Source organism: Ursus americanus, chromosome 11 (assembly GCF_024610735.1).
Source record: "Ursus americanus isolate L20-20 chromosome 11, mUrsAme1.1.p, whole genome shotgun sequence".
Classification (NCBI taxonomy): domain Eukaryota; kingdom Metazoa; phylum Chordata; class Mammalia; order Carnivora; family Ursidae; genus Ursus; species Ursus americanus.
Genome location: NC_142137.1, coordinates 60,262,193 through 60,317,784, shown reverse-complemented (window position 1 = coordinate 60,317,784; position 55,592 = coordinate 60,262,193). Strand labels below are relative to the sequence as shown.

The 55,592-nt window shown below is 44.7% G+C and overlaps 1 protein-coding gene across 3 annotated transcripts; it reads left to right on the top strand.

Annotated features, from left to right (window-relative positions):
* Positions 1-8,669: 8,669 nt before the first annotated feature.
* Positions 8,670-55,179, top strand: LRP11 (LDL receptor related protein 11). Of its 3 annotated transcripts, XM_045805337.2 has the most exons (7): positions 8,670-9,592; positions 15,993-16,150; positions 31,004-31,145; positions 35,198-35,323; positions 36,242-36,442; positions 47,349-47,444; positions 51,717-55,179. In XM_045805337.2, the coding sequence occupies exons 1-7, from the start codon at positions 8,980-8,982 to the stop codon at positions 51,869-51,871; spliced, it is 1,491 nt and encodes a 496-aa protein (XP_045661293.2). In that variant the 5' UTR covers positions 8,670-8,979; the 3' UTR covers positions 51,872-55,179. The 3 variants fall into 3 exon arrangements, with proteins under 3 accessions (XP_045661293.2, XP_045661294.2, XP_045661295.2); XM_045805338.2 differs by lacking the exon at positions 35,198-35,323; XM_045805339.2 differs by lacking the exons at positions 47,349-47,444; positions 51,717-55,179 and adding an exon at positions 37,092-37,210.
* The last annotated feature ends 413 nt before the right edge of the window (positions 55,180-55,592 follow it).

Genomic DNA, 55,592 nt, shown 5'->3' with positions numbered 1-55,592 from the left:
ATAATTACTTGAATTTAAATTTAAAAATGTTTTTTAAAAAGGCAGGGGGTCACCTGGGTGGCTCAGTCAGTTAAGGGTCTGCCTTTGGCTCAGGTCATGATCCCAGGATCCTGGGATCCAGCATCCAGTCAGGGTTCTTGCTCAGCGGGGAGCCTGCTTCTCCTTCTCCCTCTTCCTGCCACTCCCCCTACTTGTTCTCTCTCTCACTCTCTCTCTGTATCAGATAAATAAATAAAATCTTAAAAAAAAGAAAAAAAGAATGGGGGTTGGGCAGCAAAGGAACCATCCATGTAATTGGAGGGTTGGAACTTTCAGTCCCATGTCCTGTCAGTCCAGACATCCAGGAAAGAAACACCAGTTGGAGGTTGAATCAATCACTGATGGCCAATGATGTAAATAATCATAGGTATGTAATGAAGCCTCCATAGAAACCCAAGAGGATGGGGTACAGAGAACTTCTGGGTTGTTGGACTTGTTGGGAGACTGGTGTTCTGGAAGAGGGTATAGAAGCTCAGTGCCCTTCCCCATATATTGCCCTGTGCATCTCTTCTCTCTGGCTGTTCCTAAATTTTATCCACTTACAATAAACTGGTGGTGTAATGGGTAACATGTTTTCCTGAGTTCTGTGAGCTGCTCTTGCAAATTACTGAAAGCCAAGGAAAGGATTACTGGTCGATCAGAAGCACCGGTGACAATCCTAATTTGTAGCTGGCATCTCAAGGGTGGTGAGTCAGGGAGCCTTGTAGGACTGACCTCTCGACCTGTGGGATCTATTGTTATCTCCACACAGACAGTGTCGGAATTGAATTAAATTGGAGGCTCCCCGGCTGGTGTCTGAAGAATTGCTTGTTGGTGTGGGGGCTCCCTTTCCTCCTCCATCACTGGGATTGAGTGCAGAACCCTTTAAGTGGAACTTTGTTACAGCAAGCCTCTCAAATGAACGCTCATGACATAAACAACTAAAGGCACAGGTATCACTAAGGTCTCAAAAGGTGATTTCAAATAACAGCCTGGGAATTCCTGGTCAACGGGAGAAAATGGTGGAGCTGACAGACCAATGAACATGTGCAAAAGGGAGGGTGAGGGAGTGAGCAATAGAGGGGCTTTGCTGGTGGTTTCTCTCTGGCAGCCAGGCAATTCCCACCCACTGTCCCTGTCCCTTCCCCATCACAGCCCCCAGACCCTCCCTCCCCCTACCATTCCGCGCCACCAACCCCGTACTTACCCACCTCCCTGCAAGTGTGGGAAGTAAGGTAAGGCAATTGTTTCTGTATTACAGATGAGCAATCTGGGGTTTAAAGAGAGTAAGTGGCTTGCCCCAGGGCTGCACGACCAGTGAGTGTTGGCACAGGTCCTGCTGTCCATGACTTAAGACCGCACTGTATTTAGCAGGCTGAGTTGCATGAGAGAGATTTAAAGGCCTGTCACTTGGGAGAAGGTACAGATCGCTCTGAGAGAGCAAATGAAAATGAACTAGGACAAATACTTGGAAGCTACAAACCGATTATAACTGAATATAAGGAAAAGCGTTCTAATGGATATAGTAGAGTTGCCCCAAGATGGAATAGCTTTGCTATGTGAAGTCGGATTTTCCCACCCACTATACCATGGGGATAGTCGCGGTATATGCTGCGTACGGTTGTTTTAAGTCAAGAAGTCAGTGTTTGTGCAGAACTCAGAACAGTTGCTGGCAGTCCTAACACACTTCTTATCATTGTTTCTTAAATTTAAAGTAAAAATCAAAAGAAGTGTCCAAGCAAATGCTAGGCATTGCCTTAGTCAGTGAGAAGATGACTTTTCAGGATTTTCTCCAGCTCCCTACTGCGGCCTTTCTCTCACTCCATCCTCAGTGGGGGAAGGAAGGCAGGGCCCGAAGCCATGTTCTTACTTCTTGATCTCTGCACCTCCGTAACAGCACCTGGGGGCAACACAGGACCAAACTGGACTCACGGAATCTCCCTCCTGGGACTGACAGTCGCCGGTCTCAGTTTCCATGCATTGCTGGAACTGAGATGAGGTAAACTCAGGCTTTGCACAAGGAGGGCAGAAAATGCCAGACTGAGAGAAGCAGGAATCGTGGGCACAGAGAGAGGTGGACAGCCAAGACTGCTTGGTCCTAGAAGGGAGAAGTAACCCTGGAAACCAGCTGCCTGATGGCTCAGAGCTCTCCACCTTTGGGCCCTGGCCCTCCTCCAGGCCCACGTGCCCTTCCAGCCCTGCCTGCGAGTCATCTCACATGCTTAGGCACAGTGGCCCTTTTTCCTCAAGGCAGTTTGAATTGGGTTCCTGTTGCTTGCCACCCACAGAAATTTAATCAGGCCAAACCTGGATCACTTGGCTGCAAGGAATAAAAATAGTCCATGCAAAGAACCCCAAGTACAAGGCCAAGGAGGTGCTCAGGGAAGCCATCTTTCTTTCTTTCTTTTCTTTCTTTCTTTCTTTCTTTCTTTCTTTCTTTCTTTCTTTCTCTCTTTTTTTCTTTCTTTTTCTTTTTTTTCTTTCTTTCTTTCTTTCTTTCTTTCTTTCTTTCTTTCTTTCTTTCTTTCTTTTTCTTTCTTTCTTTTAAGATTTTATTAATTTATTTGACAGAGAGAGACACAGCCAGCGAGAGAGGGAACACAAGCAGGGGGAGCGGGAGAGGAAGAAGCAGGCTCCCAGCGGAAGAGCCTGATGCAGGGTTTGACCCCAGAACTCCGGGACCATGCCCTGAGCCGAAGGCAGCCGCCCAAGGACTGAGCCCCCATCTGGCACTTTAAAGTTGTCAGGCAGCTCCTGTCTTTGCTCTGTTCCTCTCTCAGGGCTGTGGTCACTGTCTCTGCTTGCCCTTCCTCACTGCTCCGTGTGTGCCCCTCTGCTGAGCAGGTCCTCTGCTCCATCCTCCCCTTCCATGGAGTCGGGGAGCCGACCTGGCTTTCCAGCTATGCGGTTCTCACTGTTTCCATCTGTTTCTCAATTCTATATTGTAGATTCCTGGGAGAGAGTATCTGATGGGCTCAGCTTGTGCCGGGTGCTCATTATTGGTTCCCAGGGGTGGGGCACCTGGGCGCTGGGGCTGCCCCTCCCAGGGATGTGGGCAAAGTAGACTCCGAAAGTGGTGTGGACAAGGCGGAATCATAGTATATTGACCCCCTGGCTGGCTGGCAGGTTGTAGGAGATTCAGGCTTCTGGGCATTGCACACCTTCTCATCCTGGGGGATCTCCTTCATTTCTGTGAGCCCTAGTTTTTGTACCTGTAAAATTAAGAAATGGACCTAGAAATAATAATAATACACAAAGATAAACTCTAAATGGATGCAAGACCTCGATGTGAGACAGGAATCCATCAAAATCCTAGAGGAGAGCATAGGCAGCAACCTCTACGACATCGGCCACAGCAACATTTTCATGACACATCTCCAAAGGCAAGAGAAACAAAAGATAAAATGAACTTGTGGGACTTCATCAAGATAAAAAGCTTCTGCACAGCCAAGGAAACAGTTAAAAAAACTAAGAGGCAGCCCATGGAATGGGAGAATATATTTGCAAATGATACTACAGATAAAAGACTGGTATCCAAGATCTACAAAGAACTTCTCAAACTCAATACATGAGAAACAAATAAACAAATCATAAAATGGGCAGAAGATATGAACAATTTTCCAATGAAGACATACAAATGGCTAACAGACACATGAAAAAATGTTCAAAATCATTAGCCATCAGGGAAATTCAAATCAAAACCACACTAAGATACCACCTTACGCCAGTTAGAATGGCAAAAATTGACAAGGCAAGAAACAACAATTGTTGGAGAGGATGTGGAGAAAGGGGATCCCTCTTACATTGTTGGTGGGAATGCAAATTGGTACAGCCACTCTGGAAAACAGTGTGGAGGTCCCTTAAAAGGTTAAAAATTGAGCTACGCTATGATCCAGCCATTGCACTACTGGGTATTTAGCCCAAAGATACAGACGTAGTGAAGAGAAGGGCCATATGCACCCCAATGTTCATAGCAGCATTGTCCACAATAGCTAAATTGTGGAAGGAGCCGAGATGCCCTTCAACAGATGACTGGATTAAGAAGTTGTGGTCCAATAATGCTAAGTGAAATAAGTCAAGCAGAGAAAGACAACTATCATATGATTTCTCTCATCTATGGAACATAAGAACTAGGATGATCGGTAGGGGAAGAAAGGGATAAAGAAAGGGGGGGTAATCAGAAGGGGGAATGAAGCATGAGAGACTATGGACTATGAGAAACAGACTGAGGACTTCAGAGGGGAGGGGGGTGGGGGAATGGGATAGACTGGTGATGGGTAGTAAGGAGGGCACGTATTGCATGGTGCACTGGGTGTTATACACAAGTAATGAATCATCGAGCCTTACATCGGAAACCGGGGATGTACTGTATGGTGACTAACATAATATAATAAAAAATCATTAAAAAAAAAAAAGGGGGGGGCGCCTGGGTGGCATAGCGGTTAAGCGTCTGCCTTCAGCTCAGGGCGTGATTCCAGCGTTATGGGATCGAGCCCCACATCAGGCTCCTCCGAAATCAGCCTGCTTCTTCCTCTCCCACTCCCCCTGCCTGTGTTCCCTCTCTCGCTGGCTGTCTCTTTCAAATAAATAAACAAAATCTTAAAAAAAAAAAAAGAAGTTGTGGTCCATATATACAATGGAATATTATTCAGCTATCAAAAAGAATGATTTCTCAACATTTGCTGCAACATGGATGGCACTGGAGGAGATAATGCTAAGTGAAATAAGTCAAGCAGAGAAAGACAATTATCATATGATTTCTCTCATCTATGGAACATAAGAACTAGGAAGATCGGTAGGGGAAGAAAGGGATAAAGAAAGGGAGGGTACTCAGAAGGGGGAATGAAGCATGAGAGACTATGGACTCTGGGAAACAAACTGAGGGCTTCAGAGGGGAGGGGGGTGGGGGAATGGGATAGGCTGGTGGTGGGTAGTAAGGAGGGCACATATTGCATGGTGCACTGGGTGTTATACGCAACTAATGAATCATTGAACTTTACATCAAAAAAATAAATAAAAAAAATTTAAAAGTAAAAAATAAAAAAGCAAATTTCATGCCACAAAAATAAAAAAAAAAAGTACTTCACTATTAAAAAAAAAATCTGAAATGGCCAGGGAAATATAAACATAAAAATAACCTGCTGTGATTTAAAAATTATAGTTGAGTTTGTTGTATCTGGGAACCCTAATAAACCTAAAATGCAAATCTCAAAAAAAAAGAAATAATAATAATAATAACTAGCATTTATCGAGCATCTACCACGTGTCAGATTCTATTCTAAGTTCTTTGCATGCACTAGTCGAACTTGTTGAATGCCTGTCAAGCATTTATGGTGGTCACTAGGGTGACAATCTTGTTCCAACATTCAATGAATGGACTTACAATGTGCAAATCCCAATTTGCGGGACTTTACCCTTAGTGATCTTATAAAACAGTAATGCATCTCCATCTTTTCAACCCACAGTCCTGACATACGTATCCTCACATACAAATTCTTCGTCGTCCATTGATAAGGCTTTGATGTTTAGGTTTTCAAAACAAAGGTATTTTATTTCTGATAAAAATGAAAGGAGAGAAACTAGAACTTGGAGATAAATGATTTGTTTCCTCTATCACAAATCATAATCAGCCCAAATCTCCCTCTTAATACACTATGCAATGAGACCTGTTTTTTTCAGTTTTATTAAAGTGTAATTGAAGACAATAAACTCTATCTGCTTAAAGTATACTATCTGATGAGCCTTCACATAGGCACGCACCAGTGAAACATCACCACAGTCAAAGCATGAACGTCTATCTATCACCTGCCAGCTAAAGTATCCTTGCACTTCCTTGTAATCCTTCCCTCCCACTGCACCCTGGAATTACAGGTTTCTCCACTCAGGCTGCCCAGAACATCAACTATTTCCAGGCCTGTGCAGCTGGGAAATTGTTCTGCCCGCTCTTTTCCCAGTGGTTCTTTCTCTGGCCTTGGATAGTTTCCTCACATGCCTGCACTTGCCCAGTACTCAGGTGAAGGCTTGGGTTGGGGGAGGGGGGCCTCTGCAAGCCTCCAGAATCTCTGCACAGCTCTCTCCCTTCTGGTACTCTGCTCTGTGGATTCTAGCCACCTGGCCCCCCTGATTCTCAATTCCATTTTCTCTGCTCAGAGAGACTGCCAGGCTCCCTTTGGGTTGCCCTCCCCGCCCTGCAGTTTGGAATCCCTCTCGGGACAGGAAGCCAGGGCAATCAGAAGGATCACTTCCTTAGTATCCCTTCTCCTGGGTCTTGTGCTGCCTGTTATCTGATGTCTGAAGCACATTGTTTCTTTTTCTTTCTTTTTTTTTTTTTCCTGAAATTTTCATCTAACTTTGTAGGATAAATCCAACCCCTTTATTATGGCTACAGCAGAAGAAAGAGCGTGCTCTTTTTTTTTTTAAATGAAAAATACTTTATGAGAAGCTCATTATAAAAATTTCAACTGATATGAAGTCTTATGAAGTAAAAAAGTGCATATCCCCCTCCACTATTCCCATCTCACACCCCAGAAATAACCAACCATTAACTACTGTTAATGGTAAACACATTCAGTCATTTCCACTTCTCTCAAAAGGACCCTGTGGTGAAGTTAGAGAGGGGGAATCTTTAGCAGTGCTGGCAGGATTGGAAATGAATGCTCCCGAGAAACGCTGTCCCTCCCAATCTCGCTCATTATCTTCCCCATGGAACATGTGAGCTGGATCTCACTCTGTACTGACTTCTCTTCCACTCTCCCAAAGGCAGGAGTGATGGTCCTGTGCCCATCTGAAAATCTCTATGAAGGCCATATGAAATCATGTGCCTGAAAGTGCTTGCCAAACTTTGAAATCATTACAATTATTAATGCTATCTCCTATTATCATACATGTTTATTTTTCATATTAATAATTATTTTTATTGTAGCTAGTATTTAGAAGATTTGAACGCTACCTTCAGGATCCATGTTTATCACTAGCGACACTTTCTCCTTATCATAAGCCTACTGGAGCTCTCTGAGGTCTAAGGTGACATCTTTATGCTGTCGAGGACATCGTTAACTAGGTTCCGTTGTGTGGGGTGAATATCTCAGAGGTGGAAGAACCTGTAACCCGAAGTGGGCCACTCCCTGTAGGGCGAAGAGGCCAGTATTTCCACTTCAGAGTCATGCCTATACACAACCTCATGAATTCTATGAACTGTCCTTTCCATGAAATAGCAAGAAATACTGGACTTTTTTTCTTGTTTCTTCTTTTGTATTTTTACCCTCTAGTTCTATGTCCTCCTCTGTTCTAGAACTGAAAGCAATGGGTTCCTAAATATAAGCTCTAATATTTAAAATATATATATATACATACATATCAGAAAATGCTATTTTCCTCTCCAATTATTTTCTCTTTCCCTCCTAAAAATGACATTGAACCACGTACAAATTACAATGTTCATGCATCCAATCAAAAAAACTTCTGGACATGCCAAAAAGCAAGAAAATGTGATCCATAATCAGGACAAAAACGATCAGTGGAGACTGAACTAATAAAGATGTAGAAGCCACTGGCAGGCATTTACAACTCTCAGCTGTGGTTTCCACTGGACTGGATTTTCATAACTTATTAGGCCGTTTAAAACACTACTGCTTTGGGGCCCCTGGGTGGCGCAGTCGGCTAAGCCACCCACTCCTGGTTTCCCCTGAGGACAAGATCTCAGGTCATGTGATCCACCCACAAAGGGTGGGAGATCTAGCCCACGCTGGGCTCAGTGCAAAGTCAGCGTGACATTCTCTCTAGTATCCCTCTGCCCCTCCCGCTCGTGCTCTCTCTCAAATAAATAAATAAAATCTTTAAAAAAAACAAAACAAAACTGCTGCTCAGTTTTAGAACTGTGTATGGTGACAGATGTTGTCGTGATCCTTCAACAATGTATACAAATGTTGAATCATTACACTTAAAACTAACATGTTATGTCAAGGGAATCTCAATAAAGGAAAAGGTTATCTGCTAAGTTTAATTAAATAAAATATATCTTCACTATCTTCACATCTTACATGATCCAAGCTGAAGGCCTCTTTACATGCTATATATGAGAGAGCTCATCGGGTCCTCATAATTGGCTGTGTTCAGATTTCTGGTATGTCTGTAGAAATATGACTGAATGTGACTACTTGATTTTTATATTTTTCAACAGCATCGACCGCCTTGTGCTATTCAAGTACATCTGGGGAACCCAATGTGTCAACAATCGGGGACGATGGAGGAGGCCTGAAGACTGTGTCTGGTGGTTCCCCAGTTCAAGTCTCTTTTCTAAAGCAGACCCTAAAGTCACAAAGATTTGAGCTTCCCCTTTGTGCTGACACCCGAGCAGGTCTCGCGTGTTAATAAAGCCGAGCGGGTTTAGGCACAAACACCGCCCAGACTCGGAGGGCCGCGGTCGCAGATGCACTCTAAGTACAGACCACTAGACACCTACACTCCAGGTCTCCCTCCCGCGCTCTCCCAGCTTGGGAGGAGCCTGCGAAAGAAGGCAGTGGGTGGCAAGGGTCGACGGGAGCAAGGGGCGGGACCGCACGCAGGAGGGAGGGAGCTGGTGGGAGGTGGGGCGGGGCCGCACGCGGGGCGGGAGGGCGCTGGGCGGGGCTTGGCGCGCCTCCGCTCCAGCAGAGGCAGCTGTTCACAGGCCGGGTGCTGATCCACGCCGAGGCCGTCTTGCTTCCTCAGAGTGAGTCCGGGTCTCGGCAGAGAGGCGCCGGCTTTCCCGGAAACCTCCAGAAAGCACGAGCGGCGGTGCCAGGCCCGGCCGGCTATGCCTCCGGTTCCTGCGGTTCCCGCCGGCGACCGCGCGCCCGCGGCCTCTGGGGCTCAGCCGGGCCCCGGGGAGGCCGTGCTGTGAGGTGCCAGGGCCTAGGGCCCGCCTGCCTTCCTCCCGCTCTGCTGCCCCGCCTAGGCTCGCTGCCTCAGCTACCGGCCGACATGGCCTTCGCCGCCCGGGAGAGCGCGGGCTCGGGGCGCGGGCGGCCGCCGCGGCACCGGGCGCTGCGCGGGCTGCTGCTGCTCTGCCTGTGGCTGCCGAGCGGCCGCGCGGCCGGCCAGCCCTCCGAGCCGTTGTCCGAGCTGCACGCGCAGCTCTCGGGAGTGGAGCAGCTGCTGGAGGAGTTCCGCCGGCAGCTGCAGCAGGAGCGGCCGCAGGAGGAGCTGGAGCTGGAGCTGCGCGCGGGCGGTGGCCCCCCCCAGGAGGGCTGCCCGGGCCCGGGCGGCGGCGGCTACAGCGCCATGCCGGACGCCATCATCCGCACCAAGGACTCCCTCGCGGCGGGCGCCAGCTTCCTGACCGCGCCGGCGGCGGTGCGAGACTGGCGGCAGTGCGTGGCGGCCTGCTGCTCCGAGCCGCGCTGCTCGGTGGCCGTGGTGGAGCTGCCCCGGCGGCCCGCGTCCTCCGCCGCCGCGCTCGGCTGCTACCTCTTCAACTGCACCGCCCGCGGCCGCAGCGTCTGCAAGTTCGCGCTGCACCGCGGCTACAGCAGCTACAGCCTCAGCCGCGCCCTGGAGGGAGGGCAGGAAGACCTGGAAGCCTCGGCTCGAAAGGGTGAGCACTGCGCGGGAGGAGGCTGGGCCAGACCTCTGGGTCCTGCTGCCCAGGCACCTGTTGGGTGGCTGCATCCGGGAGACCGCTTAGGCAGTACAGCCAAGTGGGAAATGGAACAGCTCGTTCCAAGTTGTTTTAGTTCGCGAGCATCCAGAGGAGTGGCTTTGATTGCTGTTTTATAGGTGGTTTCTGAGAAACCCTGGAAGACTGGGCAGAAGAGGGCACCATGGTCTGCTTCTGGAATTTTTCTAGCCTTGGGGAGGGAGGCTGATCTGAGAGGATTCACAGAAATTCGATTTAAAGGAGGAGGAAAGCTCGAAGCAAAAAAAAGAAAAAAAAGTTTATTTTAGGCTCAGATTTTTGTAAGTCATAGTTTGTGGCAAGTAATCGCAGGAGCAAAATCTAATTAGATGCCAGACTGTTCATAGCACACCCGTTTCTTAGCTTGGCCCTCACGACTCGTGATTCCATGTGCAGTGGCTTTCATCAGACGAGATGAGAAGGGAAACTTGGTGTTGGGAATTTTGAAGTGGGTCCGGCTGATTGTAAAGAGGGAAAGGAAGGGATTTGATTTTAGTTGAAAATAAAAAAGTTGAAGGCACGTCTCTTTTTAAAAGAGTTAACAATGAAGTTTTTCATTCTATGGTTGTACTTGCTGCAGATGCCCTGAATGACAGTCAAGGCACATACAGGAGGCACAAAAAAAATTGTGGCAGTTGGAGATTAAAGCCGTTGAGGGAATAAAACCTTGATTGGGCCCATGTGTGGTTGGCTGTGTGTTTGATTGCATTCTGTTGCTCTTTGATTTATGATAACATAATGATATAGCGAGATTGGGGGCGGGGGGTAGCTTCAGCCACTTTGGAAATCTGGAGTCTCCAAAACCCACAGGTCCAAAGAGAAGGGTCTGGGAAACCAGGTCCACAAGGGCCCACCTCCACCTGAGAGAAAGCTCAGGACCCTTGTCAGGAGAGCTGACATCAAAGGTCACCCTGTGACTGCTCAGCCCTGAGGCAGACATTTGGAAGAACCCCAGTGTTTTCTCCCTGAAGCAAAAGCAAGAGACGCTTTCACTTGGACCTCTGCCAGCTTCTCTGAGCCTGCCCCGTGGCTATTACACACACATCCTTCCTCTTTGCTCAAACATGGACTAAAAAATACCAGCAGCGAAGAAACAAATTCCCTTTCTCTTGTTCTCACTGCACATCTGGAAGAAACCAACATCACCAAAGGAAGCTTTCTTATAAGCTAGGGGAAATTAAAGGAAAATAAACATGGAAATTAGAAGAAAAAAAAGGTTTACTAATAGGAGTTTCTGAGTCACTTTTCTCCTGCTTCCTTCTTTGCCCTTCTCTTCCCTAGGGAATTTGTCTGGGAATTCAATTATGTAGATGTTAGGGATCAAATGGGTGACCTCAGGGTCACAGGGCTTGGTCTTCATTCTGGAAAACACTGTTGTATACACACTTCAGATACCCAGCAACATGGAAACTAGAAGGGTGTAGCTCAGATCCTGAGGTGCCCTCATTTGCAGCTAAGGCAAAGGTTACCTACCCACATGCCCTGTGTTTGCCTTGCCTAGGTGCTTAACCTCTTGCAGCTCTTTATGCTTCTGAAACTTCTACCTTTTCCCTTCTCGAATTGCCTTTTTCTAGCTTTTGAGAGTATACAGAGGCTAACTGAACGTAAATATCGTTTAGGAAAGCTGTTGCTGAGAATTTGTCAGGGGGCCATTTGAGGTGAATAAAAATGTCATGAAATGACGGGGCAGGTGGAATGGGGTGGCACAAATTTATAGCAGAACCCATCAGCCGTGTTTGTTGTGGCCACTGATTGAGTTTGGTGCTAGGCGTTATTATAAGGTCCTTAGACACATGAGCTCACTCTCCTCACGACAGCTAAAGATCTAGGTTCTGTTATAATCCCCGGTGTACCAGAAGGCTCTGTGAGAGAAAGTAAACTGCCCAAAGCCTTGCCACACGTGAGTTGTGGAGCTGTGTCCAAGTGTCTCGCAGGAAATATGTAGCAGAGACCATTAAAATGGTCATTTGTTCTTCTGGGATATTTTTATAGGAAAGTGATCCATGCTAAAGAAAAAGTAGGAGCAAGAAAATTTATTGTGGCATTATTTATAATGGTGAAAAAAAATGATAAAGTAAAAGTCCAATACCAGAGGTTAAAAATTAAAATGGCAGCTGTGAAGTTTATGTAGTAACATGGGCAATGCTAGAATATATGAATAAATATCAATAAATACAACATATTAATAAGTTAGTAGGCTAATTCAGGATGTAGATTTATATTTCCTGTAATTGGAATACACTTTGTGGACCCCCAAAGTATATTTAGAAAGATCTGGGCTGACCTCTGAACTGACAAATTTATCAATTCTATCATCTTAGGCAACTAAGCCCCTGACTCTCATTTCCTCCTGAGTCTGATGCAGATGATAATACCTACCTCGGAGATTTGTGAAAGTTGAGTGACATTATAAGGCTCATGAGCACTTAGCCTGGTGCCCAGTACAAAGGAATCACCCAGTAAATGCCACCTCTTTCTTACTATCATCAGCTCATATAGAGAAAGACTATAACGGTATACACCAAAAATGATGATAATCAGTTTGGGGTTGTGAATAATCTTTTCCTGAAGTGTTACAATTAGGAAGAACGCACAAAAAAAGTGAAAACCACAAAAACAAACCAGCCACATGGATTTCGACACACAGTATTTAAGCCTCTTCCCTTAGTCTGGCCTCACTTCTGTGTCCTGACTTCAGGAGTCTCTGCTAATTTCTCAACCTCCATTATGTCCTTTGTGCCCACACAGTACAGAGCCAGATTCCAGAATCTCCTTGTTATTAAGGCTGCGTTCATAGCAGTGGGTTATAAATCAGATTACTTAACAATATTCTTATCTGTATAAAATATCTTAACTTGATTTGCTTCATCAAAATTGGTATGAATCTTATTTTGCCTCTGTAGATCTGACCAAGTATGTTTAGTTTTCAAAAGAAATCAGTGTTTCTAAGGTACCTCACATTGATTTATTACATTTTTATGATGATAATTTAAATTTACCTTTATCTTGTTCTTTATCAGCAAGTCGAATTTTTTTAAAGAATTTTTTTTTTTGAGACCGAGTTGGGGGGGGAAGGGGCAGAGGGAGAGAATCTCAAGCAGCCTCCACACCCTGTGCTGAGCCCCATGCCAGTCTCCATCTCATGACCTGAGATCACGACCTGAGCCGAAATCAAGAGTCAGACACTTAACCGATTGAGACACACAGGCTCCCCTTAAAGATTTTAAGTAATCTCCACACCCAACATGGGGCTTAAACTCACAACCCCGAGATCAAGAGTCCCATGCAACCGCCTGAGCCAGCCAGGTGCCCCAGCAAGTCAAATATTTTTGAATGATAGCACGCTCCTTTCCTCTTCTTGTTTGTTTTTAAGACCCGTTCCTAGGTAGATAAGCTCTGGCTTATTTCAGAATACGTTACACAGCATAATTTGCCTGATTGAACCAAGGAGGAGCTATATCTCTCTTATTTCAGTTACAACAGTGATCAATGTGGAAGATACGAGGATTTCGCTGTGTTCATAAATCATATCTCAAAGCTTACCTAAAGAAAAGTAAACAACTAAAACAATGATTTTTTTTTCTTCTCCCAGGAGAGGCAGGATTAATTAGTTTTGTAATTATGTGGGATATTTCAGAACTTATCTGGTTTTTCCATCTTAAAGTCTTTGGGGTTACGTCTTTGAGAGCTTAAAAATATAGCATTCATTGTTGTTTATATCATATAGGTATATTTTAGTTTGTTTACTTACAAAAAGTATTTGAAAATAAATTTTCATGCAAGTAGTTGCAAACTGTAATGTATTACTGCGAATTATAAGATGCTTTCCTTATAAAGTGCTATAAACCATTATGTGGAAAGCAATGAAAACTTCCGGAGCCAAAAGAAAGCTCTCTGTAACCCTCTGTAAAATGGCGTATTAGTAATGAAATTGTCACCTCTCCTTACCTGGGAGAGGCAGAATAAAGACCTCAGACACTAGCACTTGGCTCAGAGATGGAAAAGGCAGAACAAATTTCTTCTTTGGCAGAAGTTGCTAGTGTGGCTTATTTAAATCTGAGTTATTAGTCCTCATTGTTTTAAATGACTATAAAAATGGGGCTCGTCTTGAGGCACCCGAGTGGTGCAGTCAGGCATCCAACTCTTGATTTTGGCTCAGGTCATGATCTCAGGGTCACGGGATTGAGTCCCACGTCCAGCTCCATCCAGCTCCACTCTCTGCGTGGAGTCTGCGTAAAGACTCTCTTTCCTCTCCCTCTGCTCCTCCCCCAACCTCTCCCTCTCTCAACTAAGTAAATCTTTTAAACAAAGCAATAACAACAACAACAAAAAAGGCGGGGGGACTCATCTTCTCAATAGACAAATGTAACCATTGGCAATAACAAGTGTGCTTATGCCCTGTAAACAGGCTCATCAAAAAGGCGTCTCTTTTCGAGGCTACCAGCAGTATTCTCATTCAGAAAAGCCACGGCTCTAAGAGCTGCCAGCCCCTTATAGAAATTCTCTGTTTCCGGGTATTGCAAGGATCAGTAGATGAGAAGATAGGGCTGGACAAGCAGGTCTCTGAACATTTAAATGGTCGTGGTAATTTGTTGAAGGGTTTTTCTTAAGCAGGGAAATGACCCAATCAAATTAGAATTTCAGAGAAGTTGTTTCAGCTGTAGTGTATCAAGAGTGCTGACCCTTGTTGCCTAGTGTGAAGGGAATAGGGATGGCTGCTAGCCTCAGGTCCTGGGATATCAGGGTTGGCCCTTAGATGTTTGCTTGGGAAGCAAATGGGGTTCTGGAGGAAGAGAGCAGTGTCTTAGCAATGTCATTCAGAGAAAATTAAGGAAGAACAAATCCAGGCCAGAATTTAGACAGAGCTTTGGCACTGGAGGAGGGAGGAAATAGTGATGCCAAAAAGGATAAATTATAAGAACCTATAGATGTTTTCCCCCAGTTATATTACTGTTTCTTTAAGATATAAGTGCATTTGGGTAAGTTTACTAATAAGCTTAAATCAGTAAAATATTCACAACTCAGCCCTTAGAAATGTTTTCCGTATGCAGCTTCTCGTATCCATCAGCACTAAAGCAGCGACCAGTTAAAGATTAGTAGTTAGCGAACACTACTTCAAGTTAGCCTTGAATTATTTAGTACCATTCCAGATCAAAGGTAAATACATACTTGTTTTGCTATCATACAGAAACTCTGTGCCAGCTTCTGTTATCAAAATTAGTTGTTAGGGGTGCCTGGGTGGCTCAGTTGGTTAAGCGTCTGCCTCTGGCTCAGGTTATGATCCCAGAGTCCTGGGATCGAGCCCCAGCAGATCGGGTTCCCTGCTCCGCGGGGAGCCTGCTTCTCCCTCTCCCTCTGCCGGCCGCTCCCCCTGCATGTGCTCTCTCTCTCTGTCAAATAAATAAATAAGATCTTCAAAAAAAAAAAAAAGAATTAAAACTAAATAAATAAAAATTAGTTGTTAGAACCTGTGAATGTTTTCTATTTTCCTAGATGAAAAATTATATTCCAGAAAATTTCTAAGTGAGCTGTATTTTGTGTGAATCCAAGAACTTGCCTTAACTTGCCAAACTTAATTTCTTTTCTTTTCTTTTTTTTTTTTTTTAAAGATTTTATTTATTTATTCGACAGAGATAGAGACAGCCAGCGAGAGAGGGAACACAAGTAGGGGGAGTGGGAGAGGAAGAAGCAGGCTCACAGCAGAGGAGCCTGATGTGGGGCTCGATCCCACAACGCTGGGATCACACCCTGAGCCGAAGGCAAACACCTAACCGCTGTGCCACCCAGGCGCCCCTCAAACTTAATTTCTTTTCTATGCATTGAATACTTTATATCACTTCTACTTTAAAAACTTGAGGATAAGAAAAAAAATCTATATCAGAGGTAGATTTTTTTTTTTTAAATGTGTTTCATAAGTCTTTATTTTTTGGTAAATTCATTTCATAGCAGCTTGAACTTAAATTGTTTATGAATTAAATGAAAACTGACTGTAGAGAATAAAAGTACTACTCCAGATTGGATAGCCTAGTGCTCTGTCTTGTACCCACAACCTTTTCTAGCTACTGCTGCCAGCTGATACTCCACACCTCCTCTTCTTCACATGTTACAGTTAAATTCCGTATTCCTAATATGTTGCTGTTTTATTGTTTATTATGTAAAGAGATACAATGAAAATCAATAAGAAAAGTACTTTTAGTTGCTATACATTGTAGTTGTTCACTGGACTACATCTATTCTAGCAAACAAGATAGTTCTTTAAATAAATTATTTAAAAAATAGGGGATCATCTCTCTTGTGAATTATTGATTTTCTTTCACAGAAAAGGATGAGCCCCCACTTAGCAAGGCCGGGCAGGACGTGGTGTTGCATCTACCCACAGATGGAGTGGTTTTGGACGGCCGCGAGAGCACAGATGACCATGCCATCATCCAGTATGAGTGGACACTGCTGCAGGGTGACCCATCGGTGGACATGAAGGTAATTCATGACGTCACTGTAATGACCGCAAATATTTCCATAAGGTGATCTCTCATAATGTTCTTCTACTCCTGTTCCCAAAGTATCTGTAAGCCAGCAGAGGAGCCATAAAATGGAGAACGCGTAAAAGTGATAGTTGAAAAAGTGGTTTGTTACATGAATTTACTTTTCTACTGAGTAAACCGTGATTCTGATCCTTTGTTTTGAAGCTTACTGTTCTTACTGCTTTTTTGGCGAAACCCTTCAAGGGAAAAGACTCAGGCTTTGTTTTAATGACTCAGATTACTTTTTAAATTTTGTATTTCTTTTTTTCTTAGTGCAAGGTCCAGGTAGAAAATTTGAAAAAATACAAAGGAATATAAAGAGGAAAATAACAGTAGAACAAACAAATTCTTCATACAATCCAGAAAGCAACCACCTCACGTAGCAATGAGGCGCGCTTGAGATAACAGAGTTAGTCAGTGAGGCGCAGTGTTCCTGTTCATACGCTCCCCGCTGATGTTCATCAGGCTTATGTGGGCTGATCTGGAATGAGTCACTCTCCCATTGGCTGCCTACACCCAGGGAGTCTCTGGTTTGTTTTTTGGTTTTTTAATTGAGCTATTAAAAAACATTATATTAGTTTCAGAAGAACAACATAATGCCTTGAGATCTGTATATATTGTGCAGCGATCACCACAATAAGCCTAGTTAACATCTGTTACCTCACATAGTAACACATTTCTTGTGATGAGAACTTTATTTTTTTGAGGAAGCCTTGAAAACTTTTTTTAAAGATTTACTCTCAGGGACTTTCAAATATACAGTACAGTGTTTTTGACTCTAGCCACCATGCTTTATATTACAGCTCATAACTTATTTATTTTATAACTGCAAGTTTGTACCTTTTGACCCCACTTTACCAATTTCACCCTCCGCTCACATCCTGCCTTTTGCAACTACCCATCTATTCTCTGTACATATGAGCTCAAGTTTTTTGTTTAGATTCCACATATAAGTGAGATCATACGACATTTGTCTTTCTCTGAGTTATTTCACTCAGCATAACACCCTCAGGATCCATCCATGTTGTCACAAATGGCAAAATTCCTTTTTATGTACACGCCCCATTTTTCTTTATCCATTCATCCGTCAATGGACATTTAGGTTGTTTCTTTATCTTGGCTATTGTAAATAATACTACAGTGAACATGGGGGAGTGCACCTATCTTTTCAAGTTAGTGTTTTGTTTCCTTTAAATAAATACCCAGAAATGGAATTGAGGGACCAACACAGGGTATCTTGAGTTGTGAGGCAAGTGGCTTTTTATTAACTCTGTCAGGACCCTTCCTAGATAGGAGTATTTCCTGGCTTACCCACTTTAGCTGGAGGAGGTGGAAAAAGTCTGTATTGGTCTGCCAGGGCCGCCCTAACAAACTAGCACAGATGGATGGCTTCGCCAACAGGAAGTCCTCACCGTCCTGGAGGCTGGACGTCCACGGTCAAAGTGTCAGCAGGGCCCGTTTCTTCTAAGGCCTCGCAGTTGGTGTCGACTACTTCTTTGTGTCCACAGGGTCTTCCCTCTGTGGGGAATACTGATTGATATTCTTTTGGAACAAAAACAGTAAGCAGCTAGTCCTTCACGACTGATTTATGCCCATTATTTACTCAGTGATTATATAGTCTTCCACTTGCCTGGACCCTTGCTCAGCATGTTCCCCAGCCCCCACCCATCGAGGAGCCCCTCGCAGTGGTTGTCCACTCTCTGCCTGGTTTTTCCAGATATGAAAACTCACTGCCTCACATCTTGTCCTGTAACAGCTTTCATCAGCTCGAATTACTAGGCCAACAGGATGTGCCTCCTATTACCTCTTTTTGGAAAAAAAAAAAATGAGGGGCACCTGGGTGGGTCTGTCGGTGAAGCATCTGCCTTTGGCTCAGGTCATGATCCTGGGGTCCTGGGATCAAGCCCCACGTTGGGCTTCCTGCTCAGCGGGGAGCCTGCTTCTCCCTCTCCTCCCCGCTCGTGCTCTCTCTCTTTGTCTCTCTCTCTCTCAAATAAATAAATAAAATCTTTAAAAAAAATGAATGTCAGCCACTTGTAATGCTCTTCTCAGAACTCAACACATCCAATCTTTCAGATGTTCCTCATAAATTGACTTTCAGAGTGTCCCATTGACCATCCTGCCTCCTCTGGATTTTCTCAGATTCTTCTAGGCCCTACTTAAAAATCTGACACCTGGGCACCTGGGTGGCTTGGTCAGTTAAGAGTCTGCCTTTGGCTCACATCATGATCCTGGCATCCTGGGATCAAGTTTCCCATTGGGCTCCCTGCTCAGCGAGGAGTCTGCTTCTCCCTCTCCCTCTTCCTCTGCCCTTCCCCCTGCTTGTGCTCTGTTTCTCTCCCTCTCTCAAATAAATACATAAAATCTTTAAAAAGAAAATCTGACACCCTTATGAACCCCATATGTAAACTGTGGTTCTTCCTGACAGACTATCACCTCCTGGGATCCAGACATTGTCTGTACTTCTACTAATGAAGCTTAATTTACATAAACTATTTTAGTGGCTGCTTCACACAATAGATTCATGTTGAATTTTCCATTAGCAGGATTACCTAAAACCTGCTTCATCTTTCTGCATGGACTGCTGCTCTGATCGCCTCTTCCTCCTGCGTTTGTATCATTGATTTATCGAACCTGAGTGCAGGACCTTGTGTTTATCCTTTCTACATCTCAGGCTTTTGGTTTTCATCTACAACAGAAATAAGTTTGAACTTTGAGAGGCATCCAGCGTATTTATTATCCTTCGGTGCATTGTGTCAGCTGTGAAATTAATATATCTTTATTTAGTCTTTGAGAACTAAGGTTGATCAGGAAAGGTACACAGACAAACCATTGATCGTACCACTAGAGAGCTCCCTTGAGTGGACACTGACTGGTAATTGGCACTTCTGGGCCAGATTTGTTCAAGCAGCTATAAATCTGCCTCCATTATCATCTAGCTTTGTGTATTTGCCACTAAAAGCTTTATTCTGTAAGCAATGAATTGCATATATGAGTACTGAATAAAAATAATGCTGGTGATTCAGTATTTAATTTATTGAAGATATTTATAAAGGACTAACAAAATTAGGCATTTCTCATGGGCTTTTAGGTCTGACTGCTCTGGCATCAAGAGGGAACCAATCCCTCAGCCAGTGTATAATGTGCTGGCAGATAGATCTAAAGTTATACAACTAAAATAATCTAAGTGACAAAGTCTGCAAAAGAGAGCCATTTGCTACCAAGCTGTGACTCTTATAATGGTGTACATTCAGGAATGCCCCCAAAAGTTAACTCTCATCCTGCCACGACTTCATCGTAATGAGTCTGCCATTGATTGAACCACCCATGCAATGCCAGGCGGTTTAGACCTATCTGTCATCTCCTCGGAACAACCTCACAAGCAGGCACATCCCCTTCTTGTAGGTTAAAATTATGATAGAACATCGTCCAAGACTTGGAAGTGGCAAGAGATTACTGAGTACCTTTCCATGAAATGCTGGGGGTTGTGGAGCAGGTCCTTCAAGATTAGTGTTTATAGACTGTAAGAAACAGATTGTAATGCAAATGATTCTTGTCCATAGAAATGCAAATAAATTGTTCACATAGAGCTGCAATTGATTTCCGCCCTACGGAAAAGTGGATTTCCAACGTGACATTTTGACACCTAGCTGTTAATCTATTAATAGGTATTAGTCTATTAATCTATGCGTGTTGGTGCCTAATAGGTATTAAGAGGAAACTTGTTTCAGCTTTGCATCTCCTAGCAACTGCATTTAAGCGTTCCCGGCTGCTTATATCTGTCTGTTCTTCAGATTCGCCTTTGTTTTTTGTTTGTTTGTTTAAAGATTTTATTTTTATGAGAGAGAGAGAGCAAGCAGGGGGAGGAACAGAGGGAGTGAGACAAGCGGATTCTGCCCTGAGTGCACAGCCCAACGCAGGGCTCCATCTCAGGACCCTGAGAGTATGACCTGAGCTGAAATCAAGAGTCCCATGCTTAACCCGCTGAGCCACCCCGGCGCCCCTCAGATTCTCCTTTGAATCTATGGAATGTCTTGGTTTTCTCTTTAATTAATGAATTAAATAAAATCTTTGACTCATATTCATATTAGATTTGTCTGAGAGTCATAGTTTTAACATTTTGAGCATTTCCCTTTAACAGTAATTAACATCCTTCAGGGGCTTTCTCACTGATCCTTTTCACTTAGACAGCCTGATTTTACACCCCAAAATTTTCTCTTTTTTTCTTTCTTCTTCTTTTTTTTTTTTTTTTTTTTTTTTAGTTTATTTGTGTTATTTACTAATCTCTACACCCAACGTGGGGCTCCACTCACCACCTTGAGATCAAGGGTTGGTGTTCTTCCAGCTGAGCCAGCCAGGTGTCCCTACCCCCCTAAATTTCTGACGGGAAAATTGGGACTCTCAAGTCAGGTGTGGGATTTTTTTTTGGTGTTTTTTCCCCCCCTAAGAATGGGATCCAGTTGACTAGAATATTAATGCTGTCCTCCTTCCAGCTGTAAAATAGGGCTCATTTGGAAGGTTGTTGGGAATGGAGGAAGAGTACTTACAGGCTAGCATGGCAAAGCAATTAAGTTAAACCCAACGTGGGATACACTTGTTCTTATGCCCCTTGACCATCCCCACCCTTCAGGAGCACTCACTGGTCAGACTCTCCACTGAGAACATGATGATGTCTGCTCAAGATTCTCTCTCCCTCTCCCTCCCCGCTCTGCCCCTCCCCCTGCTCCTGCACAGAGAAAAACTGGAGCAGACAGGAACATGGGTCCTTGATAAAAGTTGCAATGGATGGTCTATGTGAGGTCTCCCCATTAGTCTCATCTTTTAAACCACCCCCAGCAGATAAAAATGGTATTTTATAGGGGTGCCTAGGTGGCTTAGTCAGTTAAACCTCTTTTTTTTTTTTTCAGATTTAATTTTTTATTAGAGAGAAGGAGAGAGCACAAGCAGGGGGAGCAGCAGAGGGAGAGGGAGAAGCAGGCTCCCCACTAAGCAAGGAACCTGATGCAGGGCTGGATCCCAGGACCCCAGGATCATGACCTGAGCCAAAGGCAGATGCTTAATCAACCGAGCCATCCAGGCGCCCCCAAGCCTCTGACTCTTGATTTCATCTCAGGTCACGATCTCAGGGTCGTGAGATTGAGCCCCACATGGGTCTCTACACTCAGCAGGGAGTCTGCTCGTGATTCTCTCCCTCTGCCCCCCCCCATACATCTTTTTAAAAGTGGCATTTCATAATTCAGCCTTAGAGAAGAGGTTTCTGGAAAAGGAACATAAATGGAAACAATAATTGACTTTTTTGATATAGGGCAAGAGAGCACAAAATAATTGTTGAATTTCAGATTTGCACTGTCTCCTTGTACAGGAGCCATTTTTTCACTTACTCCTCCTCAGATTTCCTGGGATGGAATTTGGGTCAATACTGAAAATGCTCACAAAAGGAACGAATCATTGCATGGTAAGGAGATGATTTAAAAACCTACCGAAAGACTTTAGAAAAATTTAATGAGCGGGGTTTTCAAGGCAGCCTGTGGTTGTTTAACCAAGACGCAAGGTTCCAGAGAACCTACCATGGTCTTTAAGGATTAAACACTCACTGTATCTGTTGTCTTCTGTTTTCTACACAACCTCATTGATAACAGGCTAAAGAAATACATAAAATCTATAATATCACAAAGAATTTATAACAATAATGAAAGATTCCTGTAGAAGTATTTTCAGTGAGGGAAGGAACGATGAGCTGAAGAGAGATTTCACTGCCAGAGGGGCCCCATCTCCCTTCTCTCCTTCCTCCCTCCCTCCTCGTTTATTCCTTTCTTGCTCTTTTTTCCCTTTCTCTCCCAAAGCTTAGAACTGTGCTTATACTTACTGGGATTCTAATAGTACTACTAATTAATTGATTTTTTTTTTTAAGTAATTGCTCAGCTAATCTTTCCAAATCGTTCTTCTGGCCCCCAAATCTGTATCATCCTTCCTAGCACAGTAGACAGAACAACATTGCTCACCACCACGGACTCATACAGATATTACAAAGAGCCCTTGAGTATTGTCTGACAATTTCCTTGCACCTCATCAAAGGAGATCCTAAGCACACATAACCGATTATTATTTCTCGGCTATTGAACAGCTTCTTGTCTTCATAAAAACAAAATGTAAATCACTTCAATAAAAGTTATCCCAGACATTCTAAGCCTTTGGTGGGGGGAGTGATGTAGAGAAGGCTGTTTCTAAATTTAAAAAAAAGGAAGAGGAGGGGCGCCTGGGTGGCACAGCGGTTAAGCGCCTGCCTTCGGCTCAGGGCGTGATCCCGGCGTTATGGGATCGAGCCCCACATCAGGCTCTTCAGCTATGAGCCTGCTTCTTCCTCTCCCACTCCCCCTGCTTGTGTTCCCTCTCTCGCTGGCTGTCTCTATCTCTGTCGAATAAATAAATAAAATCTTTAAAAAAAAAAAAAAAGGAAGAGAAGAAAAGTGGTAATTGGGTACCTGAGAAAGTTTCATATCACACTTAACCTATTTCCTTCCTCCTTCAAGTGAGTCAGTTTGTCATAAATGAAAGAGAACTAACAGATGGGGATTCTAACAGAGCGCCTACTTTGCTATGGTTTTTGAACCCTAGCTCTACCACTTCTGTCTGTGAGACAGATGGTTTAAGCCATTTGTAAGATGAAAATAAGAGGAGCCCTCCTCTCGAGGCATTATTATTGGGGTTAAACGAGGTGGTGCAGTAAGGCCCCTGGAGCTGTGAGCCACACTCAATAAACAGTCAAACGTGATGATATTATTCAATTTATTACAAGATCGTTTTTCCTTTGATGGTATTCACACCATTCCTGATAGTCTTGTCTTTACCCCCAGGCAAGACTGTGTTGCTGCCTGGGTAATGGTCTTTTAGAGATTTCTCCCAAGGAAGCCCACATCGCAAAGACTCACTCCATGTGCTCACCAGTGCTCACAAAGGACTTTAACAGGAAACAAAACCTCACTCCTCAGATGGCGGAAGAGGCAACCCTTCAGACTCTGGTCTGAGGCCAAAAAAGAACTTTAAGAAGGAGCAATTTTGACACTGAGAAAGCCAGAGGGTCTGGTATTTCCTGGGAATGAGAGCAAAAGCTGAAGGAGAAGAGAATTAAAATATACCACATCCAATAGGACCAGAACTCAAAATGTCAAAATGTTATCAGCATCCCTGCTCTCAGTCCTTCCATTCACTCCAAGCTTTGAATAAAGGACAGAAAGTAATGGCAGCCCACAGGGCATTTTCAGGACAAAGAAGATTCCCAGGGCTACAAATTTCCTAAGTAACATCTGGGGATTCGTTGGTGCATGTGAATGAATAGTCCATTGTGGTTCTGAGGATTTCTTCACAAATGAAGGGTGTAGACAGGAGAAAACCCCCAGCAAATCCTAGAATTTATGGCTCCAATTAAGCAGGAAGACACGTTAGAGCATGCAGGATAGGGTAATAATTTATAGCTGTTGCATTTCAACATTAACCATGCGCTTAAATATAGCCTACCCTCACTTAAGTATACATTCTTTTTACACAATACTCAAAGCCTTGAATATTTAATTGCATTTTTTTTTTTCTTTAAGAAAATTACTTATGGGGAAATGTTGAAAAATAATCTCCCGGGGCGGGGGGTACATAGGTACATAATTCATGAGAAATAAATCTGGGTGAATTGAGTTAGGAAAGATCTATTCCAGTAAGGGCAGAAGCTTTGAAGTTCTTCTCCTGTTCAGAAACAAACACGCAACTTCTCAGACAATAAATTGACAGCACGGTAGGGCTTCCAGAGTCGCAGGAGTCTGCAATCCGCTTCCGGTCAAGTGGGGCTTCAGCCTGAGAGATTGTATCTGCTTTTTTTTAGACCATTACAGCTGGCCGGTGATGAGGGAACAGAAGGCAAGCTGAGGACAGAGCAGAAACTGACACCCTGCAAAACCCGCCATGGGAGGTACGTGACGTTCCCCAGGCACTCCTGGCTGCCCTAAAGCTAAGGAAAGGAAAAACACATAGTTAACAGAGATCACAGTCCTGCAAGACCTGAGTCTCCCTCAGTTTACCCATGTCCTAGTGATTTACAAGGAAGCAGCTTACTTATCAATAGCCTAACTTCCAGAGACCCATAATTCAGTTTCCCGAAGCCCTAACATTACCATCCCCTCCATAAAATTGAGGGAGGCTGAGGCAGAAGGAAATGTAAATAAAATAAAATTTATTTTATTTTATTTTTTAAAAGATTTTATTTATTTATTTATTTAACAGAGAGAGACAGACAGCTAGAGAGGGAACACAAGCAGGGGGAGTGGGAGAGGAAGAAGCAGGCTCCCAGCGGAGGAGCCTGATGTGGGGCTCGATCCCAGGACTCTGAAGGCAGCCGCTTAACGACTGCTACCCAGGCACCCCAAAATAAAATTTCTTTTTAAACCTGAAGCCCACTGACAAGGACTTGTGATAGGAGGAATGCAACATTCCTCCAGGAGACTCCCAACCGTCTTCTAGTTAATGCCTCATTAGAGGGAGGGACAGCCTTGGCTTGACAATGACCAGATATCTATTATCCTGTGAGTCTTCTTTAACATATGAAAGTACTTTCTCAACCTCCCTTTTTCCTTACCTCCCCCAACACCATGGTATATAATCAGCCACCCCTCACAACCCGGGGCAGCAACTCTTTTTGCCCATGGGTACTGTCCCCGGGCTTTAGTAAGCCACCAAGTTTGCACCAAAGACGTCTCAAGAATTCTTTCTTGGTCGTTGGCTCCAGACTCCACCCCGCTGAACCTCACCGATATCCCACAACCTCATCAGCCAGTCTGTATGTAAACTGTGCCTGGGTTCTTTCTAAGAAATGGTTCTTGGAGTAAGGACCTTGGAAGGCCTTCCTCTGCTGACCGAGAGGTAGGATTCCGGGACCGCCTTGCATATGGAATTTGGAATCAAATAACCTGAACTCAAACCCAGTTTTGCCAAGTCCCTAGCAGGGTGAACATGGGAAAATTACTTCATTCTGTAAGCCTTAGCTTCCTCCTCTGTAAAGAGGATAATACTGAGGAGGTTGTGGGATATCGGTGAGGTTCAGTGGGGTGGAGTCCGCAGCCAACGACCAAGAAAGAATTCTGAGACGTCTTTGCTGCAAAATGGTGGTTTATGAAAGCACGGGGACAGGACCCGTGGGCAGAAAGAGCTGCTGCCTGGGGTTGTGAGGGATGGCTGATTATATACCACGGGGTTGGGGGAGGTAAGGAAAAAGGGAGGTTGGGAAAAACTTTCATATGTTAAAGACTCACAGGATACCGGAGGCCTTGCCATTGTCAGGTTAAGGTTGTTTTTCCCCCTGGTAAGGCATTAACACGTAGACAGTTGGGAACTTCGGGGATTCCTGGAAGTATCTGTCTATGGCCTGCAGGTTGTAAAGGCATTTCATTGTATTTACATTTCCTTCCGGAAGCTGGGTTATTGATAGAAATGCTTCGTTCTGGTAGATCGCTAAGACGTTTGTAAACTGAGGGAGACTCACGTCTTGCAGGATTGTGGTCTCTATAGGTTAACTATTTCTTTTTTCTTTAGGGCAGCCAGGAGTGCCTGAGGAATGTCGCATACATCCCATGGGGGCAGGGGTTTGCAGGGTGTCAGCTTCTGCTTTGTCCTCAGCTTGCCTTCTGTTCCCTCCTCAATACCACCTGAGTTTCAGTAAGGGGTCAAAGTGGGAAAATGCAAATAAAGCGCTTAGCTACTGCAGAGTTTAACGCGAGCACTCCAGGAGCTGTAACTCTTATGGTGAATTCTAAATATCTTGGGATGTAAATATTGGTCTCTTTTGGCGGATAGTTTAGCCGAACTACAAACAGAATAGATTTACTCATTTGTATATAAACAAAAAACTATGAGGGCCTCTTCAAGGAGCAAGGGAGGAAGGCTCTGAAAAATTTGTGGGGGCTGTTGCCCTCAAGTAGCTTGACACCAGTTGAGATTAGACGTGCATCTAAATAACAGTAGTAGCAAACAGAAAGTGGCAAGGCTGTGAAAGAATGTAGATAAAGTGCGACTAGAGTTCAGAGAAGGAGAGGTCGTAATCTAGTTGAGGGAAGTCAGAGAAGGCTTTGCAGATGAGGGCCCTGAGGTCCATGTCTCGGTAATCTTAATACTCTGACCAACAGGTCGTATAAATTTACATTGACTTGAACTTTGCAGATTGAAAAGATCCACATTCTATGGTGCAAAAATTTTGGACACGCCTGATAGCTTTCAAATTCAATGTGCATCCTCTGAGTACGGTGACCTAGGGCCGTAAAATCAGAATCCATTTAAAAATGAGAATCAGGTTTGGTTTTGCCCAGAGGACAATTGTCCATTTGCCCAGTCGCCTATATAGTAACATATTTTTACTTTTCCAAAAAAATAATACAGAGAGGAGTGCCTGGCTGGCTCAGTTGGTAGAGCCTGAACTCTTGATCTTGGGGTTGGAAGTTGCATAGGGATTACTTAAAAAAAAGAAAAAAAGAGGGGCACCTTGGCGGCTCAGTCGGTTGAGCATTCTACTCTCGGTTTTGGCTCAGATCATTATCTCAGGGTTGTGAGATCAAGCCCTTCGGCGGGCTCCGGGCTCATCGCTTATCAAGGAGTCTACTTAAGATTCTCCCTTCTGCCCCTCCCCTAGCTGGTGCTCTCTTTCTCTCTCTAAAATAAATGAAGAAAAGAAAAATAATACAAAGAGATCTTGTGTGCACTTTACCCACATCTTGCCAAACCAAGACATCAATATTGATGTTTCCTAGTTTAGGGAGGAGAGAAGGGTAGTAGGAGAAGAAACGAGAGAAGCAATACTAATCTTTGGTCTGTAGAAACTCTGCATTATGGCCAGGTGTCAAGAAAATTGACACATGTTCTCAGGGAATATTGTCCTGCTCTCGGTGGGAACAATGAGTTTTGTCTTATTCTCTTTCTCCTATATATTAATTTTTTACCCTGACACTTAGGAAATGTTTGTAAAATGTTTTAAATCCTTTTCAGTGTCATATAAATATGAGAAGATGTCTGGAAGGATTACCTGGGGGCTTGAAGGGAAAATATCCATCTTAAATATTCTAAATATCTGATTTCGAGGAAAGACATTCTTTGTTAGCTAAATGAAGAAAAAGGGTCAAGGAAGGGATATTAGTCTGAATAGATCTAAATTTAAGCCCACCCAGGACTTTGAAGGTTATCACCATGGTCTGGATCTGGATCAGTGTTTCTGGCATCAGAAAGGAGGTGCCTAGAAAGGCAAAGAGAGGCATCCAAAGCCCAGGTGGATAATTGGCCTCTCAGGGGACGCTCTGTCCTTCCAGCCCCAGCATTAAAGAGAAGCTTCCCATACAAACCCCAGGTCTCAGAGGTTCAGTTTGATACTAGCACGTTAAATGTTGACACCCAGAGAGCTCAGGCACAGGCCTGGGTGATGACAGTGTCCACGTAGATGGCCCATTTAGATCCCTTGCCTCAGGGCTTCCCTGGTCTCTTAAAATCTCCGTTAACTTCAGCCCCATCTCACTCCTGTGGCCCCACTCAGGTCTCCCTGACCTTACAAATCCCATTCTGTTCAATCCTACAGTCTACCCTCTCCTCTCATGTACCTAGGCAGCAAAGCCCTTAGTCGTTGGCTTTCTGCAGTCTTAGGTCTTGTCTGCATTCAGGCAGACCAGCTGGGACAGCTTCTCTCCCTTGCAGCACCTTACTCAAGGCTGCAGGACTCAGTGCGGTCATCATCTGCCACCATGTACCCATGTGTCCCAAGAAGCAATAAGTAATGGCCTATTACCTGGCTGCCACCTAGCAAGGCCTGCCTGGCTCTGAGCCAGAGCTGGAGAGAGTGAGAGTTCACCACCTGCACCAGCCTTACCATCTCCTGCCCCTTGCAGTCACTGGCTCCCCTTGGTTCAGCCTCACACTCCTGCAGCCATAGGGAGAAGTCATAACTGATACTTACCTTACAATCATGTGGGCAAAGGTGGGAGGGGAAGTTTCCAGAAGAAAGGGAGGCCGGGGCCCAATCCCACTGGAGTGCAAGTCTCTTGACCACTGCAGTGCCTCAGGCAAGAGACAGGGTGGGCTTAGACCGGAATGGCCTCAGAGCAGGGTGGTGACAATGACAGTGGACATGATGAAAAGTGGTTAAATTCTGGATTTTTTAAAAAGATTTTTTAAATTTATTTAGAGTGTGTAAGTGGGGGTTGGGCAGAGGGAGAGGGAGAGAACCCCAAGCAGACTCTGTACTGAGCTCGGAGCCCGTTGTGGGGCTCGCTCTCATGACCCTGAGATCATGACCTGAGCCGAAATCAAGAGTCCAACGCCCAACCTACTGAGCCACCCGGATGCCCCTGGATGTGTTTTTAAATTAGAGCCAATGGGATTTCCTGATGGATTGAATATGGGATGTGAGAGACAACAGGAATTCAATACGACCCTGTGGTCCCACACTACAGTTCTCGTCTCATTTTAAATCCTACTCATCGGAATCTCTGATGTTCTCAGACATTCGCAGCACCCTCTTGTTTCTGAGGGTCACTGGCCCACTCCAGACTCTTAGTCATCTTAGTCATCTTCGGCTTTCTCTCTGAATGCCCCTCGGGTAGTGTTTTCGTTTTCACAGAAGTGACCCCTGTATGAAATTTTCTTAGTGTAACTGGGCCTGAAGGTCATACAACCATGTGGCAGTGGAAACTTAGTAACATCTCTTTGAAATAAACCACACCGACTGGTGGCCTTCTTTGCCAGCTGTCCAGCTTACAGCTTTTGCAAGGAGAGTGGTGGGACCGCTTATAGACAGCTTTACACCTAGAGGTCTCAGTGAGTGAAAGTCACATGATTGAGATTTCATTTTCCTGTCTATAAAAACTGGGTGGCTCAGCTTGAGATGAGAACTAGCCAAGAGAGATAATGGAGGCATTTAAGCATTTACTATGTTTCAAGCTCCTTCGATATATGTTTATAATTCTATGTAAGCCCTATATTAAGGTCTTTTTACATAGCTATCTCATCTGATCCTTATAAGGTAGGTGCCATTATTACTTCCATTTCACAAATGAAGAAACTGAGGCTTCAGTAGGTTAAGTGACTTGTACGAGCTCTGTTGGCTGCCAGACTTCGCTCTTAATCACTTCCCTCATGTTTCTCCCGGTGTGATCGGTGTCTCATCTGGGTGTGCCTGTTACATGCAGATGCCCCCATCCCACGCTCAGACCCTCTGACTCAGGCGCTGAGGCTGGGCTGAGAAGCCCATACTTAACAGGAGCTCTGGGTGATTGATTCCTGGCACCTGAAGTGTGGCAACGGCTCTATCTCCTTACATTGCCTCTGAGTCCTTGTGAAGCATTCTGCTCGCGTGTGAATGTAGTCCTGACAAAGCCTCAAGCCAGGGTTACGCTCAGGAATCTCAATTCTAGGATTTCTTGAATACAAACCAGCAGCTGACAGTCCTAACAGGGCAGCAACTCTCCGTGCTTTCAAGTCCGTTAATGCATCCCTGTAATAAATGGTGAAATGGTCAGAATTCATTTGTAGCCAATATCCAGATTAGTTCATTTAAGCAAAAAGGGTTTTTCCTAGAAAAATAGGATATTAAGCCGTTATAGTAACTTTGGGAGGGCTGCAAAATATAGTAATTGGATTGAGCATCCAAGAATGACTTCCCAAATCACAACGTGAGCCTTCGAAGCTACTGCTCTTGCCATGAGCAAGGGGCTCCTTGAAAAGTGGTGTGAGGAGAGGAGAGGATCAAGATGGCGCCCTGGGTGTAGGAAGTGAGCAGAAGTAAAGTCCATGACGGTGATCAGCAAGGCGAGGACTAGCTGGGGGAACTCAGGCACAGAAACAGAAGCCAGGGAAGTCGGGAGTTCCAGAACCCAGGAGGGGCCAACATTATAAAATACAGTAAGAGGGCCAGTGGAGGGGGAGCTGGCAGGAGGCAAGACTAGCAAGTATTGTTGACCTTGACAACCTGGTGACCTTTGCTAGATCTGTTAGTGAGCCTTACCACATTTTGAGGGGGATGGTGAGGAAAGAAACCAGATGGGTGGGATAAAGAATAAATGGAAAATGAGCGAATGGAAGCAGCAAGTGCAGCATGAACAAGGTTTTTGAAAAGATAAATTGAAAGGAGATACAATTGTATGGTTAGAGATGATCTTGGAGTGTAGGGTTTTTTATTTGCTGTTGTTTGTTTTTAGATCAATAGAAACTTGAGCAGAGTGATAGCAGAGCCATTTGAAAGAGAAGTTACTTGATGGGTCAGTGTTCTGGAGGTCAGAGAGGGAAGGGGTCAGGGCCTAGACGGAGGATTGGCTTGAGTGCAGAAGGGGCAGCTCATCTTACAGTTGGGGGAAAGGAGGTGATGACACTCACAGGTGCAAGTGTATTCCCAGCACAGGGTGAGTGCGGGAGCCATATTCATGGCCATAATTATGGGCCTGATTTTCTTCCCAAAGCATATGAGGTCATCTGCTGAGAGGGAAGACACCAGATAATGAGAGTGGAGCTTGGAGGAGTTACGGGTTTGGAACAGCGGCTGCTAAGGACAAGTGAGGGACTGTCAGTCAAGGATATTGCCAGCCCAGATAAAACTGAGGACTGCGAATTCCAGGTGGGGCAAACTGCCAAAATAGTATATGATTTAGTATTTCACATCCTCGGACCAGGAGTGGAGAGGCGAGTCATGGGACTACTCCAAGGATAATGGATGTTGCTGGACTCCAAGGATAATGGATGTTGCTGGACTCCAAGCCTCGGCTCTCTTAACTAACTGTGCTGTTTCCTGTTTGGGCATCAGGTACCTCAGTCAGGAACCCTCAAGCTGTCCCACTTACAAGAGGGAACATATACCTTTCAGCTCACTGTGATGGACACTGCCGGGCAGAGAAGCTCCGACAACGTCTCGGTGACAGTGCTCCCCATGGCCTTCTCCACGGGAGGTGAGAGGAAAGTCCTTCCGTTGCATTCACAGTGGCCGACAGACACCAGCTCTTTACAGAAGGGTGGTATTACATTGTCATTTTATATTCTGACTGCATTTCATGGGCTCTTCCATTCTTTTTTTTTTTTTTTTTTTTTAAGTAGACTCCATGCCCAGCATGGAGCTCAACACAGGGCTTGAACTCACACACTGAGATCAAGACCTGAGCTGAGATCAAGAGTCAGTCACTTAACCAGCTGAGCCCCCCAGGCACCCCTCTTCCATTCTATTTTTGGTTGTTGTTGAATAAGAGTCTTCTAAAAATATGATGACAAAAATAGGCTCCATTACATTTTTTTCTCCCCATTACATTTTGGGCTTCGTGGCACTGCTGGGTTGGGGAGGAGAAAGTTCCAGAGGATGAGAATAGACTGTGTGAGCCACAGGACCCTGTAGATTCTTCATCTTCCCTGACTCACGTTCATGAAAGACAGTCATGCAGTTTTCCCAGGAGAGGAACGTATTTAAAGGCAGGCTGTCTATTTGATATGTATGTTCCAAGAGCACAGCTAAGAAACGTATTTAAAACAAATTAAAATTTTAAATTTTAATAGTCCTTTTAAATTGTACATGTGCCAATTTAAAAGGAGTATTTAAAATTTTTAATGGACACATTACACAGATACACTAATAATATAGCTTTACGTATATGTGATGGTCCTCACATTCTGTTGCACAATATAAACTCACTCTTCTCATTTATCTATGTTTCTTACTTTCCCAAACATCTACATTTCTAAGATTAGCTCATCAAGTTTAGAAATATATATATATATATATATATATATATATATATATATATATATATATGTATGTATGTATATGGAACTTGAGAGCACTAAAGATAGAGAGGTATTGTGGAGGGAAACCCCCCCCCCCCAACGCACTTCTGTGTATCTGAGGGTCTTGTCCTTCGGTCCGTGGCTACTCTGTGTCTGCAGGGACACGGGGTGTGCAGAAGCCGTGCTAGGCACTGGGCGCACCGTGGTGTGCTCCATAGACCCAGCCCAGCCCCTCCCCACGCAGTGAGCCTTCCCTGTCGCTTGCCACTGCTCTAGTAAGCCCACAGCATGTCTTCGCCATCCCTGGTTACTCAGTTAATTAGATGGTAATTAAGCCAGCTGTTGGAAGAATAAAGGTAAACAGATAGGGAAATGACTGTATGTCGCCAATCTTGTCTTCCAAACGACATAGGTCAGTATGCATTTTGGAAACGAAGCAAGATTTTAGAATCCCGAGAACTTGGCAGCCTTGGTAATTTGCCTTCCGCAGGGATAGAGAGCACAAGCAGCATTCCCAATCTGGCTGGCTGGCTGGCTCCCCATCCAGCCAAGGTTCCAGCGTCCTGTGAGGAAGGAGGGCGACTGCCCGGGGACTGGCGTGGCACCAAGGTCCTGCCCACCTCCGCCCTCTGAAGCTGTGGCGGCAAGTAAGAGCCCAGTTGCCGGCAGGCCCCTGACTTAGTGCAGCTGCAAAGGAGAGCCAGATGGCTGTTCAGAACAGTTCTGAGGGGCGCCTGGCTGGCTCAGGTGGAAGAGTGTGTGACTCTTGATCTCAAGGTCGTGGGTTTGAGCCCCACATGGAGTAGAGAGATTACTAAAAAAATAAATAAGTAAACTTTGAAAAAAAGAACACATTCTTGGGTACCTTGGTGTGCTGGGCACACACCAGGACCATTGGAAACACGGCATCGACTCCAGCCACTCACTCCCTGTGGAGGACCGCTGAGCCCAGACGGCCGTCCTCCTGGGACCCAGGGCTCACTTGGGCAGGGAGCGAGTTAAATGCTGATTCTTGGAAGAAAGAGCTCAACGGGAAGAAGGCATGAACACTCCGCTATCCCTACAGAAGTTGGAAAGGGATCACTTCTGTACAGCCAGGTGCTTGGGAGGGAGAAAGGGATATAAGTGCAGGTCCAAGCCGGTGACTAACGCTGCACCAGCCTGGCATTTGCCTGGCCAGTTTTCCAGGGCTCCAAAGGTAAATTACCAGTTGTACATTTCTGGCCTTTCTCCGAGATGATAGTAAAATGTAGTGGAAGTGGCAGAAAGTTACGTGAATCACTTTTGATACTGAAAGGCCACTTGGATGTAGGTCTTATGTATCTAACTTTATATAGAAAATAAAAAAGAGTGGCTGTGTTATTAACTGGTATCTGGAATCACTCTCTGGCTAGATTGGAATAGCATACTATGAATTAAAGTAATAAAACACCACGTAGAGACATTGAAAACCAGAGTGGGGATAGAGAGGTATTTCTTTCCCCTCTGTTATATATGTAGTGGTCTTGCAGTTAATAACCCAGCTGTAGTGGTAACCAAGGGCGCACCTTCTGGGGGAAACAGACAAACATGTGCCCCTGCTCATGTGATAATAACGTGGTTGACTTTGGGTGTAGAGGCTGCATGTTTTCAAGCTTGGGGGAAAATCATCTATTCAAATGCCAAGCCAACAAACACTTCCAATATGATCTAGATTAATAGTCTCCGAAGAGGATCCCGCAGAGACAGACATTTTTAGGATGGAAAAGAAGACACCTGAACTTATATTTTTAGTAATTTTTAATCTCCTTTAAATTTTTAGTATATTTTAGAACATGTTTACTATAACATAGTGGTACATGCATATTATTTGTAGATGGAGATGTGTGTTGACTACACCATATGTATAGTATATAATACCGTATGTATTGATGAGCTGCGTGGTCAAAAGAAGTTAGAGACCACTAATCTAGAAATAAATGGATAAGTTATAAATACCAGTCTAGCTCCAAAACTACCAATGAATAAGTAAAACCTTGAGATATTTGGGATTTTCATGTCATGAACTTAAAAATGTGAGCAGTAGCTATATCCTGCTTGGTATTCAGGGGAACCCAGTTCCCCTTCACTTTTCCTCTAAGCTCCTTTCCTGGAACGGAAGCAAATTCCCCTTTCTAGGCCCAAATTCTCAGTCTTAACTGAAGCTTCCTCTTCTTCCTCAGGAGCTTCTTTCACCATTTCTTCCCTTCTTCCTCCTGGATCAAGGTATTTTCAAACTGCCTCGTACCCAGAGGGACTCCTTTCCCAGGCCCTGATTTAACTGCTTTCCGGTGGAATATGTGTCCGGGATCTCGCTCGGGCTTGTATACTATGCTCAACCATCATCGTCTACTACTCTCCCCTGTCCTGAGAAAATTGTCTAGTTCCTTCTGTCCCTGGAAAATTGTGGAGTTCCATAAGAGCTCCTTCTATCCTGATAACCCTTACGCTGCATTAACAGTGTCAAAGTCCCCAGTTGTTACATAGCTAAGTCTGATAAAGTTGACTTAATCTGCAGTGGGGGAGTGCCTTTCAAGAAAATACAGGTAGCTCCTATGAATTACCCTATAGGTTAAAAACTCCTAACGGCTCCAAAAGGAAGACGATTTCATTATTTGGAAAATAAACTCATACCAGCTAGTAGCTCAAGATTTTATTTATTCTTTATAACACCAAGGATGTATGGTAGTCAACAAATAGGGTTCAACAGTAGAAAGTTAGTTAATCTCAGGAAAAATTATTACTTAGGAAACAAGAATGCAAGACATAGCATGTATAAAATGGTCTCTCTAATAAAACATGGCCAGCCAGCCAAGTGCCATGCAGGGGTGTAAGGATGTTAGGGACCCCACAGAGATGACAGGATGAACAAAGGAATGCAGAGGGAGACCCCTGAGGGGGCAAACCCAGGGCTGGCAGGAGAAGGCCAGAGCTGCTGCTTCTCTGCTCCCACCTCTTACGCCGTGTTGGCCTGGAGAATGGCCCTGAGACAAGAGCCCATGGTGATGCCTCGGAATTAAGCCAGGAGGTCAAGGAGACACCCTTCACTTTCTCGAAACCTGTTGCCCCAGCTCGCACTGCTGAGTGTTTCCCCATTATCTGCATCTCTAAACCCCAAAGCATTTCATCATACATTTAGTCTCTGTGAATCAGAACATGGTGAAGTGTTGACTGTCCCACACTCCTGTGACCTGAGACTGTTTGTAAACAGGATGCTTGAAGGTTTGCTCACGCTACCACTTCTTCTGTGACAATGGCTGTTGCATTGACATCACACTGGCTTGCGATGGAGTTGAGCAGTGTCCTGATGGATCTGATGAGGCTTTCTGCCAAAATTGTGAGTCAGCTGCATGGCCTTTTCAGGCAAGGGGGAGAAGGGATGTCTGTATTCTCGTAATAAAATGCAAACTCACTATTGCTCTTTTTCTACCCAGTTTCAGGTATAACTTCATGTGAATAAGCTATGCCTTAAATTAAGTGAGGCTTTTCTAGGAGTCTTAATCTGAGTTATAAATGTCAAACTTTCTATATTGCTTACATTTTTTGAAAATTGCTTTCAGGTTTCCACAAGATTCTTAAAAAGCTGTGTAGAATATGGTTTTTTAAAAAACTAAGTTGAGTTAAGATTTTGTTTGGTAAATTTTTAAAAAAAATTTAAGATGTACTGGGGTATGCCTAAGTCAGGACTGTAAACCCATCTTATAATGTCATCTACATACACAAAAGGGCATCGTGAGAAAGAATGAAAGCTTCAGAAAGTGTAATGAAGGTGCTGGTTCGAGGAAGGATGTAGAATCTCAAAACCTTAGGTGTAAGCTTTGTTTTTGTCAATTTATGTGTGACATTTAGAAATTCAATTATTGGAAGAAGAGAAAACAGGTAACCCATTTAAAGAGAGAGAAGTTTTTTGTGGGGTTCTGACATGCCTTAAATGGTTATTATTCCCAAATATCCATGACTTTAAATGTACTGCAAGTTTAGGTTTTTAAAAAATATTTATTTATTTATTTGAGAGAGAGAGAGGGAGAGAGGAAGGGGGGAGGAATGGAGGGAGAGGGAGGTAAGTAGACCCCCTACTGAGCTCAGAGCCCAACAGGGGGCTCGATCCCATGACCTTGAGATCATGACCTGAGCTGAAACCAAGAGTCGGCTGCTTAACCAACTGAGCCACCCAGCCGCCCCACCAAATTTAGTGGTTTTAATTACAGTTCAGAAAAGAAACCCAACAACTCATGGAAGCTCTTCCATGTTCCAGTGAGCCTTGACCGGAAGACAGTGACCCACACAGCAACTGCCCAGCCTAGAACCACAGGACCAAGCAAAGCAGGAAGCTCCTTCTTGGAAAAGTCCCAGAAAGTCACTGTCCAAAACCAGCCACCGGCGTTACCAAACACGGAGAAGAGGAATCATTCCATGTTTTGGGGACCAGAGAGTCAAACAGATCCCGTGAGGCCAGGTAAGGACCTAAGCAGGTGCTCCACAGCCTCATTTTCTACAGAGACACTTGCCTTCAAAATTCAGGTTATATTTGAAGAGTGTTAAGGAAATACAAGAAAGAAGAGAGTTGAAAATGAAGAATTTGGCCAAAAAGGAAAAAAAAAACCAAACATCTATTTGCACTGATTATTTATAGTAAAAAACACCTACTAAATACATTCATACATACTCCAGAGATACCAGTACATTTATTAGTAAATAAGTTAGAATTGGGAAATTTCAACACCTGTATTGAGGAAACAGATGCCCTAAGTTAAATTGTAGGTTATTTTGACATGACATGACATGCTTTGACATGAAGCAGCATAACCCCTATGTATTCGTGTAAATCCTCTTCCCACTAAGCAAGCGAATGTGAAGAAAATATGAAAGTCATATGGAAATGGTTACATGTGCCAGTAGTTCAGTGTTTGGTCCCCAATTTAACTAAATCTGTAAGTTTTTTGTTTTTTCTAATCAGGCTAATAAGAATTTTAAATTTATTCACACTGCTGAAGCGTTAGCGTTCTATCATCTTAAATTTATTTTTGCACATTTGTATTTGTTGATGACATAGACAGAAATATAGAATATCACATTTCTGTCCACTTTTGTACGTGTCTTTTCAGTGCTCCAACTCTGCCTGCCTTAGATGGAAATAATCTGTCACTACTTCAATAACTTCGATGAAAAATTTTTGTTTATTGCAGAAGATGCAAATAATAAAAAAGGAAAATGACTTAAAACACCTCCCCTCTACTGAAAACAACTTTTAATATTTTGGCATATTTCTTTCCAATCTTTTGTTTATCTACTATTTAGATTTTAAGTGCCTCTCTGCAGCTGTGTGCAGAATATTCCCGGAAGGGTTTAGATTGAGGGGCTGGGTTCCTTCCTTGTTCCTACTGCCACCTGCTGGGCAAATCAATCAGTCCCTCCCAGCCTTGGGATCTGTGTCAGCCCGTTTTCTCCGAATGGAAGGTGATGAATGGAGAAGGCAGCCACCGGAGGCCAGAGTCAGGGGAGGCCAGGTGTTCTGGGCAGGAGGGCTGCAGGGATGAAGAGCTGGCGACAGGACGGAGTTCTCAGAGGCCGGGACGGATGGGCTCTCACTGCGTCTCAGTGGTAGAGAGGCTCACGCGAGCGTGAGTGGATTAGCTGAGGGCAGAGTGGAGACCAAAGCCCACGTCTCCTTAATTTGGGTCTAGTCTTGGCTCTGCCTTTAGAATCTTGAGCAAGCTGCTTCATCCTCTGGACCTGTTTCCTCACCAGTTAGTAAGGGATTTCAACCAGACGGCCTCTAAGCCCCCGTGTAGCCCTGAGCGTGCTTCAGGAATGGTCCATAGCCCGATGCTCCTGCCCTTATCCAGGCCAGAGACGGCGCCACGATCCCAGTGCTGTCTCCTGGGCAGTGAAACTCAGCCTCAGAATTTCTTTGAAAACAGTGCTCCGGACTGCACCACCGCTTGTTGGGAGCTGGTGCTCAATTTGAAACGTATTTGCAATCTCTGCTTTGTCCTTTTTGATAAGCCTCTGACTTTGGCTATAAAAATGTAAGGAATGGAGTTTCACAGGTGCGGAGAGATTAAATGTCCAGTTATTTATAATATATATATTGTTTTTCCTAATTATTAAAGTAATATATATTTACTGTAGAAAACTTGAAAAGTACAGAAAAATATAAAGAAAAAAATTTGAACCATCCAACAAAACTCACCATTAATATTTTGTTGCATTTCTTTTCTGGTCACTTTAATTTACACATACGTACACACATTTATTCACTCTTTTTTAGTATAATTAATATACAGTGTTCTAGTTTCAGGTGCACAGTATAGTGATTCAACAATTCTATATATTACTCGGTGCTCCTCGTGATAAGTGTGCTCTTCATCCCCTTCACCTGTTTCACCTGTCCCCCTAGACCCCTTCCCCTGGCAACCACCAGTTTGTTCTCTGTATTTAAGAATCTGTTTTTTGTTTTTGTTTCTTTTTTTCTTTGTTTTTTCTTAATTTCAAAGAGTGAAATCGTGTGGTATTTGTCCTTCTCTGTCTGACGTATTTCATCTATAGCCTAATACCCTTTAGTCCCTCCACATCATTGCAAATGGCAAGATTTCACTCTTTTTTTATGGCTGAATAATACCCCACTGTGTATATCTACCACCTTTTCTTTCTCCATCCATCTATGGAGGGGCCCTTGGGTTGCCTCCATATCTTGGCTGTTGTAAATAATGCTGCTGTAAGCAAAGGGACATATGTATCTTTTTGAATTAGTGTTTTGATTTCTTTGGGTAAATACCCCAGTAATAGAATTACTGGATCATATGGTAATTCTATTTTTAATATTTTGAGGAACCTCCATGCTGTTTTCCACAGTGATTTTACCAGTTCACATTCCCGCCAACGTCTACGAAGATTCCTTTTTTCCTACATCCTTGTCAATACTTGTTATTACTTGGATTTTGTGTTTAGCCATTCTGACAGGTGAGAGGTGATAGCCCATTGTGGTTTTTATTTACATTTCCCTGACTAGTGTGTTGAACATCTTTTCATGTGTCTGTTGGCTATTTATATATCTTCTTTGGAAAAATGTCTCTTTAGGTCTTCTGCCCATTTTTAATCAGATTATTTGTTTTTTTGTTTTTTGTGGGTTTTTGTTTTTTTCTGTGTGTGTATGTGTTAGGTTTATTAAGTTCTTTATATAGTTTGGGTGTTAACCCATTACTGGATATATCATTTGCAAATATCTTCTCCCACTCAGTAGGTTGCCTTGTCATTTTATTGATGGTTTCATTTGCTGTGCAAAAAGCTTTTTACTTTGATTTTGTTTTTCTTTCCCTTGCCTGAGGAGACATATCTAGAAAAATGTTTCTATAGCTGCTGTTAAAGAAATTACTGCCTATGTTTTCTTCTAGGAGTTTTATGGTTTCAGGTCTCACGTTTATGTCCTTAATCCATTTTGAGTTTATTTTTGTGCATGAGGTAAGAAAGTGGTTAGGTTCATTCTTTTTCATGTAGTTGTCTAGTTTTCCCAGCCCCGTGTATTGAAGAAACTGTCTTTTCCCCTACTGTATATTCTTGCTTCCTTTAACCATATAGTTGTGGGTTTATTTTTTATTTATTTTTTTATTAAAGATTTTATTTATTCATTTGACAGAGAGAGAGAGCACAAGCAGGGGGAGTGGCAGAGGGAGAGGGAGAAGCAGGCTCCCCGCTGAGCAGGCAGCCCAACTTGGGGCTTGATCCCAGGACCCTGGGATCATGACCTGGGTCAAAGGCAGACTCTTAACCAACTGAGCCACCCAGGCACCCCATGGGTTTATTTATTTATTTATTTTTTAAAGATTTTATTTATTTATTCGACAGAGAGAGAGACAGCCAGCGAGAGAGGGAACACAAGCAGGGGAAGTGGGAGAGGAAGAAATAGGCTCATAGTGGAAGAGCCTGATGTGGGGCTCGATCCCATAACGCCGGGATCATGCCCTGAGCCGAAGGCAGACGCTTAACCGCTGTGCCACCCAGGCGCCCCTCATGGGTTTATTTTTTTATTTTCTATCCTGTTCCATTGATTTATGTGTCTGTTTTTTGCAGGTACCATACTGTTTTGATTGCCACAGCTTTGTAGTATATCTTGAAATCTGGGATTGTGATACCTCCAGCTCTGTTCTTCTTTCTCAAGATTGCTTTGGCTATTTGGGATTTTTCATGGCTCCATATACATTTTAGGATTACTTGTTCTTGTTTTATGAAAAATGCTATTGGTATTTTGATAGGGATTGCATTAAATCTGTGGATTACTGTAGGCAGTATAGATATTCTAACAATATTGTTCTTTCAGTCCATGAGCATGGTATATTTTTCCATTTGTTTCTGTCAGTTTCTTTCATCAGTGTTTTATAGTTTTCAGAGTTCAAGTGTTTCACCTCCTGGATTAAATTTATTCCTAGATATTTTATTCTTTTTGGTGCAATTATAAATGGGATTTTTTTCTTAATCTCTTTTTCTGCTATTTCATTATTAATATATAGAAATGCAATAGATTTCTGTATATTAATTTGGTATCCTGCAACTTTACTGAATTCATTTATCAGTTCTAGTAGTTTTTTGGACATTTATTCACTTTTAACAAAATTAGGAACATGTTATGTTTATGAAACTTTTATTTTTCTCAGGAGTATATTCATGTGTTATTACCTATCCATCAAAAACAAAAACTTTTTTAAGAAACAAAGCAAACACACAAAAAAACAGATCCATAAATACGGAGAACAAACTGATGGGTACTGGAGGGGAGGTGGGTGGGGCTGGGTGAAGAAAGAAGACATAATATTTGAAAGTCCAGGGTGGAGAAAGTGGGAATAGAAGGACAGAACCTTGCAGATGTTTGAAAGGGCCCTCACAACATGTGGTTTGTTGAGACAGCAACTACCTCCTCCCTCCCCATCCTGAAGACCACCCCAGCCTCCGATCTCATGTGAGTGAAGTTATGCTCTACCCGGCATAACATAAATTTAGATTTAAAAACCCATCACTGTTGGCAAGCTGTGCCGGGCTTTACAAGGATCACCAGCAAGTACAATAAATATGGACAAGCTAAGTTTTCTGCCACTTCCTTCCCCCACAGACATGTAGTGAGGAGAAAAGAAACGTAACTCATTGAAGAAATGTTAAAGAGATACTAGGATTAATACTGATAATGTAGTACAGAAGGTGATGAAATGCAGTTTTTCATCTGTCGCATTAGCAAGGTGAAAGAATATAATAATAGTATGGTAATATCTGACCCTGCCGGAGCAAAGAAATCCGACTTCCCGCACTGCGGAGTGCTAGAAAAGTGGTGTTTCCACAGTCACAGTTTCTTGAAACTTGAGAATTCATGTCCAGCGCAGCAGGTCAACCAGATTCCCTAGGATCCAGACTGGAGCACAGACTTGGGGGAATGTGCAGTTTCTGTACGGTTGCAGGGGCTCTGTCTGCACGCTCTCACATCCCCCGCTAAACGTGCCGAAGCCTCGCCCTTTAGCTTCTCTCTGGCCGTAGCTGCAGTGAGCAACTGTGACCTTTGCATTATTGTCAGAGGTGTTTTATCCAAACAGGATATCCTTATAAATGATGTTCAAAAGGCTTTTTTCATGTACCCTGTATTTTTCGTGGGTATTTCATCTTTTCGTTATCCTGGACTATCTCTCTTTTTTTTTTTTTTTTTTTTTTAAGATTTTATTTATTTATTTGACAGAGATAGAGACAGCCAGCGAGAGAGGGAACACAAGCAGGGGGAGTGGGAGAGGAAGAAGCAGGCTCCCAGCAGAGGAGCCTGATGTGGGGCTTGATCCCACAACGCCGGGATCACGCCCTGAGCCAAAGGCAGACGCTTAACCGCTGTGCCACCCAGGTGCCCCTGGACTATCTCTTTTCTCACTGAGGAAACGTCCTGAAACTATAAAACAACATTGCTGGGAAGGTAGTTTGAATTTGTGGAAGCCTGATAAGCAGTGTAGCTGAATAGCCTGTTATGCTCCAACATGAAAGCAGGAATCAACTGTTTTCTGAAATGGGTGGATCTTATCCTAGTAGAGTCCAGAACATTTCCTGAAGAGAGCTCCCGCTTACCTACTTTGCAGTCTTGCAGGGTGAACTACTGATAAATAGTGACAAAGTGACAAAGAGTAACAAAGACATTGTCTTTGTTAGTTGGCAGGTGGTCACAGGAAGCCATAGAGCATTCCGGAAGGCAGGACCTTCTTATAGCCACTTTTCCAGCTGGTATTTCCACCTTCCTTCCAGAACATGCCTGCTTGTTCTATGGTGACTGAAAATAAAACTAAAACAACTTACAGTCTCCTTCCAGCTCCTGTGAATGCATTGCTGTGCACGTACGCATAACACAATAGGTCATGCAGAAGAGAGGAAAAGTAGTTTCCTAAGACATTAACTTTTCTAAAAGGGTCATTAGAAATGAGTTATTTGCAAAAGCAAATGCCAACTTTGCTTGTTTCTTCTGACTTGCCACTCTGGTTAGAGCCTGCCATAGGGCATGTGGAAGTGAAACTTCTCTCTGCTGCTCCATACACGTCTAGAAAAAGTGAATCAGACAGTCTGGGAAATGACAGCGAATTCCTCCCTGAAATGTAGAAAACAGAAATTCACATTTCAAATACTGACTCGGATAGGGCAAATCCCCTGGAAATTCTGAAGTCTGTGGCCATGGTGTCTTCTTAAGTCTCCTATGTGCACTGCCCTCTCCTGAATGCCTGATCCCTCCCGCCTCCTGCAGCGCTGGCTTCCTCTCCCCAAGGAGTGAGAGCAGTTAAGAAAATACTCCTGGGGGCGCCTGGGTGGCGCAGTGGTTAAGCATCTGCCTTTGGCTCAGGGCATGATCCCAGCGTTCTGGGATTGAGCCCCACGTCAGGCTCCTCCACTAGGAGCCTGCTTCTTCCTCTCCCACTCCCGCTGCTTGTATTCCCTCTCTCATTGGCTGTCTCTGTCAAATAAATAAATAAATAATCTAAAAAAAAAAAAAGAAAGAAAAGAAAATACTCCTCAATGTTGACAACTGAAGATGCAGAATGAATTTGTTTAGTTTTCCACGTGAACCCATTTCCAAGGCAAGATCCCCTTTCTAAGTGCGAGTAACTTCTTTCTCTGCTGCACCCTTAATAGACCTTTGTCTCAGACTGCCTAAGGAAATACTTAAATTTGTGATTTTGCCTGGGTATTTTGATTTGAGTAAATAAATATAGTAGATATGTATTACTGTAGATATGAGTAAATAAATACAGTATCAACTCTAAGTTCTTGGCTCTGTGGCTCCGAGAGCAGTATGGCTCAGTAGCAACACTCCTGATCCAGAGGTCGGCTCCGCGTTCTAATTCCAGCACCACCAGTTACTCGGTGCCCGGTAATGAATAGAGAGGATAACAGTATCTTCTCACAGTGTTGCTTCGAGGACAGTGTAAGACATTGTATGTAAACATAACCTAGGTCTCTCAGTAGCTGTTCACGCCTGATGAAGTTTTGCCCGAGCATTCGAGGGCAGTGGCATTCACCAGGATGCTCGGACGAGAGTGCCAAGCCTGTAAGACAGTTAATCAAATAAAAAATAAAAGCAGTGCAGTGGTGGCCCCAATACCGAGTTCCTCCCCAGAATTAGGGTGAACAATCTCTCCTCTTTGTTGGAAAGAGACAGGGGTGGGGGGATTGTGAGTGTAGATATTTTATATTTTTCCATTGGGTAAAAGACGGACTAGTTAATCCTCTGAAAAGAACTGGAGGCTGGTAAATGTTGGTGTTTTTATTCCTGGCTCATTATTTTTAAAAAGTAGGACACGAGTTCTCAGCCACGTGATCTTCCCACTTGCAGATTTGTTATTGGAGAGACGGCTCCTGAGTGCCCGTCGCTGTGCACTTCTTGGGTCTTCATAGCAACCTGGTGATGTGCAGAAATCGTAGCCACATTGTATGGATGAAGACAGTGAGACACAGAGAGATGAAGAACTTAGACTAGGTCACGCAGCTAGTAGGTAATAAAGCCAGAATTTAACTCAGCGTCTAATACCAACCCCAGGGGGATGATGGCTTCAGCAGCAAGCCTCACTGAGTTCAAGGGCCTTTTCTCTTAGCTGCAGAGACAGGAAACAGCTGCCGTGCCCTTAAGACCTGCTCGTATAGTTCTTTCTGTTTGGACATCAGAAGCTCCGAACGAAGAGATCTGTGGGTGCTGGGGAAGTTGGGGTTGGCTACTTGTAGATCTGCACTATGACTTTCCTTGGCCCATAAAAAAACATTTTGCTTTATGACTGCGTTGGTATAGAGATTAATATAACACAGGCTAGATTCACTATTATCATATCCATTGTGCTCTTGTAATTTTAAGAGAAATCAAATTGAAACATTTTTGCAGGCTCTGTGCCCATTGTGCCTTGTGGACAGGCAGCCCCGGCTGTGACAGGCATGGACGTTCCACTGTGTTCTGTGGAATGGGCAGAAAGAGTTTGAATACACGGAAAACAAGGGTTCTAACTAATTGCATGAGCAAATGGGTTTGGGAATGACAATTATTGAAGCAGGGGATCCCAGCTTCCCAAAGGGAAGGGTGTTTGTCGGGAATCGAGGGCAATATGGAGGACCGCGAAAGCCGTGCTGAGGCATCCGGACAGGTGGAGTCAAGAAGGGGGGTAACCGAATTTAGTCCCAAAGCCAGTAGAGGAAGGATCAGTACCCGCCCATAATAAAGCGTTTGTCCATTCATGGCAAAATGAGAAAAATAAGGACAAAGCAGCCTGTTTTTTATAAGGCTAAATTTATTCAATTTAAAGAGCTGTCCTTTTTATGTATTAAACTCTTCATGTGGGGCACGTGGGTGGCTCAGTCGGTTAAGCGTCCGACTCTTGGCTTCAGCTCAGGTCATGATCTCAGGGTTCTGGGGTTGAGTCCCACATCGGGCTCCACGCTCAGTGTGAAGTCTGCTTGAGGTTCTCTCTCTCCCTTCCCCTTTATTCCTTCCACTCTTGTTGTCTCTCTCAAATAAATAGATAATATCTTTAAAAAAATAAATAAATAAACCATGTTTTGAGGGTTTACACATTTCCTCACTTTATAACGAAGTGAAGGCAATGGCCTTCGTAAATGGCCATTTCTTTCAATGTCTTTAGTTGGCAAAATAAAAACTGACAACCCTATATCGGCCCCAAAACTCATTTTGAATTTTGGTGCACAAAATCCAAAGGGGTTGAAATCAGCTTGCCATGTGGAGGACAGACAGCCCAGGTTCTCAATGGCCTCAGTGCTCTGCCAGCCTCAGTGGCTTAAATTTAGTAGTCCCTGTCCCCATCCACTGGGACACAGGTCCCCGCTGCTCCAGGCAGCTGTCCCTTTGTCCATGAGTATAGTCTCTCACTGGCTGCTCCTCTTCCTTTCCCTCCCGTCACCGTTCTGGATGGGAGTGGGCCTTCCAACACCACAGCCAAGGGGACAATGATAGCCATCAACTTGAAAGCTAAATCTGATTCTCTGGCCTACAAGAAGTTGCTTACGCCGTACTCACGTTTCTCATTCTCTTTGGGCCGGGAGTTTATGGAGGACAGCCCACACATTGCTGGCTGTGTGCAGGTGGCCTGGGTGGGTCCTCGTAGAGTAACATGGAGAAGTGCAGGCGAATGCAGGGAGCCCTCTGAAGGCTGGGCTGTGAGCAAATGTGGGCCATTGCAGTGCTTGAGTTAAAGGTGACAGAGACCTGAGGCTGTGGCCGTGGGGACAGAGAGGAGGGGCCACAGTCGGGGATATTTCACAGGGTATCCTGGACAGGGTCTGCGCAGTACGCAGACAGATGGCTTGCGGGGCTGAGTGAAAAGGATCGTCCAGGATGCCGTGAAGAAGGAGAAGTATTTGCAGCCCCTTCTCTCTAACGGCGTTAGCCCGGGACGGCTACGATCGGTGGATGTCACGGCTTCCAGTAGGTACCTGCAATAACTTCACAATTTGCCATTATCCTCTTGATTTTTGCGATCCTTAGTAAATCCAGGCATACCCCCTAGCACAAATTACAAAGAATTTCATAAATACTACATTTAAGTAGCCAGATTTCAATGGCAGGAGTTACGAACATACCTGTTGATGACCTATGAGTAAAGAGGCTTCAAAATTTGGTTTTTGTTTCTCAGTAAAATTCCTCATGTCCCCTCATCATTTCTAAGATACTGTCACTGAGAATTATATTATCCCGCAGTCTCCCCTGAGGTCACAGCACAGCAGGAGGGCAGCTCCACGAGTCACGACTCACTGTATGTCACTGTAATAAGCACACAAATGCCGTCAGTTCCTAGATAGGAGATGATACCGTGGTACGACTGCGGCTCATCAGACCTGGCGGAAAAGTCCTAAGATCTGCTTTCTCACTATCGCTCTCAACCGTATAATAGAACTGACTAGAGTGAGCAATTAACAGCCCATCATTACATCACCAGGGCGGGGTTCTGCCAACACGCGGTTAGACACACCTGAGTTTAAAATCCCAGCCCTGGGGCACCGGGCGGCTCAGCTGGTTAAGGTTCTCTCTCTTCCTCTCCCTCCGCTCCTCCCAGCACTTACCTTCCCCTGCCCCCACCCCGCTCACTTGCACACTCTCCCTCTCTCTCTCTCTCTCAAGAAATTAATATAAAGAAAGAAAGAAACCCCAGCCCCATGACCCACTTACTACTCGAAAGAACCTGGGCAGGTGCCAAGCCTCTCTGACCAAACCAGAACATGTGATGAAGCAATGAATACCTGCCAAGTAGGGTTGAGGTGCAAAAGTCAGACAGCATGTCTGAGTGCCTTATGTATGCTCACTGTTCTTTTTTTTTTTTTTTTTAAGATCTTATTTATCTATTTAAGAGAGAATGAGAGAGAGCACGAGAGAGGGGAGGTTCAGAGGAAGAAGCAGATTCCTCCCTGAGCAGGGAGCCCGATGTGGGACTTGATCCCAGGACCCTGAGATCATGACCTGAGCTGAAGGCAGTCGCTTAACCAACTGAGCCACCAGGCACCGGCTCACTGTAAACCTTTGTGGACTGCTTCTGCTTTCCGTGGTATGAAGTCCAGGCATTACCCTTGACTTTTCCAGCTGAGGCCTCTCCTTCCTCCTCCAGAGTCAGGGCACCTGAAGGACTCCTGGTGCTGTGTGCCTCTTCCCCTTTCTCTGCCGGCGGTTTTGTTCCGAGCCCGTCCTCCGCGTTACTAAACCGGTCACGTTAGCTATTAGTATCCCACACAGACCTAGGTTTACTAGAGAAATAAATTCTGTAAGTCCTTTAAATCCATCCTAAAAAAGTAAATACGGCCGTATTTTCATGTCTGTTTCCTGAAGTTTCTGCCGTACCTTCATATGTTCTATTTGTTTTCTGTAGATCGTGGTCCCTCAGGGAAGAACAGAAAAGAGGGAAAGTACGTTTTTGAGTCCAAGAGCGATCGAGGAGGAGGGGAACACCCAGCCCCAGAAACAGGTAAATGTGTAACTTGGAAATTCATTGCCGAGTATGAACATTGGCAGAATCACTTATCCTCTAGCTGCAGTTATCAGATGACGCTGCAAGAGTCCGCGACAAGATCTGTGGGTCAGAAGAACCATGGGATTCTCACCTCCTCTGTCGGGCTCACCTCCTCTGTCATGCTGCGTCGCCGGGCTCTTAAACTAGTAACCTCACATCTTTGGACCTTGGATTCCTCTTTTATAAGTTGATTGGACTAGATTATCATTCCCTCCCGGGTGGAACATTCTGTGGGAAGAGTAATACTCACGGCACAGGGGTTAAGAACACAGCTTTAGAATCCGATGCCAAGGTTCAAACCCTTGCTTCACCACGAACCCTGTGACCTGGGGCGGGCGAATTTCTCGCTCTGGACCCTAGTCTCCGCGTTTGTGTGATGGAGGGAACAGCTATCCCTGCCTCAGAGTTGTTAGGGAGGATGAATGGGACAATTATATAAACCACTTAGCACACTGCGTGGCTCATACAATGAGCCAGATAAATGGTGGCCATTATGCTTGAGTTAGTCATGATATAAGAATAAAGATCTTAGCGCACCTAGTTCTCCCCAGCTGCTCTAGCGGTAAAGACCGAAGACAGCAGGAGTGAGGACAGTGTTGGAGGTCAAGGGAATATTTAGTGAGTACAGAAGAATACCATAATTCCATGATTTGGGTGGTTTTTAACTAGAAAGAAAACACTTTCGACATAGTTCTGTAGAAAGGTAGGTTTTAATCCTAAGTCCCACAAACAATTAGTAAAAGAAGATTCAGGAGAACAAAAGATGATTCTTAAATTACAGATCTAAACATGGAGAAGCCTTTCTTTTCACCCTAGAGCTTTCTTTGTAAACTCTGGACAACATCAAAGTATAACCATTAACCAACAGATGGCCAGAATAAACCAGACCTCGAGTACCTACATGTTGCTCGGTCAGCTGGCCTGCTGGACTTACCCCGTCCCCCGATATTTGAATAGAAAGGGCTCTGTCCTCCATGGACACATAAAGGGAAACTAGGCCTGCCTGGTTCTATGCAGAGGGTCTCCATTCTACCTGCCCCTGCCCCGTCCAGTTATGTGTTACGAATGTCACTCCCACTGATACGAGCAGGATACCCCAGTTCATCTCCTTAGCTGGTTCCTGAGAAACTTATATCATGATGTGTTTTATAAGGGGTTAGAAAATTTTAAATCTAAAGACAATGAAGAAACCATGCCAAATGAGTACCGAAGTCTGGAATAATTGACAGTATTCTAGCAAGTTCTTTATGGGAGATCTCATTTTCCTTGCATTCAAAGCATTAAACAGGAATCAATTTGACAGTTTAGCCACCTCATCTCTGACTTGACAAATAGAAAATTCCGCAAGATTATATGTCTGCTCTGCTGTTCCCATAGCTGCATCTGCACCCCAGACCTGGGATTGGGGTCTTCAGGCACAGCCCCCTTCCCCCCGGCCTAAGCACGAGGGCTCATCCTTACGCAGATCACACACACTTGGAAGGGCGGCAGCCTCTGGTCCTCTCCCTGCCCTGAACAAGCAGAGTGAGCGTCCCCAGCTACTCATCCCCAAACGTGAACACTCATCCGTTTGCACCCACCCTGCTTCCTTTCCTTCAGTACTAAACGAAGGAGTGCCTCTCTTTCCAAGGTCAGTCTCCCCCTGAGCTTGATACCAGCCCCTAATCTTCTCAGGTCCGATTCTCCTTCATTGATTAACTCTCCTATGTTTTTAATCTGTTTCTCTGCTGGCTTATTCCCCCAACAGCTGCAGACACATTCAGATCTCTGCCAACACATAGAAACAAAATAGCATCCCTCAGTCTTCAGTGTCCCTGTAAATGAATTCTGATTGCTAAGTCCATTGGCCTCTCCGGCCTTCACCCCACTTGACCTCTTCTTAGCATTCGGTTCAGCCAAGTGCTTCCTGGAAATAGTCTCTTCCCGGTGCTTCCAAGACTCCCCTCTCCCTTGGCTGCCCTGCCACTTCTCCGATCCCTCTCTTTCTGTTCTCTTAGGTTGTCTTTTGTCTGCCCTCTGAAATGTTGGTGTTTCCTGGGGCCTCACTCCTGGCCCTCCCTCTTCTCCCTTTCTCTCTGGCAATCTCAGCCACTTTGCGGCTGCACCCACGACCTTGACGCTAAAGACTCATCTATTTAGGCCCAAATAATCCAGAAACCTATGGGCGTCTGGGTGGCTCAGTCAGTTAAGCATCTGACTCTTGATGTCGGCTCAGGTCATGGTCTCTGGGTTGTGAGATCTGCTCCTCACTCAGCAGGGAGTCTGCTTGAGATTCTCTCTCTCTCCCTCTGTCCCTCCCCTGCTGCCCTGGGCACGTGCTCTCTCTCGCCCTCTCTCTCGCAAATAAATAAATCTTTAAAAAAAAAAAAAATTTCCAGAAACCTAAAGAAAATTCTACCTGGATCACGTATAGACATCTCAATCCAAAAATGTCAGAAAGTAAACTTATCTCCCCTACCCACCCATCATACATTTAAACCACTGGAGCAAAAAGCCTGCGAACCGGATACAGGAGCCGCTCCTTCACCGCTCCTTCACGTCTGCACTTCGTATCTAATTCTATTATCGTAATTGTAATACTTAATGGTGTTTTTTCATTTAAGTGTTTGTCTGCCAGACCTGAAGTCGTTGAGACTCACGATCGCATTTCCCTTCTGGAGAAGTTCTGTAGGGGGTGGGGCGGAGCTGCGCGGCCTGGGGCCCTGCCCTCATTCCCCTGCTGACCTTCCAAGCTCAGACCCGTCGCTTCGTTCCTGATGTTGCAGTCCCTTCATTTGCAAAATGGGTCTAATGACGGTACCGACTCCTATGGTGGCTGTGAGAATTAAATGATTTATACCGTAAAGCGCTTAGAAGGGCGGGCGCCCGGGTGGCTCGTCAGTTCGGCGTCCCCCTCTTGGTTTTGGCTCAGGTCATGATCTCGGGGTCATGGGATCCAGCCCTGTGTCGGCTCCACGCTGAGCGTGGAGTCTGCTTAAGACTCGTCTTTCTCTCTGCCTAAAATAAATAAATCAATCTCTTTTTTAAAAAATCATTCTTTAAAAGAAAAAAAAAGGCACTTAGAACAGGGCGGGGACTCAGTCTCGTGGCTTATCGTCTTGGGTCGCCAGCACCCCGCTCAGCGTGGGGCACGTGGCTCTTACTGAGCGCTGCGTGAGTGAAGAAAGGAACGAGATGAAGGGTTACAGGAGCAGCTTATGCGATGGGCATTTTTTTTTTTAAGATTTTATTTATTTATTTGACAGAGACAGAGACAGCCAGTGAGAGAGGGAACACAAGCAGGGGGAGCGGGAGAGGAAGAGGCAGGCTCATAGCGGAGGAGCCTGATGTGGGGCTCGATCCCGTAACACGGGATCACGCCCTGAGCCAAAGGCAGACACTTAACCGCTGTGCCACCCAGGCGCCCCACGATGGGCATTTTTATCCCTCTAACTGCACGAGTTGGCAAGACCCCGGCAGCTAAAATAGCTCCACCGTATCGCCTCCAAGCCTGGGCTGACTCCAGAGCAGCTCAGCCTAAGAATAGAGCCTGCCGCCTGATAAGGAAGACCCCCGGGCACACCTTGTCCCTTCCAGGTTCTGCTGGCCTCGGAAGCCTGCTTCTGGCTCCTCGGCCGGGTGTCTGGGACCCACCCCCGGAGAGACCTGTGAGGGTGAACTAGAGAGCTTTTTCTCTTCGGGGGCCCTTAGCCGGACTGACGCCGGCCTGGTTCGAAGCCGGCTCTCACCTGCTGAGGGTAGGTTCTCTGGATTTAGGAAGAAAAGCAATCTCTTGAAGCCCTAACCAGTACCAGGAGTCGGGAGTTAGTCCGGACTTACTTCGAGAGAATGGTCATGGACGGACCCCCGTGTAATCCGGGACTACGAGGAACACCAATCCTGTGGGGGCCACGGCTTCACCGCTGTCTGTTCACAGAGTCTGTTAGAGCGGGGCCGAGGGGGTCGGGCGACGACCGGGGGCCCACCGACGCTCCGCACACGTCGTAGGGACCCGGCGCAGCATGGGGCTCGGGGACTACACCTGCCCTTTACGGACCGTGTGCCCTTAGACCCGTGACTTAATCTGGCACTGAGTTCGTCTGTAAGATGGTGACAGTACAGGTGCTACGCGGGGGAGTCGTTCGGATGAACCACGACGGTGCCCGCGAGGCGCTTACCACACAGGAGCCCGCAGCTTTAGTGCGGCTGATCACTGACCTGCCCTGTTCGTCTCTACCCGCCTCGCAGGTGCGGTGCTCCCGCTGGCCCTGGGCTTGGCCATCACGGCGCTGCTGCTTCTCATGGTTGCTTGCCGACTGCGCCTGGTGAAACAGAAACTGAAGAAAGCTCGTCCCATTACGTCGGAGGAATCGGACTACCTCATAAATGGGATGTATCTGTAATAAGTGTCACTTCCAATTTATCCATAGATCAGTTCTGGATATTTATAACCTCTTCGGTTTGATCTGGGCTAAGAAAAATACAGAAGCCCCAGAAAATTCTGCAAACCCCAAACCTTTGTTTTTATTTATTGTAGAAAGAGTTTCTTTGGGGAGTATCTGAAATGTTTTGAAATTTAGAGAGGAGTCCATATGAGTAAAGACTCAGAAGTCTAATTCCAACTTAGGTAAACTGTCCCTGAAAATAGCGATTTGCAGTGAGCCAAGGCAGAAAATTCAGGATCTCGAGGGGTGGCCTTCGAATGGCAACGTTAACCCTTGACTTTTTAGAAGCTGACCACTGGCCCCCGGCAGCCCTGGACTGCTCTGCACACAGCTTTTGTCTTGTTCGGAGGCCTTCTTGTTCCAGTGCTCTCCTTTCTCTTCTCCCCTTCCAAACCTGTTTCGGAGAAAGGCTCTCAAGTGAGTTGAGATCTTCCCTGGGATGCTCCCTGGGCAGGGGTGTCTAAATGATAGCCCTCGGGAACACGTAGAGGTGTCAGGGCAGGTGAGTGTGCGTTCAGCCCAGAGCCTCTGACCTCGGGCCACTGAGGTGGCCGCCTCCTCGGGCTTGCCTTTGGGAGAAAACCTCCAGCTTTGGATCGCAACTAGCTGTCACGCGGTCTTGGAGGGAGAGCAGAAGCCGGGGGGCAGCAGGGGTGGCGGGTGAAACATTTTAACACAGACTTAGCTGAGGGCGAAGTGCCAGGAGGCCCATTAGTACTTTCTCGAATCTACTCAGCCCTGCTTGATGGTCCAGAACACAGCAGCTTTATTTATATAGTCTCTGGTTTTCAGCAGGAACCTGTGTTGATGGAAGAGAAAAATGCATTCAAACTGAAAAGCAGAACACTGAGTGGATTTCTAAGTGCAGCTTTTGTAAAAATGTCCCATGTTTAGGTATCAGCACGTTCTTGCATCCAACGGGATAGGCCAGTTTCTCCATCATTTGTTCAGTGCTGTAAAATGTTACCCTGTGCCAGCAGCTAATGCTGGGCTTCCGAATTCCCCGAGCAGAAAGCAGGCTTGCATAGATTCATCTCTACACAAAACTGGCGTCTAGCTTAGCGTCTTCTCCCTTTTAATCAACTGGTAGGATTTTAAAGGCAAATTATTCCCATCATCACTCCATGCCGGGATTACACACATCCTAGAAATCATTCCCCTTAGAGGAATCTGTCGTGTGCTGCCTGTCTACACTCACGTGATGTTACCGTTTATATAACACGGCTTTTTATCAGAAGTGGCGCATCTTCTAAAATACTTGAAAACACTGTAGAACGCTTTATTTTCAGACTGAACCTAAGTTGTCCTTTTAGCAGAGGGCTTCATTTGGGTCTGAAATATAACAATACTTTAATAAACAGAAAGTTAGTTCTAGGAAAACAAAGGATTGGTTAATTTCCCAAGAGGTCCCAGCATTTTGTTGAATGTTTAGAATTGAGCAAAGATTCGAAGTTCTCCTCAAGGGCAGACTGGAGAAATGCCTATGTGATTGAACTTAGGATATCTGTACTCTGTGTGACGCTTTGCCGTTTGCTTTTCTAGAGAAGGGTGTCACTTATAGCCATACCCAATAAAATAAAAACTGAAGAGGCATGTATCTTTCAGCACATCTTTTTATACATGAAGAAATTAAACACGGTTTAGTATTGCTATGGTGTTGAAATACTTAAGACGTCCATATGTGTACAATATCCCTTTAATAAATTGTATTTTATTCTTATGCCTTTTTAAATAACCTTTTAATCTAATCATCATCATAAGTTGCTATTACTTACTGAGCTGTTACTGTATCACCTGGATTTAATCATATCAACCTTATCTTGCAAAGGGGGAAAATTAAGAATTAAAGGAGAATCAAAGTCTACAAAATAGTTATATTGTCAGATGGACTGAATGGGACTTTTTAAAGTCACCTTACCTGCGAGTATATGATTGGAGGAGTTCTGCAGCTAAGATAATTTAAAAATAATTTTCAAGGGAAGTTTGTCCACAACTTACTGCTCAAACATGTCTCACGTGTCTTTTCCTGGGAGAGAAAAGGCCCACATAAGCCATCTTTCAGAGAATGTACAGCTGGGCACCTGGCTGGCTCAGTCGGTTAAGCGTCTGCCTTTAGCTCAGGTCATGATCCCGGAGTCCCAGGATCGAGTCCCACGTGGGGCTCCCTGCTCAGTGGGGAGTCTGCTTCTCCCTCTGGCCCTCCCCCACCTCGTGCTCTCTCTCTCAAATAAATAAATAAATATCTTTAAAAAAGAAAAGAAAGAAAGAAAACATACAGCTTCTTTGCCCTAATTCACGGAACAAGTAGACGTCAGCCTCCACCCCTCCCCAAGCATTTGAGTGTTTCCAAGTCGCTTGAGGATCAGATTGTTCTCTTCCCCAGGAAGACGACAGAATGTCTTCATCCTTCTCCTACTGCCTTTTCGTCATCTGTGATTTGGCTCCACCATTCCGTTTCACGCCTACCATCATCCCTCCTCAGCCACTGACGGCGGTTTCGTGTTCTCCCAAATGCGGAGATGCGTATTTCTATTCTTCAGTTTTGGGGGTCAAGGCAGACCTTGCTGATGACTTCCTTGGACGTCACGTACAGAAACGTCCTGCAGTGTGGTGTGCCCGGGAGCCCAGGCGCCGTCCGTGTCCTCCCATGTTCCATCCATACCACAGTGGTGATGCCACAGAACAGAAGCGTCTCAGCCTGAGATTCTCATTTGGGGTCTCTGTTAAATTATATTGTCCCCAGTTTCATGTTTGCAGATTGCACCACTTTGTTCCTATCAGAGTAATTCCAATTACTTATTTTCTTTTCTGGACTCTAGGTTTTCTGCATCTGTTGGCATTAAAACTGAATGACAATTTTTTTTTAAAAGATTTTATTTATTTATCCGACAGAGATAGAGACAGCCAGCGAGAGAGGGAACACAAGCAGGGGGAGTGGGAGAGGAAGAAGCAGGCTCCCAGCAGAGGAGCCTGACGTGGGGCTCGATCCCCTAACGCCGGGATCATGCCCTGAGCCGAAGGCAGACGCTTAACCGCTGTGCCACCCAGGCGCCCCCTGAATGACAATTTCTAATGAAAAACTCCCCACACCATATAGAATGAGGGAAAAGCCTAGCTTGCAGTTTCCTGCTCACAAATGTTCTCATCTCCCTGGCTTTTTAAGCAATTGTGTTGCTGACTTTTTCTTGGGCACTGGCCCCATTTTTCTCAGCTCTCTGGTGTTGCTCAATTCTAGAATCCTAAATAAAGTGCATATTTCATGGCTACTTGAACAGCAAACAGTTTTTTTTGTTTTTTGGGTTTTCCCCTTTGTTTCATGTAGGTCTCTCTCAGTGTGTCTTCATCCCTACTCATTTTAATTTTCCCATCACCTCAGTTCTGAGTCTTGTATGTGAGTTACCACACTCTAAATTGGAAAGAGATCAACATACAATATCATGCAGCTTAAGGATCTTTTTATACAGTCATTTCAAAACTTAGGAAACTTCTCAAAACACACTTAAACATTTTTTTAAGTTTATTTAAGTAATTGCAACAGCCAATGTGGGGCTCAAACTCACAACCCCAAGACCAAGAGTCGCATGCTCTTCTATGAGCCAGCTAGGTGCCCCTCAAAACACATTTTAAAATTATTTTAACTTTTACCGAAAAGCTTAGAGAAAATTGTATTGAGTATATG

What these genes read in the sequence shown, in the direction of transcription:
- LRP11 (XM_045805337.2), top strand. Translation starts at nt 8,980, where the DNA reads ATGGCCTTCGCCGCCCGGGAGAGCGCGGGCTCGGGGCGCGGGCGGCCG. An exon ending in GGAAGCCTCGGCTCGAAAGG is followed by an intron (nt 9,593 to 15,992) that starts GTGAGCACTGCG and finishes TTTCTTTCACAG; the next exon opens with AAAAGGATGAGCCCCCACTT. An exon ending in ACACCCAGCCCCAGAAACAG is followed by an intron (nt 47,445 to 51,716) that starts GTAAATGTGTAA and finishes CCCGCCTCGCAG; the next exon opens with GTGCGGTGCTCCCGCTGGCC.